This window comes from Pongo abelii, chromosome 1 (genome assembly GCF_028885655.2).
Source record: "Pongo abelii isolate AG06213 chromosome 1, NHGRI_mPonAbe1-v2.0_pri, whole genome shotgun sequence".
NCBI lineage: Eukaryota > Metazoa > Chordata > Mammalia > Primates > Hominidae > Pongo > Pongo abelii.
The window spans coordinates 206,788,938-206,842,924 of record NC_071985.2 but is presented as its reverse complement, the minus strand read 5'-3'; the positions used below and the strand labels follow the sequence as shown (position 1 = coordinate 206,842,924).

Genomic DNA, 53,987 nt, shown 5'->3' with positions numbered 1-53,987 from the left:
AATTGACAATTATTTATTTATAATTTTATTTTGCTCAAGGAACTCAGTTCAAGTATTTCTTTTCTTTTTTTTTTTGAGACAAGGTCTCACTCTGTCGCCAAGGCTAGAGTGCAGTGGTGTGATCATGGCTCACTGCAACGTCCACCCCGCCGGGCTCAAGCCATCCCTCTGCCTCAGCCTCCTGAGTAACTGGGACCACAGGCACACACCACCATGTTCAGCTAATTTTTTTTTTGTAGTTTTTTAAATAGAGATAGGATTTCACCATGTTGTCCAGGCTGCAAATAATTCTTTTTTTTTTTGAGACAGAGTCTCACTCTGTTGCCCAGGCTGGAGTGCAGTGGCGTGATCTCAGCTCACCACAACCTCTGCCTCCAGGGTTCAAGCAATTCTCCTGCCTCAGCCTCCCGAGTAGCTGGGACTACAGGCGTGTGCCACCATGCCCGGCTAATTTTTGTATTTTTGGTAGAGACAGGGTTTCACTACATTGGCCACGCTGGTCTCGAACTCCTGACCTTGTGATCCTCCCGCCTTGGCCTCCCAAAAATGTTGGGATTACAAGAGTGAGCCACTGTGCCTGGCCAATTCTTTATATTAAATTATTTCTGTTCAAACAACTGGGATGGTTTCTGTCTCCTGACTAGAGTCTGACTGATTCAGACCCCAACAGTGGCCAACCATATCCTACTCTGATTCTTTCCAACTCCTTCCCTTACAGTTGCAGGGTGAGTGGGCATAGCATTTACCTTCCACATTATTGAAGATGACAATTTCACCAGATATTTTGCTACAGCTTAATAAAGATCTCCAGCCATCCAGCCTGGTTTACCTAATCCAGTATATGGCACTGAATTAAAGATCAGGCAGTAATCCACTGCCTGGCCATTAATTCAGTGCCATATATTTTTGTTTTTATTATATCAACATCCCACTCCTGATACAACTTTCTGTATTAATAAGGATCAGTTAATTGCTGTAATAAACAACCTCTCAAACTCATTGGCTTATACAACAAAACTGTATTTCTTGCTCACTTCAGTGTTTAATATGTTAGTCATAGTAGAGGAAAGTTCTGCTCTGCACAATTCTGCAGGGACCCAAGTTCCTTCCATCTTGTGGCTCCACCCTCTTCTAGATTCTCAGAAGCTCCTCTACTCTGCTAGCAGATAGGAAGGAGAGCAAGGATCAGCACCTGGGAGTTTTGTGGGCCATCCTGGGAGTAGTACCTGTCACTTCCACTAGCTAGAATTCATTCGCATGGCCACATCTGTCTGTTAAAGAAGCCGGGAACTCTAGGTATTGGTGAGAACAAGTTTATACTACATTAAATGGCTCATTGGTGACATTTAAGATAAGTTTTAGGGGACTGATGTAGACAGGGGCCAAACTGTAAAAAGTTAGGAAATCATAGGGGATGAGGGATTTTGCCATGATGCCCAGGCTGATCTCGAACTCCTGAGCTGAAGCCATCTGCCTGCCTCAGCTTCCCAAAGTGCTGGGATGGCAGGCATACGCCACCATGCCCAGCCTGGTAGCAACTCTTTAGTATGATCCTAATGATAATGGGAAAGATAAACCTGAACTAAGGTGAGAAGGTAGCCAACCATGGGAAGCTCCATTGGGTTTTTTAGGGTTTTCTTTTCTTTTTTTCTTGAGACGAAGTCTTGCTCTGTCACTCAGGCTAGAGTGCAATGGCACGATCTCGGCTCACTGCAACCTCTGCCTCCCAGGTTCAAGCAATTCTCCTGCCTCAGCCTCCCGAGTAGCTGGGATTACAGGCGCATGCCACCATGCCCAGCTAATTTTTTGTGTTTTTTTTTAGTAGAGATGAGGTTTCACCATGTTGGCCAGTCTGGTCTCGAACTTCTGACCTTGTGATCCACCTGCCTCGGCTTCCCAAAGTGCTGGGATGTGAGCCACCACGCCCGGCCTTTTTTTTCTTTTTCTTTTTTTTTTTTTTAGACAGGGTCTTGCTCTGTTACCAGGCTGAAGTGCAGTGGCGTAATCACAGCTCACTGCAGCCTTGACTTCCTGGACTCAGGCAAACCTCCCACCTCAGCCTTCCAAGTAGCTGGAACTACAGGTGCATGCCACCATGTCCAGCTAAATTTTAATTATTTTTGTAGAGATGGCATCTCTCAATGTTGCTGAGGCTGGTCTTGAACTCCTGGGTTCAAGCAATCCTCCTGCCTTGGCCTCCCAAAATGCTGACATTATAGATGTGAGCACTGCGCCCAGCCTTGCTTTTTAATTGATACAGAATTGAGCATGTGTTTGCAGTATCAATGAACAGGAAGAGAGATAGGACATGAGTTTGGAGTTCTATTGGGCTTAAATAAATAAATAAAATGGAGTTCCATCAACCTTACTTAAAAAAAAAAAAAAAAAAGAGGCCAGGCGCAGTGGCTCACACCTGTAATCTCAACCCTTTGGGAGGCCGAGGCAGGCGGATCACCTGAGGTCAGGAGTTCCAGACCAACCTGACCAACATGGTGAAACCCTGACTCTACTAAAAATACAAAAATTAGCCGGGCATGGTGGCACATGCCTCTAATCCCAGCTACTTGGGAGGCTGAGGCAGGAGAATCACTTGAACCCAGGAGGCAGAGGTTGCAGTGAGCCAAGATCATGCCATTGCACTCCAGCCTGGGTGACAAGAGCGAAACTCCATCTCAAAAAAATAAAAAATAAAATAAGGATATGAGTGGAGGGTTGGCCATGGACAGAAGGAGGCCTACATCTTCTAAGATAAGAAGAAAGGACAGATGCAAATAAAGAGAAATTATGAGATAGAGAGGAGGTAAACTGAAAATCAAGTAGGATTGCTTTGGTTTCTATAAAGTGATGAGAAAAAAGAAAAGGTTTCAGGTTGCAAGAGGACCCAGTTAAGGTGGGACAACAGGAATCTGTACGGGAACCAGTATGTCTAGTTTTGTGACTTTGTTCCACAGCCAAGGAGCAAAAAGGGAGGAAGCTCACCATGTGGTTCGCTCAAGGTTGCGCTCATCATATTGAGAGCCTGTGGCACCAAAGGCTCAAATAATTGGCACATATATCAATTATTGATCCTTAAGGTCACTGTTGTTGGCTTCCTACTCCTCCCCATTGTATATTTTTACTTCCTTTTTTACTTTCTCCTAGTCTCTAGTTCTCTTTTTCCTTACACTTTTCCTTAGGTTTTACAGTAACTACAGTGTGACAGACATACCTTAAGCTGACCCCCAATGAGTCCTGCCTCCTGGTATTTATGCCTTGTGTGATTCCCTTTTCTTGAGTGCAGATGGCTCCTGTGCCTTGCTTTTAACCATAGGAGATGGCAATGATGATGGGATGTCACTCTGTCACATATATAGTAAGTTATATAAAACTCTATCTTCATAGTCTGGAGCTACAGACCCTCATTGTCAGTTTCAAGAAACTAAGTGGCTATGTAGGAGAAACCTGCATGGCAAGGAAATGTGATAATCTCTAGGAACTGCAGGTGGCTTTTGGATCCTGAGAGAGGCCTCCAGCGGACACCCAGCAAAAATCCCAGGCCCTCCTCAGTTACACAGTCACAAGGAAATTAATTCTGCCAATAACCCAAATGGGCTTGCAAGTGGATTCTTCCCTGGCTGAGTCTCCAGATGAGAATGCAGCCTGATTGCAGCCTTGTGAGACTAAGCAGAGGACCCAGCTAAGCTGTTCTCGGGCTCCTGACCTGGAACCTGTTAGATAATGTTTGTTTTGTTTTGTTTTGTTTTGTTTTGAGACGGAGTCTCGCTCTGTCACCAGGCTGGAGTGCAATGGCACAATCTCGGTTCACTGCAACCTCCACCGCCCAGGTTCAAGCAATTCTCCTGCCTCAGCCTCCGGAGTAGCTGGGACTATAGACGCCGCGCCACCATGCCCAGCTAATTTTTTATTTTTAGTAGAGACGGGGTTTCACCATGTTGGCCAGGATGGTCTCTCTTGACCTTGTGATCCACCCACCTCGGCCTCCCAAAGTGCTGGGATTACAGGCGTGAGACACCGCGCCCGGCCGATAATGTTTGTTTTAAGCCTTAAATTTCTGGTAACTTGTTACACAGCAGTAGAAAATAAATACACCCAGAATTCCTGAAAAAACACTGGGGCCCTCAGGCATGACCCCTCTACATTATGTGCTACCTAGGAAAATCTGGGCCTGGGCCCAGGACACAGAACTTGGTGAACGAGGCCAGAGGGTGTGCCACACACCTCCAGTGGGCACTCTGGACTTAAAGGTAGAAGAGGTCCTGGCTTTCAAAGCAAATCGTGTGCCCCACCTCCCCGCGCCTGCCTGCCTCTGCAAATGCCTGTCAGTTCGGCCCTCAGAGATGGGCGAAGCCTGGGGAATTATAGACTGCCAGAAGTAGATCACGAAGTCCACCACCTGAATCTCGGCGTTTGGCACCGTGCCTGGTACACAGTGGACGCCCAACAAACGGCTTGCTTGCAGAACAGAAAGAGCCCTCGAGTGCGCGTCTGCTGGCCCCCTCTTTGTGCAGAAGGGAAAAGGGAGACTGGGAGCGCCAGGGACCTGCGGGTCCCCGCCGCGGGTCAGGGCTGGGCCTCCGGCCAAGCGCCATCCCGGGCCCAGGCGGAGGGGGCGCTGCGGCGGGAGGCCGCGGCGGGCGGTGGCGGCGGGCCGGGGGCGGAGCGGCGGCGGGGCCGCCCCAGTGAGTGAGCGAGTGAGCGCCGCGCGCGCCGCCGCTGCCACCTCCGCTGCTCGGCCAGGTCCCGGAGCGGCCCGGCCGGCCCGCGGGGCGCGGAGCCGAGGCCCGCGGCCGGCTGCATGAAGGACTGCGAGTACCAGCAGATCAGCCCCGGGGCCGCCCAGCTGCCCGCCTCCCCGGGGGCGCGCCGTCCCGGCCCCGCCGCGTCCCCGACCCCGGGCTCCGGGCCCGCGCCGCCCGCCACCCCCGCCCCGCCGCGCTGGAGCAGCAGCGGCAGCGGGAGCGGGAGCCTCGGCCGCCGCCCACGGCGCAAGTGGGAGGTGTTCCCGGGTCGCAATCGCTTCTACTGCGGCGGCCGCCTCATGCTGGCCGGCCACGGCGGCGTCTTTGCGCTCACGCTGCTGCTCATCCTCACCACCACCGGCCTCTTCTTCGTCTTCGAGTGAGTTCCGCTGCCGCGGCGCCGCCCCCTCCCAGCCCCCTGCCGCGCACCCCACCTTCCCAATCCCTGCTGGGCACTCCGTGCCTTCCCCTGCGCCTCCCTGGTCCTCATCCTCCCCGCCCCTTTGGGATCCTCCTTGGGCCTCTTGTCTGCACCCCTGGCCTCTGCGCACCCCCATCCCCGCCAGATGCCGCATCCTCCCTGGTCCATTTGGGTACCCCATCCGCGCTGGTGCCCTCCACCCTCCCAGCCGCTCCATTCTCCCTGGCTCTACCCTGGCACCTGTCTGCCTGCCACTGCCAGGAACACCACCCTCCATGCCTCTCCACGGCCCCCATCCTCGCTGCCCTCTCAGAACCTGCCCCAGGGCTCCTTGGACAGGCCCCTCCTGCTCACCCATCCCTGGACTATCTCTTGCCAACCCCCCAAGTTCTTTCTGACCCTTGTATCCCTTCCTGGCCACTTCTAGATCTTGTGTGTCCTTTGGCTGTGCACACCCACCATAAACATCCTAGTCATCCTCGCTGCCCTCTCCGGGTCCCTCCAGGGTCCCCTCCTTTTCTCTAGTCTCAGACACCAACCACGCTTTTGCTTCCCCTCAGCCACGCACGCCCCAGGCCCCAAGGCATCTTTTCTCCAAATCTTTGGGCCTGTCGGGCCCCCTTTCCTTCTCCAGCACCTTCCTTAGGTTCTCCAGAGCTTCCTGTCCTTCCCTCAGTTCCGCTCCCAGGCCCCTGGCCCCCCTCCTGACCACCTGGCTTTCTTTCCCTGCTCAACATTCTGGAACTCCCTCTGGCCTGTTCCACATCATCAACAGCTGCAGTGCCTTGTTGTTTTTCAGGAAAGAGTTCGGAGTGCTTTCGTGTGACAGGTCTTATTTGCCCCCCTAGGTTTTTGACCTCTTCATATCCCCCAGTGACCCAGGATTGGCCCACACATAATCTCCATTTTATGGATGGAGGGTCGTATATTTGTATTAGAAGTTTTCCACCCACCTCTGAGCCACCTGCGCTGTGATTCCTTGCACACACACTCACACGCCAACCCACCCACCCTTGCTTCATAAGCCCTGCTGTCCCCTCCCAACTCCCCATCCTTTGTGGTTGTCCCTCTTAATTATACAGTGTAGTTAAGAACGCTAACAGACCTGGTTCAAATCCCAGCTCCACCACCCACTAATTGCGTGACCTCAGGGCAGTCACTTCGCCCCCCTCAGTGCCCCAGTTTCCTCATCAGTAAAATGGGATTTATAATAGTACCCACCCCGTAAGGTTGTCCTGAGGGTGGCATGAGGTCACACATGCAAGCTTTTAGCCCAGTAACAAGCACACGATGTTGGCTGCTATTAGTACTTGTGTTGTCTTTATCAAAAAACACTTCCCAAGGGCATGTGACCACGGTACGGCTATCATAGAGACACCCGCCCCCAGGTACCCTTTCTAGCTACCAGATCATGTATCTGCAACTTTGGGTTTCCCCTTGAAGCAAGGTAAAGACTTCCTATAAATTAGCTTCTCCTTTCACCCTTTAACCACACACTCTGCCCTTTTTTTCTGAGTAGGGTGGATAAAAAGTTCAGGGATGATTTACAAGCAGAAGCTCTGGGGGGCCCAGAGCTCAGCTCTGGGCTGAGTTTCAGATCCACTTCCCTGGGCTGGCCACGTGAGTGTTTTGGAAATGCCTTTTCCAGTATCCCCTGGGCTGCCCTCTCAGTCCCCACACCCAGGGCTGCAGCCAAGGCAGGGAGAAGCAGTACTTGCCGTGGTTGACCCACATGACCCTGCAGTGTGATATCTGGCCTAACTTCTGAACTAGAAGCAGGACCTTCTCTGGGTTGACCGGGTATCTTCACTGGTGACTGTTTTGTCCCCAGCAAGGGAGAAAGCAAGGAATTCTGGGTTTGGGGAGAGCTTGTGAACCATGTTGCGGTTTGTCCCTGCTTGTCCTCATTGGGGGCTGGTAGATTGGCAGAAGAGTTTGGGTTTGGGCTGAGAGCTCACCTGGGTCTGGACTGGATGCTCCCCATTGCTCTGGGAAAAGGTAAGGTGCTCTCTAAGCCTTTCCTGCTATGAATGGCTTTGCTTCTTTGTTTGGCTTGGTGGATTGTTGCACAGGCCTCCAGCAGGGCTCCCAACTTCTGCCTTATTTCTCGCCCCCACACAACAGCCAGAGTGCTCTTTTGATTCTAAGTCAGGCTTGAATCCTCCCTGGCCTCTGCCCCCTGCTGTCTTCTGTCCCTGTCTTCCCTCCAGGCATGTCATCCTCCGTGCACACTCCTACCTCTGGGCCAGTGCTTGGAATCCCCTTCTTGCAGGTGGCCTCATGGCTCACTCTCTCACATTAGGCCTCCCCTGTCCATCCGCACAGTATAGCAAACCACTCCCCTCAAGCACTTCTCCTCTCCCCTCATTTATCGCTCTCTGAAGCACTTGCCACCACCTGACATATTATGGTATACTTGTTAGTTTCTTGTCTTTGCCCATGAGAGCAGGACATTCTCCTCTGTTGCACCCTTAGTGCCTAGAACTCGCACCTGGTATGCAGTAGGTGCTCGATACTTATTGAATGAATGAGTTGACAGTGTATTTGAATTAATTGACAGTGTATTTGCTGGGAGGCTGGAAACCCTAGTTCTGTCATTGGCTGGCTAGATGACCTTGAACCTAGCTGTGGGCCTGGGAGAGCTGTTAGCCTCTGGCAAATCAGGAGGCTAGGACTTGGTGGTTCCTGCAGGCTCTACAAGTCTTAGATTTCAAGTCTTCTCTGTCCCCCCACACAAGTCTGATTGCATATGAACTGGATTCATCACCATGTGGGTGACACTGAGGGCCCACTGGTTCTGTTTGAGGGTCAGACCCAGAAACCATTGAGATGTATGGAGCAGAGCGTGGCCCACTGGGATCCCTTGGCCTTGGCAGTCTGCTCCTCAGGGGAAGGGCTTCTCTGAAGGCCAGAGCATCTGATGACGGAGACTTCAGAAGCAGCATGCAGGTGCCCACAGGTGTGTGCCTACTGTGCCACTCCTGGAAGCTTGGTTGATCTCAGGCCTCCCAGGGCCCCGTCATCTCCTTACCCGATCAGGTGCTACTCTGGCTATGGGGTGATGGTTAAAAGTATGAATCTCAAAGTCAGACCTGGCTTGGGTCCCACTTTAGCACTCCTGAGCCACATGACCTTGGGCAGGTTACTTAAGCTCTCTGAGTTCTAGTTTCTTCATCTGTAAAGTGAGGAGCATAACTTCACAGGGTCCCAGTGAGGATTTGATGAGAAAGTACACAGGAACTGCTTAGCCTGGTACCTGGCCCATAGTAACTATCTGTACTTTGGATGTTACTAACAGTAGTTTATTAATTGGGGCAGTGTCTGGCACATAGTAAGCCTTCAAAAGATGGTAGCTATTTTTCTGTCCCCTGGCAGCAGTTATTTACCAGGTACGTCCTTGGTGCCGGTGCTGTGCAGTGTGCTGGAAATATAAAGCTGAACAAGAGAACATAGTCTATACCCACAGAGGAGCTTATGTTTTTTTGTGTTTGTTTGTTGTTGTTGTTGTTGTTTTTGAGACAGAGTTTTGCTCTTGTTGCCTAGGCTGGAGTGCAATGGCACAATCTTGGCTCACTGCAACCTCTGCCTTTCTGGGTTCAAGTGATTCTCCTGTCTCAGCCTCCTGAGTAGCTGGGATTACAGACACATGCTACCACACCTGGCTAGTTTTTGTGTTTTTATTAGAGATGGGGTTTCATCATATTGGTCAGGCTGGTCTCGAACTCCTGACCTCAGGTATCTGCCCACCTCAGCCTCCCAAAGTGCTGGGATTACAGGCGTGAGCCACTGCGCCTGGCCAAGCTTATGTTTTAGTGAGAGAAAAATAGCCATCACGTAGACAAGTAGCTGAAATCTATACTAAATGTTATGCAGGAAAGAAAGAGCATTGAAGTTCGCTGTGTACAGAGTTGTCAGGGTAGGTCCTTCTGAGGAGGGAAGAGGAATCTGAGAAAAGGAACAGCAAGTGCAAAGGCCCTGAGGTAGGAGAGAGCCAGGCTTGTTCTAGGAACTGTCATGGGGCCATTCTGATGGGAGGAGCAGGAGCAAGAGGAGAGTTTTGTAGAATGAGGCTGAAGTCCTCAGTAGGGCCCAGATCATGCCTGGCCTAGAAGGCCATGGTAGGGAGTTTGGATTGTATTCAAACGATAATGGAAAGCAATTGGGAGGTTTTAAGCAGGGAAATGACATGATCTGATTGACGTTTCCAAAAGTGTCTCTGGTTTCTGGGTGGACAGTGAGGTGACAACAGAGAAGATTGGCCATAGAGAGAGAGAGCCCTGATAGCTTCACTATCATGAAGCCATTCTCCCACCAGTGTCCAGAACTTCTAGAATGTTCTAGCCGTAAGATGGAGGAGGGAGCTTGAAGAGGGCTGTGGTAGGCAGCCTGCCTGGGGGACAGAGGCACAACCATTCAGCAGGCACAGGCTGTTCTCTGAGGCAGCCAGGGTCAGGGGGCCTGAAAGCACTGCCCTGGGGATACCTGCCTCCCTTGGGTCACAGTGACAGTGGCTGGACCATGCAGTTCCCCCAGCCCTCTACTCATTCTTCAGGTTGGAGCTTAGGATTATCTCCTTCAGGTTGCCTTTCCTGACTGTGCTACTGCGTTCCCCTCCCCCACTACAGCACACATCACCCTGTGTGGCAATTCCCTGTTTACATGTCTGTTTTCCCCACTAGACCAAAAGCCACAAGGGGAAGGGACTCTTGTCTTATTCATCGTCATTATTCCTGCTGCTTATTGAAGGTGTTGCCTGCCACAGAGAAGACCTCAGTAAATATTTGTGGACTGAGTGAGTGAATGAATGAGTGAATGAACACTGCAGGATGGTTTGTCTCAGGTGACAGTCCACTTCACTAGTGTCTGCCTGAAGCTCTGTGTGTAGAGGGATTCTCTGGATGCAGGGGTTAGGAGTGCTGGGATCTATTGGACACGTCTGCCATGTGCTCTGGAGGAAAGTATATCACAAGGATCAATTAGTGATGTCTGTTCCCGGTACTTATTGGGGAGTGGCTGCACTCACCAAGGAGCTGTGCCTCTGCCTCAGAGCGAGGCTGTATTCAAGATTTTAGTGGTGTTTGCTGGAATGACAGCACCTGCCAGGTGCTGTAGCCCTGTGCCGCAGGGAGCCCTTGGAGTGTCTGCTGATCTCTCTCCATCTCTCGTTCTAGCTGTCCCTACCTGGCTCGCAAGCTGACCCTTGCCATCCCCATCATCGCTGCCATCCTCTTCTTCTTCGTCATGAGCTGCCTGCTGCAGACAAGCTTCACTGACCCTGGGATCCTGCCCCGGGCCACTGTCTGTGAAGCAGCCGCCCTGGAGAAACAGATCGGTGAGGTTTCTACTCCCAGCCGAAGCTGGGTCTCCATAGCTCCACATTCCCTGACTTGGGAGGAGGCCTGGTTTTCTCTTCCAAAACTATACTAGAAACTGGGGATGCAGTCGTCAGCAGGGCAGGCTGGAGCTGACACTGGCGCAGAGGGAGACAGATGATCAACAAGTGAGCAAATAAGTAAGCAAGAAATGCTGGCCAGCAAAGGCCCTGATGGCAGCCAGCGTGGAGCTGAGTAGTTCCTGGGGGCCAGGCACTGTTTTAAGCTCTTTATATGCATGATCTTATTTAATCCCCCAGTAATCCTATGAGGTAGGTATTGTTGTTATTCTCCTTTTACTGATTAATTAAATCAAGGTAAAAGAGGGTCCAAGATCACAAAGTAAGTAGAAGAGCTGACATGAGACCTCAGTCTAGAGCACCTGCTCTTAAACATTCATATATACTTATTCATTCACTCATCAAACACTTATTGACCCCCTGCTATGTGCCAGGCACTTTTCTAGATGCGATACAGCAGTGAACAAAACTGACAATAATCCCTGTCCTCATGGAGCTTGACAGTTGAGGAGGAGGAAAGAGACAATAAAAATATCTAGGATATCAGACAGAGAAGAAAGGAGGGAAGGAGGATGAAGGCTACAGGGAGGGTGTGTGATTTTACATAGGGTGGCCAGGGAACATCTTGTGAAGGAGGTGACATCTGAACAAAGAAGCACCGGCCTGAACAGATGAGGGCTTGACTGTGGGGTTATCTAGGGAAGAGCCTGGTAGGTACTGGGGAGTGGGCTAGTTTAGGTTAAGTGGTCAGGGGAGACCTCTAGGAGGAGGCAGCACTGGAGATGAGTGTGGTAGAAATACGGGGATCTGGGAACAGTAAGGCCAAAGCCCAGAGTGGCAAACAGCCTGGGCGTGTGTGAGGAACGGCAGTGGCTAGAAAGACTCTGTGCTCCCAGGCAACCCAGGTGGCCCTTGATTCCTTTCAGACTGCTGTGTGGGTTCCGGGGTGGCGGGGTACTGGGCCAGGTCCCTAATCTCAGCTTGCTGCACCCTGGCTCCTTCCTGCTGAGAAGTGACGTGGCTACTTGCACACCTCGGGGGTTTCCGGTCCGTGGTTAGCTCCTTCCCCTAACAGCATGGTGTTCACACAGGCTTTTAAACACCCAGCTGGACCTGAAGACATCTAGTGGCCTGTAAATGTCAGAGCCCTGCTGCATCCATCACTAGAAATCATTTCACTAATACTCTGTGCAGCAGGGAGGGAGGGAGGGCGAGCAGCTGGAGAGGATGTTCTCTGGGCTCTGTCTGCTCTTTGTCTCATTCCTCTGCCCAGCCCCATCCTCAGCCACGCCTGTGAGCGCCGCCTCCTCTCACCTACATCCAGCTTCCTTCCCCTTCAAACTCCGGGTCCCTGGCCACTCCTTCAGGATCCCACGGTCTGACCTGGGCTAGCCCACCTGGCAGCTGGGGAGGCCCAGCTGTGCCCCGTTCTTCCTCCCCTTCAGGTCAGGGCTAATCGTGAGGCAGGATTATTGTCTAGCTCAGCTGGACCCAGAGGTCTGGCTGCCTGGAATCCTCAGCCTCCTGTGAGCTGCGTGGATCACAGTGACAGCAGTAATCCCCCTCTTGAAGAGAGCTTGGCCGTGTGCTGAGTGCTTTCCATCTATTATCCCCACAAATCTTCACAACAGCCCAGTGAGGGCAACCCTGTTAACCAGTTGTACTGATGGAGAAACTGAGGCACGTGATCATAGGGCCAGGATAAAGGAGCAGAGACGGAGTGTGTGCCTTTCACTCCCAAACCCCTTGCTTTCTCTTCTGAGATGGCAGCAGGGACACATCTCCTTCATCCTCTGTCTCCACTTGTTTCCTGTGCTCTGAGAAGCCTTCTTGACCCCAGTTGGGCCAGGCCTTACATGGCACATTCCCAGAGCACCTTCTCCTTCCTTCTCTGAACCTGTGCTGCAACAGTGGTCATTACAAAATTATCCTTTCCACTGGCCTGTGAGGGCGTGGAATTCCAGCATCTTGTTCACCTTGTCGCCATGTAGAAGGCTCAGTGACGTTGGCTAAATGAGTAAATGAATGATTGAAGAATAGGTGAGCTTCTGTGAAGGCCCTCCTTGCTGTGTCAGGGTGACAGGTGAGGAAACAGTCAGGACATCTCCCAGTTGGGCATCATGGGTTTGTTCATTTGTGTGTTAATTCTATATGCTGACCCCTGACAGCAGAGTGAAGGCGGGTGGGGGCCAACAATGAATCTGATAGGAGCTTCCTCTCATGGTTTCCAGACGAGTTGGCCCCAGGTGGGAGCCCTGACCAGCCACTGTCAGTGAGATCAGGCTTTAGAAGAGGGTCAGAGGAGTCAGGGGCATCTTCTGCCTGGGGGACTGGAGAAGCTTCCTGGAGAAGTGATGCTTGAGCTAAGCCTTTAAGTTTGGGTGGAATTCAAGCACAGGAGCTGTGTGGAGGCAGCCCTTCAGGCAGACGAAGTTGAGGGAAGAGAGGGTGGCAGAGGGAAGGAGGAGGGATGGGAACGGGCCACTGAGCAGGCCATGTTGGCTGGAATATGAGGAGCACTTCAGATAGTTAGGGATATTAGGGATATTCCAGTTGGAAGGATGGGGTGGAATCAATCTTGTAGGGTTCTGAATGTCCCTAAGACTTTTCTTTGGGAACAGGTGCAAAGTGCAAAAGTGGCATTTTGGAGGCCTTTGAATTCTCAAACTTGAATAGAAGCCAAATTTTCGGGTGTGACCGGGAGACTTCTAACTAACTAAAGTAAAACGTATTTCCCAGGGCCGGCATAGTGGCTCACGCCTGTAATCCCAGCACTTTGGGAGGCCGAGGCGGGCGGATCACGAGGTCAGGAGATTGAGACCATCCTGGCCAACATGGTGAAACCCTGTCTCTAGTAAAAATACAAAAATTAGCTGGGCATGGTGGCGTGTGCCTGTAATCCCAGCTACTCAGGAGGCTGAGGCAGGAGAATCGCTTGAACCAGGGAGTCGGAGGTTGCAGTGAGCCAAGATTGTGCCACTGCACTTCAGCCTGGCGACAGAGCGAGACTCCGTCTCAAAAAACAACAAAAAACAAAAAACATATTTCCCTGAAAATGATCAGGACTAAGATCACTGAACCTTTTCCAGAAGGTTGGGAGCTGTCTCTGAGGCAGGTGGTGCTGTTCATATGAGCATGAACTGATTACTTGGTCCTAGGCTCATGTAGACAGTGTGGGCTTTTCCCTTTGGCACCCCAGCCCAGCAACTGCAGCCCCACAGGTCTGGCCCAGGGCTCCTGCCCTGTGGGGACAATCTGAGGTAGAGTGACCAGCTCCTCCCAGTTTACCCAGGACCACCTGGAAAGTCTCCTGTCTTAGGAAACCACTCAATCCCAGGAAAATCAGGGCACTCGGTCACCCTCATCTGAGATCCTGTCTTGCCGGCTGGTGGGCTGTACAGCTGGCTCACCCTGCAGGCTCTAGGCAGTTGGGAAGAGGAATATTGCTCCCAGAAGCTCCTGGTCTGATGGGAGGTGACAGAGACATCCGAATGCAAGTGACAGATGCTCACTTAGACCCTGTTACAGTTCACATGACGGACGCAGAGGCTGCGTCTCTCTGCATTGCCATACACCATCTCCCAGACCCCATCTTCTTTGTCTCCAGGATGTCTCCGCCCACTTCCCCTGGACAGACCTGCCTCGTGTTCCACCTGAACTGGCTCAGGGCTCTTCAGAACAGGCCCCAACTGGGCCTTTCCCTTCAATTGTAGTTATCTCTCCAAGATCCCAAATTTGTTCTCCCCACCCCTGCCCTGTCCCCCCACAAACCCCACAGAATTTGGGTGACTCTCTGGTGCCCTCAGTACTGCTTCCTGTATATTGGTGATATGAGTCCAACCTTTGTGATTTTTCCTTCTGCATCCCGCCTTGTACCTTCATTTCTTTTTTTTCTCTTTTTTTTGAAACAGAGTCTTGCTCCGTTGCCCAGACTGGAGTGCAGTGGCACAATAATCTCGGCTCACTGCAACCTCCGCCTCCCGGGTTCACGCCATTCTCCTGCCTCAGCCTCCCGAGTAGCTGGGACTACAGGCACCCGCTACCACGCCCAGCTAATTTTTCGTATTTTTAGTAGAGACGGGGTTTCACCGTGTTAGCCAGGATGGTCTCGATCTCCTGACCTCGTGATCCGCCCGTCTCAGCCTCCCAAAGTGCTGGGATTACAGGCGTGAGCCACCGCGTCTGGCTGTACCTTCATTTCTTTAGTATTTTCCTCTAAATGGCTCATCTTTAAATATGTATGTATAATATATATATTTCATATACATTAAATATATATTAAATGCAGCCGGGTGCAGTGGCTCATGCCTGCAATCCCAGCACTTTGGGAGGCCGAGGCAGGTGGATCACAAGGTCAGGAGATCTAGACCATCCTGGCTAACAAGGTGAAGCCCTGTCTCTACTAAAAAAAATACAAAAAAAAAATTAGCCTGGTGTGGTGGTGGCCGCCTGTAGTCCCAGCTACTCGGGAGGCTGAGGCAGGAGAATGGCGTGAACCCGGGAGGCGGAGCTTGCAGTGAGCTGAGATGGCGCCACTGCACTCCAGCCTGGGCGACAGAGTGAGACTCTGTCTCAAAAAAAAAAAAAAATAATAATAATAATATATATATAATACAGTTATATATTTAATACATATGTATAATATATATTTAACATATTTAATATGTTTAATATATTTAATATGTATAATATACATTTTACATCTATATTTAATATGCATAATATGTATTTAACATATTTAATATGTATAATATATTTAACATATTTAATATATTACATATATATATGTTGTGGGTTTTTTTGGTTTTTTTTTTTTTTGAGACAGAGTCTCGCTCTGTCACCCAGGCTGGAGTGCAATGGCGTAATCTCAGCTTACTGCAGCCTCCACCTCCTGGGTTCAAGCGACTCTCCTGCCTTAGCCTCCCAAGTAGCTACAATTACAGGCATGCACCACCATGCCTGGCTAATTTTTGTATCTTTAGTAGAGATGGGGTTTCACCATGTTGGCCAGGCTGGTCTTGAACTTCTGACTTCAGGTGATCCACCTGCCTCAGCCTCCCGAAGTGCTGGGATTACAGGTATGATCCACCATGCCCGGCCCCTCTTCTATCTTCTTGAAAACTCACTCATGAGATTAAGGCAAGCTGCAGTCTACCCCCACCACCGCTTCTCTAGTGCCAGTCCCTGGCACCCCCAGCCACGCTGTGTACTAGATGCCTCAGTGCGTTTGCTTGTGCTTGTGCTGTCCCTGCCTGCCATGGTGAGCCAGAGTGCTCATTCTTTCTGATCCAGCTTTGCTGCCACTTCTTTTGTTGCTTGTGTTTTTTTTTTTTTTTTTTTTTTTTTTTTTTTTTTTTTTTTCTTAAGGCAGGGTTTTGCTCTTGTTGCCCAGGCTGGAGTGCAGTGGTGAGATCTTGGCTCACCACAACCTCTGCCTCTCGGGTTCAAGCGATTCTCCTGCCTCAGCCTCCCAAATAGCTGGGATTACGGGCATGCACCACCATGCCCCCTAATTTTGTATTTTTAGTAGAGACGGGGTTTCTCCATGTTGGTCAGGCTGGTCTCAAACTCCCGACCTCGGGTGATCTGCCCGCCTCGGCCTCCCAAAGTGCTGGAATTACAGGTGTGAGCCACTGTGCCCGGCCCCTTGCTTTCTTTTTAAATTATTTTTTGTAGAAACAGGGTCTTGCTATGTTGCCCAGGCTGGTCTCAAACTCTTGGACTCAAGCAGTCCTCCAGCCTCACCTTCCCAAAGTGTTGCAATTACAGTCGTGGGCCACTGCACTTAGCCTGTTGCTTTCTTGAATACTGCTTCCTGCCTCCACCCCACATATTTCCCTCTGTGTTCTTGAGGCATTGAGTATAGACACCAGTAATGTCATTAATTGAATAGCTATTTAGGTCAGATCTTGATATTATGTTATTTCTGATTTGTGTAAAATTTTACAAGGTTGATGTCATCATTACCCATTCTACAGGTGAGGAAACTGAGGCTTAGAGATTGACCAGCTTCTTAAGTTTACAGGCTAACAATTGGCCATGCCAGGGTTCAAAATAAGATTAGGCAGGCCCAGAGTCACCACACAGAGGCACTGCCTTGTAGGAGGACTCTAATTATCCACTTCTGTCTGACTCTGCCCTCAGGCGAGCTCTTCCTGTATCCACAGGCCTAGCACTAAGCCTGGTATGTGGTAAAGGCTCCATGAACCCCAGAGATGGACAGAAGTGGTCTGGGAGGGTTATGGTGACCCAGCACTCGAGGCCTGGGAGTTGTGGCTGACCTTGAGCTGGCCTTAGAGGCGGGGAGACTGCAGTCCTGCAGCTGTTTCCTCTGTAGGTGACAACAGTGGAAGGGCAGAGGGCAGTCAGGGCCTTCTCAGCAGCCTGCAGCCAGCCCTGGGGAACTTCCACAGCCCCAGCCTTTCAGGCTCTGACTGCAAAAGGCCTGCCTGCTCCTCTCCGAGAACTGTCTTAGGGTGGGGAAATTCCTTTGCCCTCACAGCCATTCAGTGACGAGTAGCCTTACTTTTCGTCTCATTTTCACATCCTCAGAGCTTTGGTTTCTGCCTGGAAGGCAGCAGGAGGGCCTTGCTAGCATAAGGGCACCTTTTTACTTGGGAAGAGCCTGGCATAGCAGAAACAGCCCTGGAGTAGATCTTAGATTCCCTGAGGGCAGGGATAGCATCACTTATCACTCCCTTCTTTCTTCTTTTCTACAACAAATATTTTTTGAACATCCACAGTATGTCAGGCAGGCACAGGGTGAACAAAGCCAGTATCTTTGACTCATTTCTATGAATTTGCCGCTTACCTTCCCTGTCACCCCCAGGCCTTGTACAATAACTTGCACATAGTAGGTGCTCATGTGTGAAAGAGTGAACAAATGAGTGCCCTGGAAGACAAGGGTCCTAGTTTCAGCCCCACCTTCTATTATTGGAGTGAACTCGCTTTCCCATCTGTAACTCACAGGCACGGATCCCCTTGCCCAGCCCAGAGCAGTCTCTGTGATTGAGTGAGACTAGGAATGTCAGCACACTTTGTAAGTCACTTTCCTCTATTGAAACTGAAGAGACTTGAGTCTTTTGGTCAGGAATGGAGAGTGGACTTGCTGCAGGTGCTAACAAGCTGCCATCGGTAGTGGCTGCCGGGGGGAGCAGGTTGAGGAGGATTCTGAGGCTGAGTCTGGGGCGGTGATTGGTCAGCACTGTCTGGTCTGAGAATCAGCAATGGGAGAGCTGCTTGTCTTCCCCCATGCGGGTGCAGCCCCCACAGAGCCTCCTTTGTCCCAACTCTGGCAACTTTGATTTAGCACCAGGTGGACCCTTGCTCCAGCATGACACAGCACTCTGCCTCCCCTGGCTCCTGGCAGACTCAGGAAGCCGGGGTACAGAGCGTCATTTGCTCTTCTGCAGAGTGCTGGAGAGAAAGAAGCCTGGCTGCTGGAGACCAGAATATGCTTAGCAGTTCCCTCCCTGTCCTGGGGAGAGGCTTGGGTTCCCCTCTCCCCTGAGGAAGACCTGTGGGATTCCACTGAGGATTCCAGTAACTTCTCTCAGTGCTGGAGAGGGTCTGTGGCTGTCCTTCATTCACAGACGGGCTGTGTTCTGAAGTTTTCTTCGTAACTCCATTGTTTGTTTGGAATGCAGTGTTTTGTGGAAACAAAAGTCATAATAATGGCTGATATTTGTTAAGCCCTTGTCAAGTGTTAGCCACTTTGCTAAAGCCACTTGGTGAATTCTCACCTAATCCTTCCAGCAGCCCCTGAGATGGACTCAGTGATGTTCCATTTTATTTTATTTTTTTGAGACCGTCTTGCTCTGTCGCCCAGGCTGGAGTGCAGTGGCGCGATTTCGGATCACTTCAACGTCCACCTCCTGGGTTCAAGCGATTCTTCCTGCCTCAGCCTCCGGAGTAGCTGGGATTACAGGCATGCGCCACCATGCCCGGCTAATTTTTGTATTTTTAGTAGAGAAGGGGTTTCACCGTGTTGGCCAGGCTGGTCTCGAACTCCTGACCTGAGGTGATCCACCCGCCTTGGCCTCCCACAGTGCAGGGATTACAGGCGTGAGCCACCACATCCAGCCTATTTATTTTAACTTTTAAATTTATTTTAGAGACACAGCGTCGCTCTGTCACCCAGGCTGGAATGCAGTGGCACGGTCATACCTCACCGCAACCTTGAACTCCTAAACTTTCCCTTCAACTTTCCCTTCAACTGTAGTAGTTATCTCTCTTGTTAGGTTGTTTCATCACCACCTTGACTTCCTGCCTCAGTCTCCCGTGTAGCTAGAATTACAGGTTCATGCCACATACAGCTAATTTTTTTTGGGCGGGGGGGACAGAGTTTGGCTCTTGGTGTCCAGGCTGGAGTGCAGTGGCGTGATCTCAGCTCACTGCAACCTCCGCCTCTCGGGTTCGAGTGATTCTCTTGCCTCAGCCTCCCGAGTAGCTGGAATTACAGGTGCACACCACCACACCTGGCTAATTTTTGTATTTTTAGTAGAAATGGGGTTTCACCATGTTGGCCAGGCTGGTCTTGAACTCCTGACCTCAGACAGGTGATCCACCTGCCTCGGCCTCCCAAAGCGTTGGGATTACAGGCGTAAGCCACCACGCCCAGCCCACATCCAGCTAATTTTTAAAAATTATTATTTTTATAGAGATGGGGTCTCACACTATGTTGCCCAGGCTGATCTCAAACTCCTGGCCTCAAGCAATCCTGCTTCAGCCTCCCAATGTGCTGGGATTACAGGCATGAGCCACTATGCTTGGCCTTCCATTTTATTTATTTAGCAGATGATGGCACAGAGAAGTTGAGTGACTTGACCCACCTCACTCAGCTAGTAAGTGATTGGACTGAGATTTATACCTACATGTCTTTCTGGCTCCAAAGCCTATGTCCAAGTCAGAAAGGAAGCAGTGAGTGGGGAGCCAAAAGCTGGGACTCTGGGGCCTGTGGGACAGGATTAGGGGTTTGGTTTGGAGTAGTATCACCAGCTTTGGAAAGAGCTGCTGGGGGTTCTGCATCCTGGAGCGTCATGGCATGAACAGTTGGTCAGGAGCAATGTCAGTGGCTCCTGGGAGGCTAGCACTGTGCTCAGGGCTGTGGAAGCATCTCATTCAGCCCTCACCACAATCCTATGAAGGTATGACTTGACCCGTCTCCATTTTACAGATAAAGAAACTGAGGTGGCCAGGCGCGGTGGCTCACGCCTGTAATCCCAGCACTTTGGGAGGCCGAGGTGGGTGGATCATGAGGTCAAGAGTTCAAGACCAGCCTGGCCAACATGGTGAAACCCTGTCTGTACTAAAAATACAAAAAATTAGCCAGGCATGGTTGCGGGCACCTGTAATCCCAGCTACTCAGGAGGCTGAGGCAGAGAATTTCTTGGACCTGAAAGGTGGAGGTTGCAGTGAACCAAGATCGTGCCACTGCACTCCAGCGTGGGCAACAGAGCGAGACTCCATCTCAAAAAAAAAAAAAAAAAAAAGAGAGAGAGAGACAGGGTCCCCCTTTATTGCCTTGGCAGGTCTCAAACTCCTGGCTTCAAGCAATCTTCCTGCCTCAGCCTCTCAAAGTGCTGGGATTACAGGCATGAGCCACTATGCTTGGCCCTGTGAGCTAATAATAATAGCTCACGCTTGCTAACCATTTGCTTTGTGCCATTTCACATATATTGATTCATTTAACTCTCACCACAACCCTATGAAGGTGAGTTACTATTGTTTCTATTTCAGTGATTAGAGAAACTGAGGCACAAAGAGCTTATATGATTTTTTAGCAAATGATATCATCAGGAGAAACCCAGCTGGGCAAAAGTGGAGTGGAACTAGATTCATTAGCTATTCTACCTATTATTCCTGTTTTACACATGAGAAGACTGAGGCTCAGAGAAGTTCATTTGACTTCAGCCTTACACACAACCAGTCAATGACAAAACCAGGATTCAGAGTGTGGCCATTGGCCTCTAAATCCCCCACCCTTTTTCATGCTGCCCATTTTAGGGAAGAAATGCTCAGATGCTTAGTTCTATTTTAAACATGGTGTAGTCAAAGTGGTGATGAAACAACCTAACAAAGTAAACCTTTGATAGTTGAAAATGTGAAACTGAAGCATGTTTGCTTCACTGATACATGCCAAGTGCCTAGAATCATGCCTGGCACATTGGTAGGCACTCAGTTAATAATCATTGGAGGCGAGTGGCCAAACTGGAGACATTATCTGGCAAACAATGCAATGGAAGCAATGGCAGGATGCATGGTGGAGGGCTGGGGGTATAGGCTGCCCCAGGAGACTCACACTTCTTTCTGGAAGGAGCCACTGTTCAGGTCCTCTGTGCCCTGGGGTACCCAGAGGCTCAGTGGGTGAAGTTTTGGGCTTTGCATATGACACATCTGGGTTAGAGTCCTGCTCTGCTGATATACCAGGGCAGGACCTAAATAACTTACTTCAATCTTTCTTTTTTTCTTTCTTTTTTTTTTGAGATGGAGTTTCACTCTTGTCGCCCAGGCTGGAATGCAGTGCTGACTGTTTGGCTCACTGCAACCTCCACCTCCTGAGTTCAAGCAATTCTCCTCCCTTAGCCTCCCGAGTAGCTGGAATTATAGGCACACGCCACCACACCCAGCTAACTTTTGTGTTTTTAGTAGAGACAGGGTTTCACCATGTTGGCCAGGCTGGTCTCGAACTCCTGACCTCAGGTGATCCACCCGTCTCAGCCTCCCAAAGTGTTGGGATTACAGGCGTGAGCCACCGCGCCCGGCCTCCTTTTTTCTCTATTTCTTATTTTTTATGGAAGTATAATGGGCTTATCAAAAGTTGTGGCCGCATACAGTGGCTCATGCCTGTAATACCAGCACTTTGGGAGGCCGAGGTGGGTGGATGACTTCAGATCAGGAGTTCAAGACCAGCCTGGCCAACATGGTGAAACCCCATCTCTACCAAAAATACAAAAATTAGCTGGGTGTAGTGGCACACGCCTGTAATCCCAGCTACTCAGAAGGCTGAGGCAGGAGAATTGCTTGAACCTGGGAGGCGGAGGTTGCAGTGAGCCGACATCATGCCACTACACTCCAGCCTGGGCAACAGAGCAAGATTCCGTCTCAAAAAAAAAAAGTATAGAAGTTGTAAGTGTTCTGTCTGATGAATGTTCACAAACTGAACGCACACATGTAATCAGCACTGAGATCAAGAAACAGTATATGACTGGCATCCCAGGAGCCCCCTCATGCCCCCTTCCAATCACTGTCACTCTCCAAGGGTTACCATAATCCTAATTTCTAACACCATGGATTACTTTTGCCTGTTCTTGAACATTTTGTATTTTATGTCTGGTTTCCTCACTTTACACAATTTGTTTTGTTTTGTTTTGTTTTTTTGAGACGGAGTCTCGCTCTGTCACCCAGACTGGAGAGCAATGGTGCGATTTCAGCTCCCTGCAACCTCCACCTCCTGGATTCAAGCAATTCTCCTGCCTCAGCCTCCCGATTAGCTGGGATTATAGGTGCACACCACTATGCCCAGCTAATTTTTGTATTTTTAGTAGAGACGGGGTTTCACCATATTGGTCAGGCTGGTCTCGAACTCCTGACCTCAAGTGATCTGCCCGCCTTGGCCTCCCAAAGTGCTGGGATTATAGGTGTGAGCCACTGCACCCGGCCAGACAATGTTTATGAGATTCATTAATATTATTGTGTGTAGTTGACGATGGTTCGATTCTCATTGCTATATAGAATTCCATTGTGTGACTATACTACTTTTTAAAAACATCCATTCCACTGCTGGGGTGTTTGGGTAGTTCCGGAGTTTGTCTATTATGAGAATTATTGCTGTCAACATCCTTGTGCATGTCTTTCAGAGCACATTATCTCATGCACGTTGCTGTTGGGTAGATGCCTGGGAGCAGGTTTTCTGGGCATGCATATGTTCAGCTTGGGTAGCTGTTGCCAAACAGTTGTCCAAAGCGGTCATATGAGATTTCTAGTTGCTCTACTTTTTTGCCAACACTTGGTATGTTTTTTTTTTTTCATTTTAGCCATTCTAGCATATTGTGGTCTTAATTTGCATTTCCTCACTGACTAATGAATATAAGCACTTTTTCATGTGTTTATTGGCTGTTTGGACAGCCTCTTTTATGAGATGCCTACTTAAGTCTTTTGTCCGTATTTGTATTCAGTTGTCTGACTTTCTTACTGACTTACAGGATTTCTTTACATGTTCTTTTTTTTTTGAGATGGAGTCTTGCTGTGTCGCCCAGGCTAGAATGCAGTGGCGCGATCTCGGCTCACTGCAATCTCCGCCTCCTGGGTTCAAGTGATTCTCCTGCCTCACCCTCCCAAGTAGCTGGAATTACAGGCATGCGCCACCATGGCCGGCTAATTTTTGTATTTTTAGTATAGATGAGGTTTCACCAGGTTGGCCAGCCTGGTCTCGAACTCTTGACCTCAGGTCATCCGCCTGCCTCGGCCTCCCAAAGTGCAGGAATTACAGGCTTAAGCCACGGTGCCCAGTCCTTTACATATTCTTGATACAAGTCCTTTGTCTTTGTTTACAAGGTGTAAACATCTTGTAATTATCCACTCCTGCTCTAAAGGTTACTTCTTCATTCTTTTGTTTTTTTTTTTTTTTTTTTGAGACAGTCTGTCTCTGTCACCCAGGCTGGAGTGCAGTGACATGATTTCAGCTCACTGTAACCCCCACCTCCCTGGTTCAAGTGATTCTCATGCCTCAGCCTGTTGAGTAGCTGGGATTACAGGTGCCCACCATGCCCAGCTAATTTTTGTATTTTTAGTAGAGATGGGATTTCACCATGTTGGCCAGGCTGGTATCGAACTCCCGACCTCAGGTGATCTGCCTGCCTCAGCCTCCCAATTTGCTGGGATTACAGGCTTGAGCTACCGCGCCTGGCCTCATTCTTTTTTTTAAGCATCCAGCCCCAAAAAACTCTTCATTCTTTTAATGATTACCTTTAAATGAAAAAAAAATTTTAATGTTGATATAATACAGTTTATCAAATTGCTCTTTTATGATTAGCCCCTTTGTGTCTTTTGTTTGTTTGAGACAGGGTCTTGGTCTATTGCAAAGGCTGGAGTGTAGTGGCACAATCATAGCTCACTGCAGCCCCAAACTCCTGAGCTCAAGCAATCCTCCTGCCTCAGCCTCCTGAGAAGCTGGGACCACAGGCATGAGCAACCATGCCCAGCCACCTCCATATGAGTTTTGGAATGAGTTTGTCAATTTTCACAGAAACAACCTACTGAGATTTTTGACTAGGATTATGTTGAATATGTGGATTAGGGAGAATAAATCCTTTCATAATATTCAGTCTTCCAATCCATGAATATGCTATATCTCTGCCTTTTTTTCTCTTAAATTTCTTTTATATATATTATATATATATAATGTTTTATATATATATAATGTTTATGTATATATATAATGTTTTATATATATATATATATATATTTTTTTTTTTTTTTTTTTTTTTTGAGACTGAGTCTTGCTCTGTCACCCAGGCTGGAGTGTAGTGGCCCAATCTCGGCTCACTGCAAGCTCCACCTCCCGGGTTCACGCCATTCTCCTGCCTCAGCCTCCCAAGTAGCTGGGACTACAGGCTCCTGCCACCAGGCCCGGCTGATTTTTTTGTATTTTTAGTAGAGACGGGGTTTCACCGTGTTAGTCGGGCTGGTCTCCTGACCTCGTGATCCACCTGCCTCGGCCTCCCAAAGTGCTGGGATTACAAGCGTGAGCCACCGTGCCCAGCCTTAAATTTCTTATTATGAAAATTTCAAACATACAGAAAAGCAGGAAGGACTATAGTACAACTAATTCCTGTACATTCACCATCTGGATTGAATAGTTGTTGATAGTGTGTCTTATTTGCATATATATGTTTGTTCTTCTCAAACTATTTCATAGTAAATTATAGACATCATAGATACTTTACCCATAAATATTTCAACATATATCTTAAAAATCTATGGATAGTCTCCTACATAATCACAATTCCATTATCATACCTAAGAAAATTAATTGTTCCCTAATTTTTTTTTTTTTTTGAGACAGAGTCTCCCACTGTCGCCCAGGCTGGAGTGCAGTGGCACGATCTCGGCTCACTGCAAGCTCTGCCTCCCGGGTTCAAGCGATTCTCCTGCCTCATCCTCCCAAGTAGCTGGGACTACAGGCACCCGCCACCACACCCAGCTAATTTTTTGTATTTTTAGTAGAGATGAGGTTTCACCGTGTTGGTCAGGATGGTCTCGATCTCCTGACCTCATGATCCGCCCGCCTCGGCCTCCCAAAGTGCTGGAGTTACAGATGTGAGCCACCATGCCTGGCCAATTGTTCCCTAATTTTTGTTTGTTTTTAGAGACAGGGTCTTACTCTGCCACCCTGGCTAGAGTGCAGTGGAGTGATCCTGGCTCATGCTCACTGCAGCCTGGAACTCCTGGGCTCAAATGATCCTCCCACCTCAGCCTCCTTAGTAGCTGGGACTATAGGCACACGCCGTCATACCCGGCTAATTTTTGTTATTTTTTATAGAGATAGGGTCTTCCTATTTGCCCAGCTAGTCTTGAACTCCTGGACTCAAGCAATCCTCCCATCTTGGCCTCCCAAGGTGCTGGAACTACAGGCATGAGCCACTGCATTCGGCCTGTTTCCTAGTTTTTAATCTATAGTCAGATTTCCACAGTTGCCCTCCAAATGTCTTCTGTTGCTGTGTTTTGTTTTGTTTTTCAAAATAAGATCCATGATGTATTGCATTTGTTTATGTCTCTTAAATCTCTTTTAATTTAGAATCATCTCTTCTCTGCCTCTCTTTCTGTCTTTTTTTTTTTTTAAGACAGGTTCTGGCTTTGTTGCCCAGGCTGGAGTGCAGTGGCATGATCTTAACTCACTGCAGCCTTGACCCCCTGGGCTCAAGTGATCCTCATGCCTCAGCCTCCCAAAGTGCTGGGATTACAGGCGTGAGCTACTGCACCTCCTCTCTCTTTTTGTAAATGACATTGACTTTTGTTAGTGATCAGGCCAGCAGTCTTGTAGATGTCTCATGTTCTAGATCTGACTTTTTCCTCATTGTGTTACTCACTTTGTTCCTCCATCTCCTGAACCTCCTGTAAACTGGGACATAGGTCTAGGCTTGATGAGATGCAGATAAACCTCACTGGGCGGGCACGGTGCCTCACTCCTGTAATCCTGGCTGTTTGGGAAGCCGAGGTGGGCAGATCACCTGAGGTCAGGAGTTCGAGACCAGCCTGGCCAATATGGTGAAACTCTGTCTCTACTAAAAATACAAAAATGAGCTGGGCATGGTGGCACACACCTGTAATCCCAGCTACTCAGGAGGCTGTGGCATGAGAATCGCTTGAACCTGTGAGGTGGAGGTTGCAGTGAGCTGAGATCACGCCACTGTACTCTAGCCTGGGCGAAAGAGTGAGACTGTCTCAAAAAAAAAAACCTCACTAAGCTTTCTGGGAGTCTCCTTCTCTGATAGCCCTTCTTAGAGTGGGTAAGGCCGGCAGGTGTATGAACAAGTATGTAAAGTTTTAGCACAGTGCCTGGTACAGAGGCAGTCTCAGTACATGGTGGCAATTCCTAATGTTTGTCCCTGCCTTAGGCCAGACATTTTACTCCAATGTTTGTTCCTGGGAACCTGTTACCCTGAGGCTTCTCCTGGACTGGCCAGGCAGCAGTAGCTTTCCCCTGCTGGGGATCCGGGCCCTGGGCTGCCTTGGGCATTCCCCATCTTTCTCTCCTCCTTCCCTCAGACAACACAGGCAGTTCTACATACCGGCCACCCCCTCGGACCCGGGAGGTGCTGATCAACGGGCAGATGGTGAAGCTGAAGTACTGCTTCACCTGCAAGATGTTCCGGCCACCCCGAACCTCACACTGCAGTGTCTGTGACAACTGTGTGGGTGAGTAGGAGGCAGCAGGGAGGGATGCAAGGATTCCTGAGAGAGACTGAGTCCTGGGGATGGGGGGCGTCACGCATGGGGATGGCGTGGGCAGGGTCTGAAATACCCAGGGCTGGGCAGGGGGTCTGCTTCACCCAGATTTGCCCTGACTCAGGAGGGCCCAGGGGAGGGGCCCTCAGCATAACCAGGAGTGTTTTGGCTTCAGCTCAGGATTTATGGATTCCTTCCCCCAGCTCTGAGGTGTGGGGCAGACAGACAGGCTTTGAACCCTTCTCCCAAGCTTCAGCCCGGTCCTCAAGAGGTCCAAGCTCCCAGGAAACAGACTGGAACAATAACATTCCAGATGTGTTTGGGCCAGAAAGAATGATTTATCGTCCAGTGGCCCAGGGCCAGCTGTACTGAAAAACTTTGATCTGATTCCCAGGGTTGAGAGGGACAAGCATCTAGGAACAGAGGCGTTTAAGCTGATGAGGTGCAGAGGATGTCACCACTAGAAATGGCTCCTGACCCTACAGCTGCCTGCAGTGGTTGTTTTTTCCCCCTGCCTGCTCTCCAGAGGCTGTGTAGTTCTGATGGGCACCCTGGGAGGATGTTGTAAGGGAAATGCTGCATGAGAGAGCCCAGGTGAGCTGAGCCACAGTGACTGTGCACAGTTCCCAGGGCAGTGAGCTCATCATGCCAGCTCAGTACTCCCTGAGCAAGAGAACAGCAGGGAACACCCTATGACGGCATGCAGCGAAGGGGGTGACTCAGTGGGCACCATTCATCCCCAAGGAGCTGCCCTGCCCACCCCCTGCAAAGGGCGCTGGCCTTGGCATGAGGCCCGCAACGGGCTTGTGACCCACATTCCCACAAGGACTTTCTTTACCAGTCTGGGTGTGCCTCCACCCCCGGGGACAGTGTGCAGGTGAGCTCAGCCCTTTGACCTGGCCTGTGATGCTGGCTGGCTGTGAACCACATTGCAGCTCAGCCCCTCCCTGGGCCGCTAGTCCTAGAGCAGGAGACGGGTTGTTGACTGTTAGCATGTGGTTGGGATGGTAGACCAGGTGACAAGTACTTTTGTGAGTCTTTGTGCTGGCACTGCTCCGGATCCTGGGGAGTCAGCATGGTGTGAGACCAGCACAGCCCCCCTTGCCCATGGAGCTTACAGTCAAGTAGGGCTGATTGGCCAATCCAGTAATTATAAATGAGCATAAAAACAGACATGGGCAGAGTGCGACAAAAGAGAAGTGATGGGGCAGATAACAGGGGCCCCCTCACCTAGTCTGGGATTGGAAGAGACTTTCTTAAGAGGTGGCTTTGCAGCTGAGACACGAAGGAGAAGTTCCAGTTAACCAGGTAAAGAGACAAGAGAGAGTGTATCAGGCAGTGGGAACTGGTACACAAAGGACCAGAGGCAGGTGTGTCCGAGGCCTGGGAGCCAGCTGGTGCTGTGAGAGTGAACGGGGTAGGAAAACCGCAACCATGGATGAGGCCGCCAAATGCCTGTGCTGGCTGCGAGCCAGCCCACACTAACCCATCGCCCCTTGCCCTTGTCCAGAACGATTTGACCATCACTGCCCCTGGGTGGGCAACTGTGTGGGGAGACGGAACTATCGCTTCTTCTACGCATTTATTCTCTCCCTCTCATTCCTGACGGCCTTCATCTTCGCCTGCGTGGTCACCCACCTGACGTTGCGTGAGTTGTGGGTGAGGGCAGTAGGGAGTGGAAGGGGTCAGCCAGCAAGCTCAAGGGTCAGCAAGCTTCAGCAGTCACTGTCCCTCTGAGCTTGTCCTCTCCTGTTTCTTTCTCCCCAGGCGCTCAGGGAAGCAACTTCCTCTCCACTCTGAAGGAGACACCAGCAAGATATCCTTTGTCAGCTAGAGGACACTCCAGTGGGAACTGAGGTCCCTTCACTGGGTGGGTCCCATGCCTCAGCCTCTAATCAGAGGGGAACAGCGTACAGCTCACATGTGTCCTCTAGAATCCAACATGCCAGCTCCTCTGTTCACGCCCAGGCAAGAGCTGATCCTAAATGGGGCATTGTGGGGCCGGGGGTTCCCCGTCTTCAGGGGCCTGGAAAAGAGTATGTCCCTTAAGATGCCAAGCTCCCTGGACCGTGTCATGCCCAAAGCTCTTTGTGATTGGAACCCTCAGTTTTCTCTGCCGTTGGTCACCCTGACTTTGTCTGGCTCTTGAGTGGGGTCCTGACCCTTCCAAGGGGCCCAGGAGGTGATCCTGCTAAGAAGTGGGGACTGGGCCCCAGGAAGGTTCCAAAACTTCTCAGCTCTCTGGGGAAACGGCTCCATGGAAGGATAGGTGAGACAGGCCAGGTGTGGCTGGGAAGCTTCCCACCCTCCACCCGTTTAGGTCCTTAACTGCCCTCACCGTGCTGGAGTTGGTGATCTGCTTCTTCTCCATCTGGTCCATTCTGGGCCTCTCAGGGTTTCACACGTACCTCGTCGCCTCCAACCTGACTACTAATGAAGATGTGAGTAAACCTGGAGCCACCCCTCATTCTAGGGCAGCGCCCTCAGGAGGAGGCAGGGCTGAGGGAGCCTGGGGCGGCCAAGCACAGTCCTGACTCATGGACTGCTGGGAAAATGCCTTTTAAGCAGCCAGATGCCTCCTAGTCATCTCAGCTTGGCCCTGGTGGGTCCGATGCAGGCTTCTGAGACCTCCACATGCTTCATTCTCTCAATGCAGGCTCCCAAGGTCCCAGGTTGCTTTTCTCCACAGCCCTGCAGGAGGCAGTACTCACACCACAGCACGCATGTTTGGCTGGCACATGACCGCTTACAGAATTCTTTCAGTTCCCGTCATCTGTTTGGGTCCTTTTGCCAAGCCAGAGGCAGAAAGGACAGGGATGTTTTTTCCCCATTCGATGACTGAGAGACATGTCCCATGTCTGAGAGGTCACACAGCTGGGAGGGGACAGAGCGAAGGTTGGTGCCCAGTCACAGGTATGCGCTCCCTCTTCCACACTGCCCCTGTCAGCAGCAAAGCCGTGACTTCTCAAGGTGTCACTGGCCTGTCCTGGCTGCGCCTCTCAATATGCACGCCTGGGGGAGACAGGGCACAGGTCAGTGGGCTCCATTGACCTTCCCTACCTGCCGCCCTGCAGACTGCCACCAACAAGCATTTTTGATGTGCCCAGTCCTAGGCCAGACCTGACTTCCCCTCCCCATCCTCCAAACACTAAAAAGTAAATGAGAGCATCTGTTTTAGGGCCCACCATCTGATACTTACCAGCAACCCATCCTCCAACAGAAAATACATTCCCAGACCTCATCCTCTCATTCAGGGAAACAAAACTTAACACACATGACGGGGCGTTGTGTGCTTGGTGATCAGTGAGAACAGAAATGCCATCAGCCAGCATCTCCCGCGGTAGCTTCTTGGGTGCCAGTTCTGCAGCACATTACCAGAGGTTAAAGAGAAAGGAGTGTGTGGCCAAATAAGTGTAGAAAACGCTAGGTTAAAGTCAAGGTATTCTTTATTGCTAAACTCTCCAGTGCCTTCCATAGCTGGCTTCACAGAGCTAGAGAATCTGGTAAGAATTAACCTAATGCCCCAGCAATGCCATCTGAGAATTAGTATTATTTTCCCAATGAGGACTCAGGCTCAGCGAAGTGGTGATCTGTCCAGGTAACGTAGCCAGTGAGTAGCAGGGCCAGTACGTAGCCAGTAACGTAGCCAGTGAGTAGCAGGGCCAGTACGTAGCCAGTAACGTAGCCAGTGAGTAGCAGGCAGGTCAGCCCTCACCCTGTGCCCCTGCACTACCCTCCTTCAGAAGTGGCTGGCCGGAGAAGGGAGGAGTCATCCGAAACGTTTCCTCTGGATGCTTCTCTTGGGCTCTGCTCTGTCATCTCCTCTTTGGGGCCTCCTGATCTCTGCCAGGGGTTCCCCACATCCTCATTGAATGGCCCACATGAAAGACATGTCGCCTTCTATAACCAGAATTGGTTTCGGAATTGGCCAGTTGTCCCCAGCCTCTAGACCTCCCTCCTAGAAAAGTGAAGCAAAAGGAGGTACTTGACCCAGGCCTCCTTCCTGCTTGCAGATCAAAGGCTCGTGGTCCAGCAAGAGGGGCGGTGAGGCCTCTGTCAACCCCTACAGCCATAAAAGTATTATCACCAACTGCTGCGCTGTGCTCTGTGGCCCCCTACCTCCCAGGTAAGTGAGCGGGGTGCAGAAGAGGGGTAACAGGGCCATGCCTGGCCAGTGATCAAAGTGTTCCTGGATATCAGCCCACCTCCCCCTACACCCTAGATGCCCTCCGTCCACCACCCCCTGGAGGGCATTTGTCATGTGAAGGAATTCTATGGAGAATTGTTATTTAATCACGTGCTCATTGTAGAAAAAAAAAATTAAGTACGAAACGTAAAACAGAAGAGCATTGGATATGACATGTAATTCTACTCCCTGGGGATAACCACCATGACTGTTTCGGCCATGCTTGAATGACACTGCCCTTCTGGTTGCCCACTGCCTGGACTGGGTGGCGACTCCATCCTCTCCTGGCAGTAGGAACCCTGGGGACTCAGCCCTCCTGGGACGCTCCCTGTTCATCCTGACACCAGGGGGCACCAGAGTTCCAGAACGGGGATTACATTGCTGTGGGCACTGCTAAGACAAGTCATTCCCACACAGTCATGTCCCCTACCCCACCCAGTATCCCTGTCACCCAGCCTGCCTAGAGGGGAAAGGAACATAGGACTCTCATAGTCACCAAATACCTATTCATCCTTGCTTTCCTCCCTCACCTGCAGCCTGGCTTCTTGGCAGCCAGACAGGTGGGCCTGTTGGAACTAATAGTGAATAAATTCTGTGGCCAAAAGCCAGGTGGCCAGAGGGCAGAGAGAGGCCTGCCAGAGGTAAGGGTCTTGGGCCCCCAGATGGGCAGCAGCTTTCCTTTCCTCAGCCTTTCTCAGCCTGGGCCTTTCCTTGGCTGAGATAGACTCTGCCGTCCAACCCCTGGCCTGGAGCCTCAGTGTTGGACAGAGCCCTCATGTGTCCCCCTTGTGTTTTGGAAGCCTGATTGACCGGAGGGGATTTGTGCAGTCCGACACCGTGTTGCCCTCACCCATCAGAAGCGATGAGCCAGCCTGCAGAGCCAAACCTGATGCCAGCATGGTAGGAGGCCACCCCTGACCACGGCTCAGTACTTGCCACCTGCTGGCCTGTCTGTCCCTCCGCACTCACCTGCTGGGACCCTCCCTGTTCCATCTAAGGGAAGCAGAACTGCCAAAGACTCAAGTCTTTTCATATTTATTTCCCACCCTGCGTGGCTTTCCCTGAACTGTTCCGTGGCTGTGCCCTCTGCTCCCCAAACCCAGGTTCCCACAGCCTTGGGCCCTAGGTACCCCCAGCTGATCAGTGCCAGGAGAGACCAGAGCCTCTGGAGGCTACCCAGGGGACCACACCAAGTCCTTGCCTGTGCCGGGCGAGCCCTGTGTGAGTGAGGCTGTGAACTGAGCGTGAGGCCTCCCAGGTGGGGGAACTGCTTGGGCCTTGCTGAGCCAGGGTCCTCAGGGTGAAGCAGGACTAAGGAGTGGCCAGCTCTGGACAGCGGGCTGTGGAGAGGAAGCCTCCATGGGCTGCTTTGGTCTGTGGGCTCCTTCGTTCTCTTGGTGATAATTGCCCTTTCTTCTGTGGGATTTTTGGTGGGGTTTTCCCCCCTTTTCTATGGAGTTGGCCAATAGGATTGAGTTGGGGCTGCAGTAGAGAAGGCAGGGTTGGTGGTGGGTGGGGACAGCCTGTATCAGATGAAGGTAAATCAGCCAGCCAGGCACCCACAGCCTCAGCTCCTGTGCAGTTCCTGGGCAGCACAGTGGAAGTGGGAGCCTGGTCCTTCCCCTGCCCATGGAGAGCTCTTTAAGGGATCCCAGCCTGCCCCTCCACCTCTCTCCCAAGCCAGGTCTGGGCATGGGTGGGTTATGCTCATGCTGGCAATACTTGAAACGGGTTTATTAATGCTGGGTATTTTGCACAATTTTATAGACCTCTTTTCTACATAGTCTTTTTTAAATGGAAGGAGAAAAAGTCAGCCACATTACTGTCTGTGTAGTGCCAGGTGAAGGGTTATCAGAAGGCTGGTTGGTTTTAATAAGTTTATTCCAAGAGACCTTCTGGCTGGAATGAGTGAGAGTGTGTGTGCATGTGTGTGTGTGTTCATGTGTGCCCTGTATGAATGTGGCTGGCTCCCATATCCCCTGGGCTGCCCTCTCCCCCATCCCCTTTGAGTGTCAGAAGCACTCTGAGCCAAGGGGACGGGGGGCACATGCACTGGTCACGAGAAAACCCTGGGTTCCCAATGGGGCTCAGCCCAGCCTCCTCTCTTTCCTTCTTCTATGGACTTAAGACAGCCAGTGTCTGGGGACTCTGCCACTCTACCCCCAGCCCTACCCCCCAGCCCCCAGGTGAGGCTTCTAGCTGGGACCTGCCCAGACAGGCTGAGCCTGGGCGTGGTGGGTGGGGTGATGGCTCTGGGGAGCGGCTGCCATCCTACAAGCCACACCCCCTCCTCTGAGCTCTGAATATGGGACCCAGTGCCAGGAGCTGGAAGGCAAGGTGTTTCTGCCAAACGGGGACCTCCATCCAGAGAAAAGGAAGAAGGTACAGGGTGGACCAAGAGGCAAGTGAAAGTTGGCCTGAGTCTGGGCCAGAAACTCAGAGGATGTTTCTCCTCTGCTGGGAGCTGTAGTTTCTTATCAAAATAGATATTGTCCCACCATCCCCCTCCTTGGCCCTTCAAGTGGGCTGAAGCCCTTGGAAAGTGACATAGGAAGTCCCCAGATCTTGCCCTTCTCACTCCAGAGGCTAGTGGTCACAGACAGCTGGGAATGGCAGCCACAGAGGGTCCCCTCTGGGAGAAACAGCTTCACCCCTGCCTCAGGGCCCTCGGCCATCACTGCAGTGGCCCCGGGAGGTGAGGAAGAAGCTGGCTAGAGGAGGGGGCTCCCACCTACCTTTTATTTAAGCCAATATTCTTTGTTCCTGCTTGTAATAAAACTTTAGTTTATAAGAGTTGCTTTGGTTTGGTTTGGTTTTTGTTTGCTTTTCCTTTGCTGAGGCCCCAGTTGGCAGCCCTCTGTTCTTTCAGACAAATTTGGTTCTTTCCTGGGGAGACTGTGAGAAGGCAGGCAGCCCAGTGATCTGGCTACATTTTCCCTCACCTGGCTGGAGCTCTGTCCGCTGGAGGCAGAGCAGAGAGGGCTGCAGCTGAGCCCCATGGGCACGTGAAAAGAGGCCATCCTGTCCCCTCTTTGTCCCCTCCACCTTCCCCTGCCTCAGGGGCTTGGAGACCCCCAAATTCTTCTTCCCTACTGCCTTTCCACTCCGATCCCCAGTGAGTGCTCAGCTAAGAAAACGTTTTGAGACAGTAGATTCCAGTTTGAGAGCTGGAGCTTCCCTGGCTACCACCTCCAACCTGGGCACCAGGGCCCAGCCAGACAACTCATAACACTGGCCCACCTCTCTGGTATCTCCCTCAGGAGGACACCTGTCAGGATTTTGCCATCTCCTGCACAGCCTGAGGGGAGCTAACAGGCCTCTTTGCAGAGGGTTAGCTGGTAAGACCGTTTCTCCCCTGTCGGCCAGCACTGCCCGCTCCCCTCACACACCATCTCATCCTCATCGCATGCCTTGCCAACGCCATGGAGCCCGTCCATCTGTCTGGTGTGTGGTGCGGTGTGTGTGCTGGTGGTGGTAGGGTCTCCAGGGATTCCCCCCTAAGCAGAAGGATCGGGATATAGGGCAAGGCTAAGAGCCCAGCCCCATTGTGGACTGAGGAAGTAGCTTCGCGCAGAGCAGCTCTCCAGCTGGAAGAGGAAGTGGAGGGTGAGGCTGGGGAGAGGATGGTGAACCTGCCCTGAGGTGCTTAGGTCTGTGCTGGTGGGGTCCTGGTATGCAGGGGCCACCGGTCACTAACACTCTTGTGTCCTGGCTTTCTGTCCCCGCTGAGCTTTCTCTCACCCGCCCGTTTTCTCTCCTGCTTGGTTGCCTGCTGCCTGAGCCTTGGCCCTTCTCTCGGGGAGAGGGAGGTGCTGTGGCAGCACCTCTCCCCACCACTGGGGCCCCTGCAGGCCGCCTCCCTCCTCCCAGTCCCGCTAACCCTCTCTCTTCTCCTTCTTTGCTGTCCTGCCGGGGATCTCCAGTGTGTGCGGGGGCTTAAGGACCTCCTGAGGACCGCTGCTCTCTGCCTCTCCAGGAATGGCCTGGGGGGAGCCAGGCACCCGGCACCTCCACCTGCCTAACCTGTGGCCCATCTGCCACCATCTGTGCCTACAGGGTCTGCCCCCAAGCCTGCCCGGCCTGTGTGCTCTCTAGGGCCCCCATAGGGGGCAGGGGCTGGCCTCTTTGCCCCATTCCCGCTCCATGCCGGCCAGAGTGTAGAAAGCCATAATGCAGCCATCAGCACGATAATGTGACTCTATGCTGATATGCTCCCTCTCTCCTCCACTGACTTCCCCTTCCCCGGATTTGTGAGGTGTCAAGACTCTAGGAATCTGGCCTTACAGCCTGCGCTTCCACCCCCTCAGATCAGGCATAGCCATAGTCAAGCCCAGCAGGTTTCCTCAGGAGCCGTCTGGGGTGTTGATGGTGGATGACGCTGCTGAACAAGTTTGGTGACTGTTCTAAGCACAACTGGCTTGATACTGTTCCCACGGCCTGTCCACCTCCCACCCCCAACCCTCCACCAGAGTAGGTAGGATGTAGGGAGGGTGCATGCCTCCTTTGCTTTAGGCACTGAGGGACCAAGCTAGCCGTGCACAGCCCCATATACTTCAGGGGACTAAAGGAAAGAGCTGGGCCAAGGAAAATCAGCTGAGCCTAGGGCTGGGGGCTGCTTGTCTGCTATCCTGTACCTTTTTTTTTTTTTAACCAAAATAAAGATTCCCCTCTTCTTGCCATACCATTGGCTGTCTGGTGCCGCCTTTACTTTGGGGCCCAGGGATGGGACCTGCAGTGGGCGTGTGGAACATATGGCTCCCCCTCGCTCCCAGCTTTCTTCCAGCTGGCCAGTGCTGCTCTGGAGATTTAAAAGCACAACGAAGCCAGGAGGGACACAGGAAAAGTGGCTGACATCCTTTTCACTCTGCCCCTCCAGAACTCCTGGTCTCAATTCCAGACACCACCCAGCCTTAGCTGACCTCTGGATTCTGATAGGTCCCAGCGCAGGCTGAGACAGAGGGTTTAACTCCAGTTTGGGACTGCCATACCCATGAACTGAGCCCAGCCCAGGGTAACGATCTCATGGAAACTTCTCTCTCCCCAGCTGCTGCCCTACATCAAGATACACACGTGCATACACTGTACTATGGGCTAAAAAAATAGTTACCGCTACCACTCAGCAATGGCTGGCCGAGTCCCGGGCCCATTTTCTCATCTTAACCTATGAGGAGGATGATGTCAGCCTTTTTACACATGAGGGAACTGAGACTCAGGGAAGAAACAGGAGCTGCCCAAGGTCACCCAGCTGGCAAAGCAGCAAATCCCAGATCGGAACCTGATCTCTGCCCCGAGCTCTGAGCCATCTGCACTACCCAAGGAATGGGAGGATGAGATCTTGGAGAAACCCTAAAATTAGAGAATGTCATAGCCAGTAGAGGGCTTAGAGTTGATCTGGGCCAGCCTCCTTGTTTTACTGATAGAGAAATTGAAGCCCAGAGGCAGGAAGGGACCTGCCCAAGGCCTTATAACAGAGCTGGGATGCAGTCCCACACTCTGACCTCATTCCATTCTCTCTCCATAAATTCCGCACTGTCTCTAGACTGGACTGGTTTAGATGTGGGATACTCTAAACAGCAGTGCCTTCAAGAGAAAAAGAATCAGAACTACGAATCACTTAAAAGTAATGTAGGCTACTCTGGGCGCACTGCCTATGGGGTCGCTCTGCTCCACAAGGAGCAGTAAAAGTAATAAAAATAATTTAATATCCCTTCCCAAAGGTAACCAGCAAAGTAAGCTCTTGGCTAGGTAACTGGGCTCTTGTTCACAACTAGCCAGTGGGAAAAGGTGCTAGAGCTTCCTCTGGCCACCTGTTTAATTTGATCATTCCAAGACAGAAACATTTCTTAGGAAGTTCTTTCTAGAATCTACCTGGTGTCCCTCCCACTGCTATCAGAGCCCTGTCCTCTGTCCTTAGTGGAGGTAGAGAGCAAATGGTTGCTGCCTTCTTCATCACAACCCTTCAAAGCCTATTATTACCAGCTAAGAAGGATTGGTTGACTATGGGGCCAGAGCCCATGAGCCTGCTGGTAGAATGGATGCTGTACAGGAGGGTGGGGAGGTAGCAGGCAGAATGAGGAAAGCCCCTTTGGGCTGCAGACCCAGCTCCTGTCCTGCTGACTCAGACAGCTGACTGTGGAGCTCCGTGCCCTGCCAGGGCCTGCTGCCTCCTGCCCGTCTGAGCTCCTGAACTTGGGAAATGGAGGCCCGGAGGCAAAGGGAGGTACCTGAAACAGGAACTGAGTCAGGATCAACAGGCCAGAGCGGGCAGGAGGTATCAGGCAGCCTGGCTCCCAGAAGCACCCCTGAGCTCCAGCAGGGGAGGAGTAGGAGTGAAGGGGCTTCCTTGCCCTTGCTCATGGCTATGCGGAGGGCGTGAACCACCACCAGGTCCTCTAGCTTAAGTGGCAGGAAGCAAATGGTCCCTCCCTGGACTCAAGCTCCAAAGTTCCTGGGCCTGCCAGGCCCTGCCTTCCAGGTTCCCAGTGTCCTGGGATCTCCAGCTTTCTCCCAGGACTTGGGGAAGCCCCGGCTGGATGACTAGTACAAATGAAGGCCCCTGAGGTTCCAGGACCTGCTGAGGTCACAGGAATGTCCTAGATCAAGCTTGTCCAACCCACGGCCCACAGGCTGTATGTGGCCCAGAACGGCTTTGAATGCAGCCCAACACAAATTAGTAAACTTTCTTAAAACATTATAAGATTTTTTTGCAACTTTTTTTTTTTTTTAGCTCATCAGCTGTCGGTAGTGTTGGTATATTTTATGTGTGGCCCAAGACAATTCTTCTTCCAATGTGGCCCAGGGAAGCCAAAAGATTGGACACGCCTGTCCTAGATGGAGAGGAAGGAGGCAGTGCTGAGCACATCTGGCCATTCATCCATCTGGAGAGAGAAGGCTATGGGCAAACTGCCTCCTCTCCCCTGTAGACACCCAGCTGGGAAGGTCTGGCCTTTGGCTAAGTCCTGGCTTGGGGTCCTTCCTCATTTCACAGAACCTAGCTCTATGTTAGTGCTTTGTGAGTATATGTTGATCATAATAAAGTTGATGGGATTTTTTCACATGATAATAATAGTTGCCATCTGGCGGGGCATGGTGGCTTATGCCTGTAATTCCAGCACTTTGGAAGGCTGAGGCAGGTGGATCACTTGAGGTCAGCTGTTCGAGACCAGCCTGGCCAACATGGTGAAATCACATCTCTACTTAAATAAAAAAAAAAAAAAAGAAAAAATTAGCTGGGTGTGGTGGTGCACCACTGTAATCCCAGCTACTCGGGAGGCTGAGGCAGGAGAATCACTTGAACCTAGGAGGTGGAGGTTGCAGTGAGCCGAGATTGTGCCACGACACTCCAGCCTGGGTGACAAGAGCGAAACTCCGTCTCAAAAAAAAGAAAAAAATAATAATAATAGTTGCCATCCATTCTACTGTGCTTTCCATTAACTTGTGTAATCCTCGCAAGTCCCATTTTATAGTTACAGGAACTGAGGCTCACAGAGCTTAAATCACTTGGCCAAGGCCACAAACAGCTATAAGAATTACATTTAGGCAGTCTTGATTCCAAAGATACTAGTCTATTCTGTATCTCATAGACAAACAATACATATTCACTTTTTTGTTGTTGTTTTGTTTTGAAATGGAGTCTTGCTCTGTCACCCAGGCTGGAGTGCAGTGGCGCCATCTCGGATCACTGCAACCTCCGCCTCCCGGGTTCAAGCGATTCTCCTGCCTCAGCCTCCCAAGTAGCTGGGACTACAGGCGTGTGCTACCATGCCCGGCTAATTTTTTGTATTTTTAGTAGAGACGGGGTTTTCCTGTGTTAGCCAGAATGGTCTTGATCTCCTAACCTGGTGATCCACCCACCTCAGCCTCCCAACGTGCTGAGATTACAGGCGTGAGCCACCGTGCCCGACCCATATTCACTATTTATAAATTGGAGAGAATAAGAAAATGAAAACGGCCAGGTGTAGTGACTCACACCTGTAATCCCAGCACTTTGGGAAGCCAAGGCAGGAGGATTGCTTGAACCCAGAAGTTCGAGACCAGCCTGGGCAACATGGTGAGACACTGTCTCTACAAAAAAATACAAAAATTAGCTGGGCTTTGTGGTGAGCACCTGCTTCTTAGGAAGCTGAGGCAGGAGGATCACCTGAGGCCAAGGAGGTTGAGACTGCAATGAGCTGTGATCATACCACTGTACTTCAGCCTGGACATCAGAGTGAGACCCTATCTCAAAAAAAGAAAATAGAAAAGAAAGAAAATCAAAGGGAAGCAAAATCACTCAGTCTCACTACCTCAAGATACCCTCTATAAGTTGGTATTTTCGTGTGGTTCCTATTGTTTTCTGCGTCAGTTCTCCAATTTGAGCAAAATCTTTGGGATGTGAAACCTAAAATCCCCTTTACTTCCTTGGAAACCCTGTAGCATTAGCCCAGACATGTCCCTACTCCTCCTTGTGCCAAAGAGAAGGATCTTGTCTTTGGTCCCCAGAGTTCTGGCCTAAGCCTCCCTCTAGGAGGGAAGATGAGTGTTCAGACACTTAGGGTACCTGCGGGAGACAGAGGCCTGTGAAATTATCCTGACTCAACTATTAGGCCGGCAGAATCCCAGTGAAGGGAGCCCTACCTCTGAGCCCCATCTAAGCTTTGGCTAGGGGTGGGGCAGATAAGCAGGAATCCATCCCTGTAGGCTCAATGCCAACACCCTTAGGTGAAACTCTTGATGAAACTTGAGGCCAGGGCTCCGGCAAGCAGGGAAAGAACGTTGGCAACAGAGGTCTCCATCTCTGAGGACTCTGCCAGGGGTTAGAGGTGGGGCAATGGTCAAAAGGAAGGAACAGGCCAGGCACAGTGGCTCATGCCCCTAATCCCAGCACTTTGGGAGGCTGAGGCAGGAGGATCGCTTGAGCCCAGGAGTTTGAGACCTGCCTGGGCAATGTAGTGAGATCTGGTCTCTATTTAAAAAAAAAAAAAAAAGGAAGGAACAGGGAAACTTCTGAGAGACAGGCTGGGGGAGGCATCACGTAGCTGGAATTGCTGCCCCATAAAACAGAATAGTATGTGTCACTGCCACCTCCCTTTCTCAGTCCTCTCTCTCCCCAGGTTGCTAGCGTCCCCCCTGGGGGATCAAACTGGACTGCTTCCCAGCCTCAGACAGAGAGCAGTCTGAGTCAGGCAGAAAAGTGGGACAGCCGGGGAGCTGGACCCCACCCTCTGTGAGCCCCGCTGGTACCTGATGGCGTGTGGCTTGGAGAGGGCAGGTGACCTGGCGTGGAGGGCCAGAGGGTAAATCCTCAAACAAGTGGCAACAGGCCACCAACTTGAAAGGGAAAATTGTGTAGTGATGGGAAATGTGTCCAACAAACCTACTGGGTGACTAATTACAAAGGCTGGGCTGGAGCTTCAGAGGCTGCTTGTTAAACACTTCATTAAGCGGCACTCTGAAAGCTGCCACCTGCGCATTCTGGGAGCTCAGCGGGGACCCTGAGGGGGAATGAGGCCTGGAGGATGGAACCATCTTCAGGTAGACTGAGAAGGAGCCTGGATCTCACTTCCAAACACAGTCTGGAGCTCATAGGTCAGAGGCCTCAATGGGAGAAAAGCTAAAGGAAGCAGGGTGCAGAAAGGAGTTTCAGGGAATTGGTGGCTATATGACTTTGAGCAAATCTCACCCCTCTCTGAGACTTAGTGTTCCCATCTCTATGGTGCTGTGTGTGTCACAGAGACATGGTGGGGATTAAATTCGATCGTGAATACGAAAGTGCTTGGGAAACTCCATGGCCCCACCTAAACATGAGTTATCCTCACCTGAACCAAGGGGGGATGTTACCTGGCAGGATTAGGAACCCCATCCTCCTGAACCTTTATGGGATCTATCGAGGCTGAAGCAGCCAGGGGCTAAAGCCATCCTTAGTCCCTGGAAGGGCACTGTGAAGGAGGATCTGATTTGAGAAGCTGTTTCCTGATGTGGGCAGCCATGTGATGCCAGCCCCAAACAAGAGGGGGCAGCCTGGAGCCTGGAAAGGTGCCAGTGCAGGTGGGGCCCACGCCCAGATTTCTCCTGCTGACTGTTCTGATGATTCACCCCCACATCCCAGCCTTTTTACCTTTACTGCAGAGCCGGAAAGGGTGTGGGGAGGAGAGGAGAGGGAGGCAGGTCTTGGGCCCTGGTCCCGCCCCCTGCTCCTCCCTACCCTTCTCTGGGCCTGGCCACCCAGCCAAAAGGCAGGCCAAGAGCAGGAGAGGCACAGAGTCCGGCATTGGTCCCAGGCAGCAGTTAGCCCGCCGCCCGCCTGTGTGTCCCCAGAGCCATGGAGAGAGCCAGTCTGATCCAGAAGGCCAAGCTGGCAGAGCAGGCCGAACGCTATGAGGACATGGCAGCCTTCATGAAGGGCGCCGTGGAGAAGGGCGAGGAGCTCTCCTGCGAAGAGCGAAACCTGCTCTCAGTAGCCTATAAGAACGTGGTGGGCGGCCAGAGGGCTGCCTGGAGGGTCCTGTCCAGTATTGAACAGAAAAGCAACGAGGAAGGCTCGGAGGAGAAGGGCCCCGAGGTGCGTGACTACCGGGAGAAGGTGGAGACTGAGCTCCAGGGCGTGTGCGACACCGTGCTGGGCCTGCTGGACAGCCACCTCATCAAGGAGGCTGGGGACGCCGAGAGCCGGGTCTTCTACCTGAAGATGAAGGGTGACTACTACCGCTACCTGGCCGAGGTGGCCACCGGTGACGACAAGAAGCGCATCATTGACTCAGCCCGGTCAGCCTACCAGGAGGCCATGGACATCAGCAAGAAGGAGATGCCGCCCACCAACCCCATCCGCCTGGGCCTGGCCCTGAACTTTTCCGTCTTCCACTACGAGATCGCCAACAGCCCCGAGGAGGCCATCTCTCTGGCCAAGACCACTTTCGACGAGGCCATGGCTGATCTGCACACCCTCAGCGAGGACTCCTACAAAGACAGCACCCTCATCATGCAGCTGCTGAGAGACAACCTGACACTGTGGACGGCCGACAACGCCGGGGAAGAGGGGGGCGAGGCTCCCCAGGAGCCCCAGAGCTGAGTGTTGCCCGCCACCGCCCCGCCCTGCCCCTCCAGTCCCCCACCCTGCCGAGAGGACTAGTATGGGGTGGGAGGCCCCACCCTTCTCCCCCAGGCGCTGTTCTTGCTCCAAAGGGCTCCGTCGAGAGGGACTGGCAGAGTTGAGGCCACCTGGGGCTGGGGATCCCACTCTTCTTGCAGCTGTTGAGCGCACCTAACCACTGGTCATGCCCCCACCCCTGCTCTCCGCACCCGCTTCCTCCCGACCCCAGGACCAGGCTACTTCTCCCCTCCTCTTGCCTCCCTCCTGCCCCTGCTGCCTCTGATCGTAGGAATTGAGGAGTGTCCCGCCTTGTGGCTGAGAACTGGACAGTGGCAGGGGCTGGAGATGGGGGTGTGTGTGTGTGTGTGTGTGTGTGTGTGTGCGCGCGCGCGCGCGCCAGTGCAAGACCGAGATTGAGGGAAAGCATGTCTGCTGGGTGTGACCATGTTTCCTCTCAATAAAGTTCCCCTGTGACACTCCTCCTGTCTCTCTTCCAGTTCTTGGCGATGGGCTGGGAGTGGGACTGGAATCTGACTTAGAGACCCTGACTTTGGACTTCTGAGTTAGGGCCCTGACCTCCCTAGGTGGCTCAGTGGCCCGCACGCAAGACTTTGAGTCCAGGTGAGGCCGGGGTCCGGCTCTCTCCATCAGGGCAGCCCCAGTCAAACTGGACGGGACCGGGAGGGTCGGGTGAACCCACAGGAGGCGCCGAGGCTCCTCTGCCGGGCTGAGGGGAGGTGAGTGGGAGCCGCGGCGCGGGAGGCTGACGAGCTCTGGTGGAGCGGGGCAGGAAACAGTGAAGTCTCCGGCGTGAGATCTAAGGACAGCGCCGCAGTAGTGCGCGGCACTGAGCACCCGATGTGCAGGCGGGTCACAGTTTCATCAAGGGCTCAGATCTCAGCGGAGGGGAGTACGATCTGAGGCAGGGGTATAGCGCCGCCATAAAAGCCTAGATCTTAGGAGAGGGTCACGTCACACAGAGTTCGGAGTTGGAGACAAAAGGAAAGGGGCTGAAGGGGAGGAAGGACGAGCTAGGTGGGAAGGGCCGCTGGGAGCTGTGCCTGCCGAGCCCGCCGCCTGCGCTCTCTGCAGCCAGCAACACGCCGGAACCTGCGGCCGCCTTGCTCCGTCCAGCCTTCGCAGCCCAGGACTGGAGGCGGGGCCCGAGGCCGATACCGCCCAATCACAGGAGGGAGCTGCCCCAGGGTACCGCCCCGGGAGCCTGACTGGCCAATGGGAAAGTGAGCGGCGGAACGCGCGCGGCGAGTTTCCCACCGCCCACCAGGCCTGGCGGACACCACGACTCGCTGACTGACTGAGAGGCGCCCCCGCCTCCCGCTGAGCGCCGAGGGGCGGAGCTTTCCCGGTTTCACTCAAGACAAGTTGCCACCCGTTCGGCCCGAGAGCTGGGAACCCTCTAGAGCAGCGGGACGAGGCAGGATCGCAAAATGCAGTGCCTGCCCGTTGAGTCATCAGCTCGCCCGGCTGGGCCTGGGCCGGGCCGGCCGCGAGGTTGGCTGGATAAAAGCCGCCAAGATGCCCCCACCACACTCCGGAATCCAAGCAGCCCTGGACCTGTCGCCGAGAGGCTTGGATTGTGTCCCTGGCTGGCTGGCTGTGCGACCTTGGAAAAGCCGTTATACCTCCCTGGGCCTCAGTTTCCCTCTTGTATCATAAGGGGCTTGGACTAAAGGCTAACACAAGAGTGAAAATGGCGGTTTTGGCCGGGCGCGGTGGCTCACGCCTGTAATCCCAGCACTTTGGGGGGCCGAGGCGGGCGTATCACGAGGTCAGGAGATCGAGACCATCCTGGCTAACACGGTGAAACCTCGTCTCTACTAAAAATACAAAAAATTAGCCGGGCTTGGTGGCGGGCGCCTGTAATACCAGCTACTCGGGAGACTGAGGTAGGAGAATGGCGGGAGCCCAGGAGGCGGAGCTTGCAGTGAGCCGAGATCACGCCACTGCACTCCAGCCTGGGCGACAGAGCTAGACTCCGTCCCCCAACCCAAAAAAAAGAAAGAAAATTTGCGGTTTTGGACTCAGACGGCCTGGGTTTGACTCCCAGCCTGCCTTGGCCAAGGCTCTTAATCTTGCTTACCTTTGTGTCCTCATTTATAAACAGGGGAACTGAAAAACAGTACCTCCCTTTTATAGTTGCTGTAAAGTAACCCATAGGACAGGCTCAACAAATGTTAGCTTTTTTTTTTTTTTTTTTAAGACAGATTCTAGCTCTGTCGCCCAGGCTGGAGTTCAGTGGCACGATCTCGGCTCACTGCAACCTCCACCTCCCGGGTTCAAGCAATTCTCCTACCTCAGCCTCCCAAGTAGCTGCGATTACAGGTGCATGCCACCAGCCTGGCTAGTTTTTTAATATTTTTAGTAGAGACGGGGTTTCAGCATATTAACCAGGCTGGTCTCAATCTCCTGACTTCAGGTGATCCGCCTGCCTCGGCCTCCCAAAGTGCTGGGATTACAGGAGTGAGCCACCGCGCCAGGCCTTTTTTTTTTTTTTTTTTTTTTGAGACAGGGTCTGGCTCTGTCACCCCAGGCGTGACAGTGGCTTTTGGTCTCAAACAATCCTCCCACCTCAGCCTCCTGGTAGCTGGGACTACAGGTGCCTGCCACCGCACCCAGCTGATTTTTTATTTTATTTTTAGTAGAGACAAGGTTTCACCATGTTGGCCAGGCTGGTCTCAAACTCCTGGGCTCAAGCGATCCTCCTGCCTCGGCTTTCCAAAGTGCTAGGGTTACAGGCTTGTGCCACCTCACCCAGCCTCAAATGTCAGCTATTAACGAATCCTTCTAGCTTCAATAAGTCTAGGAGTTGGCCAGCATTTTTATGCCTAAAGCAGAATCATGAGGCAGGCCCAGTCCTGAGGGGCAGCCTTATTGCCAAAGCTGACCTGCACGCCTGCTGAGCCCCCTGAGAATGCTGCCCTCACATCAGGTGGTCACTCTTCCACCTGGCAAGATGGAGAGAGCTGAGCCCAGGGTCCAAGCTTGGCTACACCCATAGGACTCAAAACTGAAGGGTTTTTGTCAGAACTCCTGCTTCTACAGGGGAAGCCGGCAGGACCACTCTGATGCCTTCCGGGTCCCGTTTTCTCCCTTCCTTTCCTAGAGGTGTGTTAGATTTCAAGGCTCCAAACCAGGGACTCTAGGCAGGGCAAGTAACTCCACTCAGCTCTAGAGGTGACCTGATTTCTCTCACCAGACAGGTCTGGTGACTCTCTCTTAATGGGCTACATCCTGGGAAAGGAACTTCCTTCTTTTCTCTCTGCCTCTGACTTTTGTCTGTTAGCTCTGGATCACTCGTGGTTGCCCCATATGGGGAGAAGTGAGCTGCCCTAAGGTAGTGTGTCGGTGTTGAAGGATTTTAAACCAGATGCTGTGCTTTGGAGTATCTCTAAATCAGATGCTAACTAGGGCTAAATATGAGCTGGCTTAGGCACCAGCTTCTTTTATTTTCTTTTCTCTCTCTCTCTCTTCTTTTCTTTTCTCTGTCTCTCTCTCTTTTTTTTTTTTTTTTTTTTGAGACAGGGTCTCACTTTGTCACCCAGGCTGGAGTGCAGTGCCACGATCTCAGCTCACTGCAGCCTTGACCTCCCAGGTTCAAGCTATCCTCCCACCTCAGCCCCTCAAGTAGCTGAGACTACAGGTGTGCACCACCACACCCAGCTAATTTTTGTAGAGACAGAATTGCCCAGGTGGGTCTTGAACTCCTCAGCTCAAGCAATCCACCCACCTCAGCCTCCCAAACTGCTGGGATTACAGGCGTGAGCCACCGCGTCCAGGCTCTTTTCAATTTTTAATGTTTAGTTTTTATGGGTACATAATAGTTGTACATATTAGGCACCAGGTTCTGACCACAAGGATCCCAAACCTTTTTGTCCATGACTTTTTTTTTAATCTCTTGGTGAACACTTCTTGCCAACTTTTCCTGGCCTAGATTTGATATTTGAACAATTTCAAGGCCAGGCACAGTGGCTCATGCCTGTAATCTCAGCACTTTGGAGGGCGAGGCAGGCAGATCCCTTGAGGCCTGAAGTTCAAGACCATCCTGGCAAACATGGCAAAACTCCGTCTCTACTAAAAATACAAAAGTTAGCCAGGCGTGGTGGCGTGCGCCTGTAGTCCCAGCTACTCGGGAGGCTGAGGCAGGAGAATGGCATGAACCCTGGGGGGCCGAGCTTACAGTGAGTGGAGATCCCGCCACTGCACTCCAGCCTGGGTGACAGAACAAGACTCTATCTCAAAAAAAAAAAAAAAAAAAAAAAGGTGGGCGCGGTGACTCACACCTGTAACCCCAGCACTTTGGGAAGCCGAGGCGGGTGGATCACCTGAGGTCAGGAGTTCGAGACCAGCCTGACCAACGTGGTGAAACCCCATCTCTACTAAAAATACGAAATTAGCCGGGCATGGTGGGGGGCATCTGTAATCTCAGCTACAGCTACTTGGGAGGCTGAGGCAGCAGAATCGCTTGAACCCAGGAGGCGGAGGTTGCAGTGAGCCGAGATCACGCCACTGCACTCCAGCCTGGGCGACAGAGTGAGATTCTGACTAAAAAAAAAAAAAAAATAATTCAGACCCACTGCTAATGGGTACAGAGTTTCTTTTTCTTTTTCTTCTTTTTTTTTTTTCTTTGAGATGGAGTCTCACTCTGTCGCCAGGCTGGAATGCAGTGGTGCCATCTCAGCTCACCGCAACCTCTGCCTCCCGGGTTCAAGAGATTCTCCTGCCTCAGCCTCCCAAGTAGCTGAGATTACAGCTACGTGCCACCACGCCTGGCTAATTTTTGTATTCTTTAGTAGAGACAGGGTTTTACTATGTTGGCCAGGCTGGTCTCGATCTCTTGACCTCATGATTGCCCGGCCTCGTTCTCCCAAAGGGTTGGGATTACAGGCATGAGCCACTGCACCCAGCCCAGAGTTTCTTTTGGGGTAATGAAATGTTCTAGATTTAAATAAATAGTTGCACAACTTTATGAATATACTAAAAACCACTGAATTTTACACTCTAAAAAGGTGAACTTTGTGGTACATGAATTATATCTTAATTTAAAAATCTGTCCCAGGGCTGGGTGCGGTGGCTCACGCCTGTAATCCCAACACTTTGGGAAGCCGAGGCGGGTGGATCACAAGGTCAGGAGATCGAGACCATCCTGGCTAACATGGTGAAACCCCCGTCTCTACTAAAAATACAAAAGAAATTAGCCGGGCGTGGTGGTGGGCGCCTGTAGTCCCAGCTAGTCGGGAGGCTGAGACAGAAGAATGGCGTGAACCCGAGAGGCGGAGCTTGCAGTGAGCCGAGATCGTGCCACTGCACGCCAGCCTGGGCGACTGAGCAAGACTCTGTCTCAATTAAAAAAAAAAAGTCCCAGAAGAAAAAGCAGGTAAGAATGCCAAGTGCCACTGGAAATGTCTTGGTGACCCCCCCTTCCCATTGTCCCCTCCACTTGATCATGTTCTTTTAACCTTTTCCAAATTTCAAAGCCCATCTCCAGGTCACAACTAGGTTAGCCACTCCCATTAACACATGTACAGAGCTTTGGATATGCTGTTTACCAACCCTTTCCATGTATGTAGGTACATGTGTTCGGTTCTGATTTCATATCTACTTGATCCTACCTCTGCGTTTGCAGTTATCCTGGATTTCTCATCTCCTCAGAGAGCTCCTGGATAATGGTACCTTTGTCCCATTAGTCCTCCTTTCTTCCCACAGTGACTCCCTCAGGGTTTTGTATACTGGAAAGTGCTCAAAACTTGGATATATTTTTTATTTTTATTTTTGAGACAGGGTCTCGCTCTGTTACCCAAGCTGGAGTGCAGTGGCATGATCATAGCTCACTGCAGCCTTGAACTGTCCTCGAGCAATCCTCTGGCCTCAGGTTTCTGAGTAGCTAGGACTATAGATGTGTGCCATTGTGCCTGGCTAATTTTTTGTTTTGTTTTTTTGAGATGGAGTTTTGCTCTTGTTGCCCAGGCTGGAGTGCAATGGCATGATCTCAGCTCACCACAACCTCTGCCTCCCGGGTTCAAGCAATTCTCCTGCCTCAGCCTCCCAAGTAGCTGGGATTACAGGCATGCGCCACCATGCCCAGCTAATTTTGTATTTTTTGTAGAGATGGGATTTCTCCATGTTGGTCAGGCTGGTCTTGAACTTCCGACCTCAGGTGATCTGCCTGCCTTGGCCTCTCAAAGTGCTGGGATTACAGGCGTCAGCCACCGTGCCCAGCAATGCCTAGTTAACTTTCTAAAAAAATTTTTTTGGGCCAGGTGCGGTGGCTCACGCCTGTAATCCCAGCGCTTTGGGAGGCTGAGGTGGGCAGATCACGAGGTCAGGAGATCAACACCATCCTGGCTAACACGGTGAAACCCCATCTCTACTAAAAATACAAAAAATTAGCTAGGCTTGGTGGTGGGAGCCTATAGTCCCAACCACTCGTGAGGCTGAAGCAGGAGAATGGCGTGAACCCGGGAGGCGGAGCTTGCAGTGAGCCGTGAATGCGGCCACTGCACTCCAGCCTTGGTGACAGAGTGAGACTCCGTCTAAAAAAAAAATTACTGTAGAGACATGGTCTCACTATGTTGTCCAGGTTGGTCTTGAACTCCTGGCCTCAGGTGATTCTCCAGCCTCAGCCTCCTAAAGTGTTGGGATTACAGGTGTGAGCCACTGCACCTGGCCAGAACTTTATTTTAAACTACCCTTCCAAATGCCTAGTAACCAGGATTAGTTCCAAATCATGATGGAAATGGAAATACAGCTGGTCCTGGGATGAGGAAGGGCTGTCCAGAGATTGGGCTCACACAGATTCAAGGGACCTCAGCCTTATCTTTTCTATATTGCCAGATTATCCCCCATAAAATGGAGGCCCAGCGCTTGCAAATATCTTCTCCTCCCAAGAATTTGAATGGTATGGAGAAAATCTGCAATGTAAAATTACCTAGTGAAGATATCTACCCTTCCCTCTGTTATGCATAGTTACTTCCAAATGGCTCTTAGAATCCACAGGAGTAGGTGATGGAGGCCAAGACTGCCCTCTCACAACCAGCCAGGCACCCCAGCAAGGCCAAGTCCACTGTGGTTCCTTCCAGAAAAAGCAAGGTACTCTTCCCTGCCTCCATATCTCTCTCTCTGTCACACACATACACACACACACACACACACACACACACACACACACACATCCAGATGTCCAGAGGCTTGCATCAAGGCTTGCTCTTCTGACCAGCAGTGTCCCATTTCTGCTTCTTCCTAGAGAACAGAGTATAGTAGCAGCAGCAGCAGGCATGATAAGTGTGTGTCAGGCAGTTTCATACCTTAATCCTCACAGTAATACATGTTATTACCTTTGTTTTGCAAATAAAAAGACTGAAGGTCAGAGCAGCTAAATAACCTAATAACCAAGGTTATACAACTATTCATGTACTGGTGCTGGGGAGTGGAACAGGGTCTGACTCCAAGCCCCATGATTTTCTTTCTTTTTTTTTTTTGGAGACGGAGTCTTGCTCTGTCACCCAGGCTGAAGTGCAGTGACACAATCTCGGCTCACTGCAACTTCTACCTCCTGGGTTCAAGCAATTCTCCTGCCTCAGCCTCCCGAGTAAGCTGGGACTACAGGCACATGCCATCACGCCCGGCTAATTTTTTGTATTTTAGTAGAGATGGAGTTTCACCGTGTTGCCCAGGCTGGTCTCAAACTCCTGAGTTCAGGCAACTCGCCTACCTCAGACTCCCAAAGTGCTAGGATTACAGGCGTGAGCCACCATGCCCGGCCCAAGTAACCATGATTTTTTTTTTCAGATGGAGTCTCGCTCTGTTGCCCAGGCTGGAGTTCAGTGGTGCCATCTCGGCTCACTGCAACCTCTGCCTCCTGGGTTTAAGTGATTCTCCTGTCTCAGCCTCCCAAGTAGCTTGGATTACAGGTGTGCAACACCACACCCAGCTAATTTTTTTTTTTTTTTAGAGACAGGGTTTCACCATATTGATCAGGCTGGTCTCGAACTCCTGATGTCAGGTGATCCACCTGCCTCAGCCTCCCAAAGTGCTGGGATTACAGGCATGAGACCACGCCCAGCCAGTCCCATGATTTTTAAACTACAATAGCTGTTTTCAAAGTGTGTTCAGGTGGTTTCCCAGAAGCTGCCATGGGGCAGGAGCCGAGTGGTCAGTTTCCCGTTTCCGTATACTTTGGCCAAAACAGCCACACATATGTCAGTTTTGTATATTAGAGTTTCACCAGTTAAAAAATATCTACATTTGGCCAGGTGCTGTGGCTCACGCCTGTAATCCCAACACTTTGGGAGGCCGAGGTGTGTGGATCACCTGAAGTCAGGAGTTCGAGACCAGCCTGGCCAACATGGTGAAACCCCATCTTTACTAAAAAATTCAAAAAAATGGCAGCCGGGCGCAGTGGTTCACACCTGCAATCCCAGCTACTTGGGAGGCTGAGGCAGGAGAATCACCTGAACCCAGGAGGCGGAGGTTGCAGTGAGCCGAGATTGTGCCATTGCACTCCAGTTTGGGCAATGAGAACAAAACTCCGTGTAAAAAAAAAAATACAAAAAATTAGCTGAGTGTGATGGTGGGTGCCTGTAATCCCAGCTACTTGGGAGACTGAGGCAGGAGAATCGCTTGAATCTGAGAGGCAGAGGTTGCAGTGAGCCAAGATTGCACCATTGCACTCCAGCCTGGGCAACAAGAGCAAGACTCTGTCTCAACAAAACAAAACAAGCAAAAAAACAAACTAACTACATTATGTTATGGTGCCCTGCTCCTATCTTAGACTTTCTAAGAATCAAGAAAGCCTTCTTCTGGCTGGGTGTGGTGGCTCACGCCTGTAATCCCAGCACTTTGGGAGGCTGAGGCGGGCAGATCACTTGAGGTTAGGAGTTCGAGACCAGCGTGGCCAACATGGTGAAATCCCATCTCTACTAAAAATACAAAAATTAGCCAGGCATGGTGGCATGCACCTGTAGTGCCAGCTACTTGGGAAGCTGAGGCAGGAGAATCTCTTGAACCAGAAGACAGAGGTTGCAGTGAGCTGAGATTGTACCACTGTACTCCAGCCTGGGCAACAGAGCAAGACTCTGTCTCCAAAAAATAAATAAAATTAAAATGAAAAGAAAGCCGCCTTGCTCTCCTCTCAATCTAATTCCACCCTAGTCTCTGGCAGAAAATAATTGTCTTAAATGAGAAAAGACTGTGAACTGGACCAATTTCCAGGCTCATTCACCAAGTTTAGGTTCTCTTAACCTGATTCCACTCTTAGTTCCTTTAAATTCTTCACCCTGTTCACAGGGTCCACCTCATCCCTGCTGTGTGGGGAGTGGGAAAGGCAGGTTTCTACAAGGAAGGTCCCCCCCCTCTCAGAATCCCCCTAGTCCCACCTACCCACTGAGTCAGGAGCCAGGAATGTCTGTGGGGGCAGCAGACAGGTATGTCACCCTGGGGGTGTCAGAGGCTGATTCATCTCTCATCTCCACCCAATCTTCTCCTTACAGCTCTCTGGGAAATTTAACCCTTTGTCTAGAAATAAAAGAGTAAGGGCCCGGCGTGGTGGCTCATGCCTGTAATCCCAGCACTTTGGGAGGCCGAGGCGGGCGGATCACGAGGTCAGGAGATCGAGACCATCCTGGTCAATATGGTGAAACCCTGTCTCTACTAAAAATACAAAAAAAAAAAAAAATTAGCTGGGTGTGGTGGCGGGCACCTGTAGTCTCAGCTACTCGGGAGGCTGAGGCAGGAGAATGGTGTGAACCTGGGAGACGGAGCTTGCAGTGAGCCAAGATCTCGCCACTGCACTACTCCAGCCTGAGCAACAGAGCAAGACTCCGTCTTGGAAAAAAAAAAAAGAAAAGAGTAAAATCCAGGACTCTGGGCCGGGCACAGTGGCTCACGCCTGTAATCCCAGCATTTTGGGAGGCTGAGGCAGGTGGATCACGAGGTCAGGAGTTCAAGAACAACCTGGCCAAGATGGTGAACCCTGGTCTCTACTAAAAATACAAAAATTTGCCAGGTGTGGTGGCAGGTGCCTGTAATCCCAGCTACTAGGGAGGCTGAGGCAGAGAATTGCTTGAACCCGGGAGGCAGAGGTTGCAGTGAGCTTAGATAGCGTCACAGCACTCCAGCCTGGGTGACACAGCACGACTTGGCCTAAAAAAAAAAAAAAAATCCAGGACTCTGAAAAGCATCAAGTCTTCAAATCGGTGGGGCTAGATACAGCATCGAATACATATTATGGTATTAAAGAAATATTTGTTGAAAGAAGGAAGGCAGGGAGACAGACATTCTCTCGCTTTTCTCCTCTAGAGTAAAGCTAATCTGAGATTTCCTTGTCTGACTGTAGAGAGGAATGACTTTTAGCTCAAAAAAAATTATGTGAAACTTTCATCTCAAAAAAGATTATGTGACCAGGTGAGGTGGGTCATGCCTGTAATCCCAGCACTTTGGGAGGCCGAGGCAGGCAGACTGCTGGAGCCCAGGAATTGGAGACCAGCCTGGGCAACATAGCGAGACCCCGTCTCTATTAAAAAGAAGAAATTATGTGACCTCTGAGATTACTGAGATTATATGATTTATGAGTTGAGGGAAATCTTAACCCATGTCCCAGTCTCCCTTCTTTGCTGTTTCTGTGACTCCACAAAGCAATGTGGAGGCTCCAGAATTAAATATAGGAAGAACTTGGAGGTAACAATTCAGTGCAAAGGGAGGCACTAGGGGACATTCCTGGAAACTACATTGACATGGCAAGCACACTGCATTAGACTTCACATTTGGCCGGGTGCTCATGCCTGTAATCCCAGCACTCTGGAAGGCTGAGGCAGGAGGATAGCTTGAGCTCAGAAGTTCGAGACCAGCCTGGGCAAGATGGCAAAACCCCATCTCTACAAAAAATACAAAAATTAGTCAGGCATGGTGGCACAGGCCTATAGTCCCAGCTACACAGTAGGCTGAGGTGGGAGATGGCTTGAGCCTGGAAGGTGGAGGTTGCAGTGAGCTTGGGCAACAGTGCAAGAGCCTGTCTCAAAAAAAAAAAAAAATTCACGTTTATTTGGCATGGCTGTGAAGGGGCCTCTCATGTCCCTCCTCCACAACTGCTTCAGAGTTTTAGAATGAGGAGAAAAAAACAACCCTTGCTCTGCATTTTCATCCAGAGCAATTTACCAATACTGTCTTTTCTACTGTCTTTTTTCACTGTGTTTTTTCCACCTCAATTGGCCCATAAATCCCCACCCCATCTTGTCACAGCCCCTGTCTTGGCCCATCTGGACACCTGGGCTTCTGGGGCTGCCTGGAGTTAGCTCCCTGGCTGGAAAAGGTCACTGGGCTCAAAATGAGGCACACAGGTTTCCCCATCTTTAGCAGGCCTGATGCCATGGAGGTATGTGCTGCAACTCCTTCTAAACGGGACAAGAAAAGAGAGTGAATGGCCCAGATCAGGCTGGGTAAGTAAAGGCTCAAAAGCCAGAGACGAGAGAAGAAAAGAGAGAGGAGGGGACTAGTGTTTTGCTAGAGAATTTCCCTCTAGGATTCCGGGATAATTGGGCCTCTTCACTGCTTTCAAAATTGGCGAGGGCCTTAATAGTGCTTGGGTGGGTCTGAAGCCACTCCCGTCCCCCCTTAAGATTCTTGAGAAAGGGACACAGAATTCCTCAAATCGGCCTTCCCTTTCTCTTTCCCACAGATCCTGATGGGACCATACTTCCTATATTCTCAGCCACCAGCAGGTGAGCATTTTGCTACTCCAGGCAGACTGGATGTGCTTCAGCTCTGTGGGCTTTAGGGCCTCACCCTCATGCCTAAGCCTCTTTGTCAGGCTGGAAACCTTTCCAATTACCTGTGGTCCCTGCTAAGTTCTTCCAATTCTACACTGTCTTCTAATTGTTGAGGTTCCCAATTCAGAGCCAAGAAACGCATATAACCTAATGTCAGTGGTTAGTAGGGATGACCAGGAAGGTCCCTTCTAAGACACTCAGAGAGGGCTTCCTCCCTCCCGAAGTTGTAGAGAATTGTCAAGGGAGGTCTGGAGATGAGAAGAGCAATTTCAGACACTTATCAGTGAGATGTAAAGTGGCACATTTTTTGGAAAGCATTTTGGCAACATGAATCCAGAACCTGGAATATGTCAGTTATTTCATTTCCAGGACTACCTCACAAGTTAAAAATCAGAGACTCAGACAATGATTTGGGTATGAGGATATTAATCACATTATTCACAAAAGTAAAAG

At 51.2% G+C, this 53,987-nt stretch overlaps 2 protein-coding genes across 2 annotated transcripts; both read left to right on the top strand.

Moving 5' to 3' along the window:
- The first annotated feature begins 4,678 nt into the window (after positions 1–4,678).
- Positions 4,679–33,479, top strand: ZDHHC18 (zinc finger DHHC-type palmitoyltransferase 18). Its single transcript, XM_024254300.2, has 8 exons — positions 4,679–5,118; positions 10,332–10,492; positions 26,321–26,470; positions 28,011–28,148; positions 28,268–28,316; positions 28,839–28,941; positions 30,514–30,626; positions 31,487–33,479. Exons 1-8 carry the CDS (start codon positions 4,796–4,798, stop codon positions 31,602–31,604), a joined length of 1,155 nt encoding a protein of 384 aa, XP_024110068.2. The 5' UTR covers positions 4,679–4,795; the 3' UTR covers positions 31,605–33,479.
- A 1,883-nt stretch (positions 33,480–35,362) lies between these two features.
- On the top strand, positions 35,363–43,951 carry SFN (stratifin). The gene has a single exon (XM_054539461.2). It carries the CDS (start codon positions 40,987–40,989, stop codon positions 41,731–41,733), a length of 747 nt encoding a protein of 248 aa, XP_054395436.1. The 5' UTR covers positions 35,363–40,986; the 3' UTR covers positions 41,734–43,951.
- The last annotated feature ends 10,036 nt before the right edge of the window (positions 43,952–53,987 follow it).

Bases quoted from the DNA above. Each gene is read 5' to 3' on its own strand.
- ZDHHC18 (XM_024254300.2), top strand. From the start codon at position 4,796: ATGAAGGACTGCGAGTACCAGCAGATCAGCCCCGGGGCCGCCCAGCTG. The intron at 28,149-28,267 runs GTGAGTTGTGGG...CTTTCTCCCCAG, and splicing joins GGTCACCCACCTGACGTTGC to GCGCTCAGGGAAGCAACTTC. The intron at 28,317-28,838 runs ATATCCTTTGTC...AACTGCCCTCAC, and splicing joins CTGAAGGAGACACCAGCAAG to CGTGCTGGAGTTGGTGATCT.
- SFN (XM_054539461.2), top strand. From the start codon at position 40,987: ATGGAGAGAGCCAGTCTGATCCAGAAGGCCAAGCTGGCAGAGCAGGCC.